General features: G+C 51.9%; 4 protein-coding genes across 5 annotated transcripts; 2 read left to right on the top strand and 2 right to left on the bottom strand.

The window, feature by feature from the left end:
- Positions 1-4,805: 4,805 nt before the first annotated feature.
- ypel5 (yippee-like 5) lies at positions 4,806-11,730 on the top strand. Its single transcript, XM_006643222.3, has 3 exons — positions 4,806-4,970; positions 8,033-8,199; positions 9,358-11,730. Exons 1-3 carry the CDS (start codon positions 4,829-4,831, stop codon positions 9,580-9,582), a joined length of 534 nt encoding a protein of 177 aa, XP_006643285.2. The 5' UTR covers positions 4,806-4,828; the 3' UTR covers positions 9,583-11,730.
- Positions 11,731-14,283: 2,553 nt separating this feature from the next.
- wdr43 (WD repeat domain 43) lies at positions 14,284-29,566 on the bottom strand. The gene is made up of 18 exons (XM_069199168.1): positions 29,310-29,566; positions 26,694-26,828; positions 26,398-26,519; positions 22,752-22,872; positions 21,966-22,084; positions 21,763-21,865; positions 21,609-21,673; positions 19,827-19,986; positions 19,627-19,713; positions 19,239-19,364; positions 18,898-19,047; positions 17,765-17,851; positions 17,614-17,645; positions 17,287-17,350; positions 17,052-17,165; positions 16,119-16,188; positions 15,146-15,207; positions 14,284-14,859 (listed from the first exon to the last, which is right to left on the bottom strand). Exons 1-18 carry the CDS (start codon positions 29,514-29,516, stop codon positions 14,722-14,724), a joined length of 1,962 nt encoding a protein of 653 aa, XP_069055269.1. The 5' UTR covers positions 29,517-29,566; the 3' UTR covers positions 14,284-14,721.
- Positions 29,567-31,327: 1,761 nt separating this feature from the next.
- Positions 31,328-37,389, top strand: trmt61b (tRNA methyltransferase 61B). 2 transcript variants are annotated; one of them, XM_069199158.1, is made up of 7 exons: positions 31,330-32,862; positions 33,585-33,687; positions 33,832-34,022; positions 34,757-34,848; positions 35,091-35,311; positions 36,573-36,656; positions 37,171-37,389. In XM_069199158.1, exons 1-7 carry the CDS (start codon positions 32,149-32,151, stop codon positions 37,317-37,319), a joined length of 1,554 nt encoding a protein of 517 aa, XP_069055259.1. In that variant the 5' UTR covers positions 31,330-32,148; the 3' UTR covers positions 37,320-37,389. The 2 variants fall into 2 exon arrangements, with proteins under 2 accessions (XP_069055260.1, XP_069055259.1); XM_069199159.1 differs by lacking the exons at positions 33,585-33,687; positions 33,832-34,022 and having other exon boundaries at positions 31,328-32,862.
- Positions 37,390-37,397: 8 nt separating this feature from the next.
- On the bottom strand, positions 37,398-53,378 carry spdya (speedy/RINGO cell cycle regulator family member A). Its single transcript, XM_069185861.1, has 9 exons — positions 53,369-53,378; positions 52,945-52,952; positions 45,585-45,692; positions 43,531-43,723; positions 42,373-42,431; positions 42,114-42,199; positions 41,282-41,453; positions 38,550-38,868; positions 37,398-38,214 (listed from the first exon to the last, which is right to left on the bottom strand). Exons 1-9 carry the CDS (start codon positions 53,376-53,378, stop codon positions 38,150-38,152), a joined length of 1,020 nt encoding a protein of 339 aa, XP_069041962.1. The 3' UTR covers positions 37,398-38,149.
- Between the last annotated feature and the right edge of the window lie 8,404 nt (positions 53,379-61,782).

Genomic DNA, 61,782 nt, shown 5'->3' with positions numbered 1-61,782 from the left:
AGTGTCTTTGCATGTGTGTGAGTGTGCTAGTGTGTGTGTTAGTATCTATGTGTGAGTGTGCTAGTGTGTGTGTTAATATCTATGTGTGAGTAAGCTAGTGTGTGTGTTAATATCTATGTGTGAGTGTGCTAGTGTGTCAGTCTATGTGTTTTAATGTGTGTTTTTGTATGTCTGTGTGTGAATGTGTGAGTGTTATTGTGTTAATGTGTGTGTGAATGTATGTGACAGATGGCTTCTCGCTCACTCCATGTGCAGAGAGCAGACTCCAGTCCAGTGGCCTTGCTGTTGTAGACTCGTTCAGAGTTGAGACCGGACTGGTGGCCCTGCGGGGCTGATGGGCAGACTCTGTCCCCACGCTTCTGAAGACTTTCATCCTGCTCAGGGCCGAGGCAACACAATGCCCTAGAGCACATGGCTGTTCTCGTCCTGGTCAGGGTGCCAGTCCATTGCTCTTGCAGGGAAAGGGAAACTGACCTAGCTCACATAAACCCCGAGCACCTGGAGAAAATATACATTCAACCAGGGCTGCAGGATCCAGAATCAAACCCCAGACCCAGGAGCTGTGAGGTAACTGCGTCTAACAACCCACCAGTAACCTGAGTTTATTCCCATTTCAAGTCAGTAGGTCCAGACACAAGCAGCTTGTTGCTCAGCCTAAGCAGTGTGGGCCCCTTGAGCAATGTGGGACGCCTGAGCAGTGTGGGACACTGGAGCAGTGTGGAACACCAGAGCAATTTGGGACACCAGAGCAGTGTGGGGCCCCTGAGCAGTATAGGACACCTGAGCAGTGTGGGATGCCTGAGCAGTGTGGGACGCCTGAGCAGTGTGGGACACCTGTGAGCTTGCAGTGCTGTCATTGATCGAGGACAGGAGATGGTTTGTCCAGGTACCTAGGAGTCCCGGGGTGCAGTTTCTTCTTGACCTGGGGGGGGCAGTGTGGATAACTGAGGTGGGGCCACTTGGTACTGGGTTCGCCTGTGAGTGAACTTAGAACAAGCTGGGAAAAGAAGCTAAGTAACTCGTGATCGCGACTCAAAAAACAGTAAAATCGAGAACTGCTGAGTGGAGGGAAAGGCTGACACACTGAGACTCTCGGGTCTCTGGTCACAGAGAGGGGAAGATGACTGGCTGTCTTCAGCTCGGTGAGACCTGGCGGTGAACCAGGAAGGAGCTCTATCTCTCACAGGCATGACAAGAGTTTATCAGCTTGTGAGATAAAGGTGGGGGGACTGAGAGTGAGAAGGAAATAAAGAGATAAAGGGTGAAACAGTCAAGGTCAGGGCTGCTGTCTTTATCAGATTGCCCTCCTGGCCTGTCACTGCAGTCTGCATCATCTCTGCACTGGGACAGTGGGGACAGACTGGGGGTCTCGGACCGGCTGTGGGACAATCGGGACAGACTGGGGTGTCGGACCGGCTGTGGGACAGTGGGGACAGACTGGGGGTCTCGGACCGGCTGTGGGACAGTGGGGACAGACTGGGGTGTCGGACAGGCTGTGGGACAGTGGGGACAGACTGGGGTCTGAGACCGGCTGTGGGACAGTGGGGACAGACTGGGGGTCTCGGACCGGCTGTGGGACAGTGGGGACAGACTGGGGTGTCGGACCGGCTGTGGGACAGTGGGGACAGACTGGGGTCTGAGACCGTCTGTGGGACAGTGGGGACAGACTGGGGTCTGAGACTGGCTGTGGGACAATGGGGACAGACTGGGGTCTGAGACTGGCTGTGGGACAATGGGGACAGACTGGGAGGCTGAGACCGGCTGTGGGACAGTGGGGACAGACTGGGGTGTCGGACCGGCTGTGGGACAGTGGGGACAGACTGGGGGTCTCGGACCGGCTGTGGGACAGTGGGGACAGACTGGGGTCTGAGACTGGCTGTGGGACAATGGGGACAGACTGGGAGGCTGAGACCGGCTGTGGGACAGTGGGGACAGACTGGGGTGTCGGACCGGCTGTGGGACAGTGGGGACAGACTGGGGTGTCGGACCGGCTGTGGGACAGTGGGGACAGACTGGGGGTGTCGGACCGGCTGTGGGACAGTGGGGACAGACTGGGGGTCTCGGACCGGCTGTGGGACAGTGGGGACAGACTGGGGGTCTCGGACCGGCTGTGGGACAGTGGGGACAGACCAGGGACAGACTGCAGGAGCAGAGAGCAGCTGCTGTCAGCAGCGAGCTGAAGAGGCCGTGATGCTGTTTACTCTTTCACCAGGAAGAGTCCCTGCACTGATAGTCCAAGGACCTGGCTGTCATTGATCCGAGATTAGATTATACAGGAGACACACACTGATTATATGATTCCACTCTGGCAACACTTCAAACTGATAACATATCAAAATCTTCTGCTTTCTCCAGGCAAAAAGCAAAACTTTTTAAAGATTCTTTAAACTGAACTGACTATTTGGTCATTAAAGAATCAATTGCTGTTCATAAGAGGAGCGTTAGTCACCCTGGTGTCCAGTCTCTCCTCCCTAAATTTCCCCTTTAATTCAGATGCTGTAGCATTTTCTCTCTCCTCTCCCTGATCTACTGGTACAGACTGGCCACTGTGTCTCCAGGTGAGGCTGCTGGTGCAGAATGGTGCTGTGTGTCTCCAGGTGGGGCTGCTGGTACAGAATGGTGCTGTGTGTCTCCAGGTGGGGCTGCTGGTCCAGAATGGTGCTGTGTGTCTCCCTGGCTCCAGTGTAGTGAGGGATGAAATGCGTTCCCTCCTGTCTGTGAAATACTTTGGGGACTTTAAGAAATCTTGGAGAAAAGTGAGAATTTCATTTCATGATGTGGTATGGAGTGTTCACAGTATGCAGAAGAAAAGAAGAATATATTTTAAAAGCAAATGGCACTGCTTTAAACAACCCACAAAACCTGACGAACCTGATAAACATGAGGTAGGACCAGTGGTCCTGTACTGCCATCTGCCATCCTCTAATACAGCTGTTCATAGAGTGCTGATATGAGGCGCCGTGAGAGTCACATGACACCTGACCAGCTCAGTGCTGCCACCTGCTGTCCTATCTTTGTACAGAAGGGACTTGGTGGAGCTTGAACTCTGTCAGGTTAAAGAATGGAGCTGGATGTCTGCTGGGAGGACCAGAGTTAGTCCACAGTGTCTGAAACATTACTGTGATTATGGGTCATATTTCCAGATATCTATATATAATTACATATATTATTAATATATAATATTACACCTCAACTAGACCTGCACCCTTCTCTTAACATCCTGCTGGGCGTCAGGACCTTGTCTCCTTCAAGACTGGATCAGCTTCATCAAGCTCATCCTACCCTCAGCACTGAGCTTTAGTTCCTTTAACTTGTTCATGAGCAACGTGTTTGTGTGACCGGGAATGACTCTGGTCATCTATAAAATAATGAGGTTAAACTATCTAATATTACAACAACAAAAAGACACTGAAAGTGATCTGTAAAACTCAGCTAGGGTTATCATTTATAGAAAGATATTGCTGCTCTGGAATCATTACAGAGAAGAGCAACCAGGTACATTCTTAAGCTTACGGACCTGTCCTGCACTGACAGGCTGAAGGAACTGAGTCTCTTTAGTCTTGAACAGAGAAGACTGTGAGGAGACTGATACAAGTACTGAGACTGTCCTACACTGACAGGCATAAGGAACTGAGTTTCTTTAGTCTTGAACACAGAAGACTGTGAGCAGACCTCATACAAGTATTAAGTATAAATTGACCTCACCTCAAACTACTGAGGAACAGTGTGTCCAGTTTGTCCTGGATGATTGCAGGCACTGAGATTTAGATATGAACCGAAAAGACTCAGAGGGGGGCTTATACAAGTATTCAAAGTTTCTCAAAGCCACTGACAAAACGAGAACAGTAGATTTCTTCAAAAAGCACAGTGAAATACAAACTAGAGGACACAAGTGGAAACCACTGGAAAGAGCATTAAAACTAAAAACTGAAAGCTCTTTACACCAAAGGTGGTGGGAGTGTGGAACAAGTCACCCAGCCATGTTGCCTACTAGCAGCCAAATGAGCTGAGTGGGCTGAAAGACCGTTCTTGTACATAAACTTTCTCATGCTCTTGATGAACTGATTAAAACAAACTTGGATAATTTAATAAACAGCCAAACTGTTCCAGTTTAATTCCTCTGTACAGAGAAGGCGAGCTGGTCATCATCCAGGTGGGGCTGCACATTGGTGGTGGTGGAGGGGAGTCCCCATTACCTGTAAAGCGCTTTGAGTGGAGTGCCCAGAAAAGTGCTATATAAAAGTGAAAGCAATTATTATTATTATTATTATAAACTGCATGAAGCATGTCCTATCGGATTTCACTGGACCCTGAGCGCCCCCGTCTCCAGCTCCGGAGCCCTGATCCTGCTCGTGTCCGTTGTCACTCAGGATGTCATTCCTACAGCAGACAGGGATGGTCAGTACCGGCCGATGCTCTGTGGACGTGGTAAAAACACGGAGCGTATCTGGGTGGGACTCGGAGGACTCTGGCAGTCAGCCCCAGAGACACTCAGTAAAAAGGCCATGTCTTTACTCTCTGCAGGACGAGGGCTGCGTGTTGAAGGACCTGCAATCAGTGTGGATCTTCCACAGGTCGGCAGCTGCTACTTAAAAAAGAACCGAACCGTTTCCTAAGTACTGATTAAACATACAGCTGGCCCAGTTAAGATCCCCAGGACAGGAGAACTTAAGGCTGGGAGTGGGTGTGCAGGCCCTCCTAATGAGTCCCCTTGGGCACAAGCGGAACTCCTGCGTGCCCACAGCGTGACAATTCCACACACACACACAGTCTCCTCCCCTTTAAGAGCGCCCTGCCGGCCGGGGGCGGGGCCGCGGCTGCGCGCCGGATGTTGTTGTGGAGGCAGCAGGAACAGCTGAGAGCCAGACCACAACAAGACGCTGCGGACAGACCCGGGGTTCACAGCGGAAACACGACCAGAGAGCGGGCGGCACCGAGCCCAGGACCTCACAGACACACACCGTCGAGAGGTGAGGTCCTAAACCCCCACCCCCCCAGCGCTGGTTGTCGGGTTGGTTCCGAGCCGTTTTCCGTGACAGGGCTACGGGTCGTCGACACAGATCCGGGCCCGGCAGCCAGCTAGCTGGCGTAAATCCGCTCGAAGCGTCGGGCTCGGCGGTGTGGCGTGTCGCCTGGTGGCCTAGGGGCAGGGCCGTACTAACCTGCTTCCAGCCGCACGGACGGACCAGCGACAACCCATTGGTGTGGAGTCCCGAGTGGGGGGGGTCTGTGGAGCTCCCCCCGCCTCCGGGCGACCCCACTCGGCCTTGTGTGTGTGTGTGTGCGTGTTTTCGCTTGATAAGGGCGGACAGAGACGGCTGTTGTCTTCAGGCAGCAACAGGCAGCCAGAGTGCGAGACGGGCTGTCTGTTGCTGCTTAATGATAACAACGACAGCAGTGTAGCACTTCCGCTCCTGCGGGTCGTTTCGTCGAGTTTTCTTCTGGGGGTGTCGATTGTGTGTGTGTGTGGGGGGGGTTCGTCAGCTGCAGCGGCGTGGCTGCCCTCCTCTCGGCGGCCGCGTCACGCGTGCGCGTGTGTTTGTGTACATGTGTACAGCCGCGAGTGGAGTGGGGGGGGGACAGACTCGTGAGAACGCAGCTTTCACTGCGTGTTTCTGCCGTGCCATGCCGTGCTGTCCCCGTCCTGAAGGACGCGGTGGGTTTGTAAAGCGCCCTGGACAGCAGTCCTCTCTGGGCGCAGGATCATCGCTGCGTCAGCTGTCTCTGTCCCTCGGGCTTTGTGTCTGTGAGGACTGGAAAAAGTGCGTTTTTCACAGAGGTACAGTTAGTACAGAGGCCCCGCTGTGAGTCCCGGGTCTCTCTGTCTCTCTCTCTCTTTGTGTCGCTGACGCATTCAAAACCGCACTTTCCCAATTGTGTTTTTCACAGAGGTAGAACAATGTCGTGCCCGCAGGTAGACCAGATGCACAGAGCCCACAGTTGCAGTGAACAGCTCTGTAGTATAGGACTGCACAGGTACAGGAAGTAAAAGGGGAGCACAAGGGGGCTCTGGTGTCCTCAGTCTTGGTCCCACAGACGGCAGCTTCGCTCCGCTGGCTCCTCAGACGAGCATCTCTGACCCTGCGGCTGCTCGTGCTTCAGTAGTGATCCTTCTCTGTATGCCTTCTGTAGGGAAGGAGCTGAAATCAGTTAAAGACCCAAATCAAAATGGCAGCCAGGGTGATTCAACTCCCAAGCAATCTTCAGGGTTTATTGCATCAGCAGGATCTCATATCTTAATCTGCACTCTGATGAAGACCGGCTCCACACGGGGGACAGAGTCTCTCTCTCTCTGATGAAGACCGGCTCCTCACAGGGGGACAGAGCCTCTCGCCCTGATGAAGACCAGCTCCACACAGGGGGACAGAGCCTCTCGCTCTGATGAAGACCGGCTCCCCACAGGGGGACAGAGCCTCTCGCCCTGATGAAGACCGGCTCCACACAGGGGGACAGAGCTTCTCGCCCTGATGAAGACCGGCTCCACACAGGGGGACAGAGCCTCTCGCCCTGATGAAGACCGGCTCCACACAGGGGGACAGAGCCTCTCGCCCTGATGAAGACCGGCTCCACACAGGGGGACAGAGCCTCTCGCCCTGATGAAGACCGGCTCCACACAGGGGGACAGAGCCTCTCGCTCTGATGAAGACCGGCTCCACACAGGGGGACAGAGCCTCTCGCTCTGATGAAGACCGGCTCCACACAGGGGGACAGAGCCTCTCGCTCTGATGAAGACCGGCTCCACACAGGGGGACAGAGCCTCTCGCTCTGATGAAGACCGGCTCCACACAGGGGGACAGAGCCTCTCGCTCTGATGAAGACCGGCTCCACACAGGGGGACGGAGCAGCAACATGTCTGTGCAGCTCACTGCCCGAGTCCATTAGAGACTCTGCCACTGTCAACACTTTGTGGGAAGCATGTGCTGTGTGTATTGTAAGGCCCTTTGAGTGCTTTAAAAAATGCTACCAGTATTATTTCAGTTTTAGTTTTGGCAGTAGTAGCACTTTGAGTAGCTGAGATGGTATTAGTTGGAGTAGCAGGGTTGTCCTCAACTGAAGTCTTATAGAGACAGTCTCTGACCAGGTGGGGGTGCTCCTCCCTTCAGCTTCCAGTGAACAAGTGGGACCAGGAGTGACTGCATCTCCTCTCCTCTGTGATGGCATAGCAGCTGGATTACACGTCTGTATGGATCAACTGGAAACGATTAGTAACAGCTGATGTGTGATTTTGTTAATTCTGTTGGCAAATCATGTAGATTTAGTCCATCTATTTTTTGACCGCTTTATCCAGTACAGGGTCATGAGGGGAGCTGGAGCCTATCCCATAGAGCAACAGGTGCAAAGCATGATACGCCTGGTTGGGAGGCCTGTCCATCACAGGGCACCCACAGACACATTCATACCAAGGCCAATTCTCCCAAGAACGAATTAACCTGCCAGTGGTGCATTTATCAGGGCTGTGGGAGGAAACAAGACATACCTGGGAGACCATGCAAACTCCACCCAGAGCAGCTGGCCCAGAACTGATCCACTTGTCTAACATGAACTGTTGTGCTCCTTTAACCTACTGTTGGATGTCTTAATAGCATGAATAATGGGCGATATATGTAGGTTGTTTGTAAATACTTGGGCTTACAAACTGAAGTTACGGGTTATTCTGTCCCCGTATCTTAGCTGTCAGATCAGGGGACATATTTCTGCAGCCCATCTGGCCCATTTAGTTTGGGTATTGGGCTGATCCCGGGATCACATGTCCTACTTTCTTTCATGTGACATCAGGATTGGCTGAAACCACATTTCTGGGTAACTTGTTCCATACACCCACTACTCTTTGGGTAAAGTAGTGCCGACCACATTAAACCACTCCTTCTATGCTCAGCTGGAAAGAAGCAAGTCAGTTATATTTTGGCCTCCTGTTAACTGGCTAGTGTTGAACTGAGGGCAGCAGCCACATTTTGCAGTGTCGCTGGTGTAGTCTGGGGTTGTGGCCCTCCTGTCTCACTGTTTCCTCTTGCCCTTCCTGCCCCGGCTGTAGGCTTGTCCACAGCACAGCTGAGCGCGATGGGGCGGATCTTCCTGGACCACATCGGCGGAACACGGCTGTTCTCCTGCGCCAACTGCGACACCATCCTGACCAACCGCTCCGAGCTCATCTCCACGCGCTTCACCGGCGCCACCGGCCGCGCCTTCCTCTTCAACAAGGCATGCCTCCCCGTCCGCCGTGCCTCGCAGGGCTGGGACCAGTTACTGAGGAGCACTGATGTAGTCCAGGCACTAGCATGCTGCCACACAAATGCATTTAAGAAGAAAGTAAAGGCAGTTCTGTTGAAGGATTTTTCAAGTATACCAGCTGAGCAGAGTGTGACGGGATAGGAGCTCGCTGAGCTTGAAGCACAGAGCAGTGTGAAAGGACACAACAGCTCTCTCTGGGGGTGGGCTAGGAGCACAGAGCGGTGTGTGATGGGACAGAGCTCTCTAGGAGCACAGAGCGGTGTGTGATGGGACAGAGCTCTCTTTAGGAGCACAGAGCGGTGTGTGATGGGACAGAGCTCTCTAGGAGCACAGAGCGGTGTGTGATGGGACAGAGCTCTCTCTAGGAGCACAGAGCGGTGTGTGATGGGACAGAGCTCTCTTTAGGAGCACAGAGCGGTGTGTGATGGGACAGAGCTCTCTCTAGGAGCGCAGACCGGTGTGTGATGGGACAGAGCTCTCTCTAGGAGCGCAGACCGGTGTGTGATGGGACAGCAGCTCTCTCTAGAAGCACAGACCGGTGTGTGATGGGACAGCAGCTCTCTCTAGGAGCGCAGAGCGGTGTGTGATGGGACAGAGCTCTCTCTAGGAGCGCAGAGCGGTGTGTGATGGGACAGAGCTCTCTCTAGGAGCGCAGAGCGGTGTGTGATGGGACAGAGCTCTCTCTAGGAGCGCAGACCGGTGTGTGATGGGACAGCAGCTCTCTCTAGAAGCGCAGACCGGTGTGTGATGGGACAGCAGCTCCCTCTGAGGTTGAGCTAGGAGCACAGAGCAGTGTGTGATGGGACAGTGGCTCTCTCTAGGAGCGCAGAGCAGTGTGTGATGGGACAGCGGCTCTCTCTCAGGTTGAGCTAGGAGCACAGAGCAGTGTGATGGGTCAACAGCTCTCTGGTACTCAGGAGCTGAGCAGTGTGCAATAAGGCAGGTGAGCTCTTGGTTTTAGTGCGTGTTTAGGTCAGTGTGGTTGAATTCACCACATCAGTAATAAGTAGCCAGTTACACTGTGGCTCCTTAAGTCCAGGATTGGAGACCCCAGAACTGAAGGTCCCAGCCTTGGAAGGAGTGTCCAGCTGTAGGTTCCGATGTAAGGCTTGTGCGTGTCGCCCCCAGGTGGTGAACCTGCAGTACAGCGAAGTGCAGGACCGCGTCATGCTGACGGGCAGACACATGGTGCGCGACGTCAGCTGCAAGAACTGCAACAGCAAGCTGGGCTGGATCTACGAGTTTGCCACGGAGGACAGCCAGCGCTACAAGGAGGGCCGCGTGATCCTGGAGAGGGCGCTGGTGAGGGAGAGCGAGGGCTTCGAGGAGCACGTGCCCTCCGACAACTCCTGAGCGCAGGCTAGCCGTCGGGCCGCGCCCCCCCAGCAGCCAGCGTCGCGTCCGCCGAACACCCGCACCCCCCATCTGCTGCTCGCTGCGAGAATCGACTCATTCCGACCGACCGCTCGCTGCCGCTGCCCCGTCACGGGCTGCTGCCACCCCAGACTCCGAGGGATTGTCTCTGTACCTGGCCCACAGCCTGTCGCCCCGCATCTACACCACCCTCGCCCACCCCCACAGAGCCCCCAGCCCAGAAACACTGCTGCCAGGGGGGGAGTCGCGGACAGCGAGAGGGGAGGGGAACAGGACTGTTGTGGGGAGTGAGAGTGCGAGAGGGGAGGGGAACAGGACTGTTGTGGGGAGTGAGAGTGCGAGAGGGGAGGGGAACAGGACTGTTGTGGGGAGTGAGAGTGCGAGAGGGGAGGGGAACAGGACTGTTACAGGGAGTGAGAGTGCGAGAGGGGAGGGGAACAGGACTGTTGTGGGGAGTGAGAGTGCGAGAGGGGAGGGGAACAGGACTGTTGTGGGGAGTGAGGGTGCGAGAGGGGAGGGGAACAGGACTGTTGTGGGGAGTGAGAGTGCGAGAGGGGAGGGGAACAGGACTGTTACAGGGAGTGAGAGTGCGAGAGGGGAGGGGAACAGGACTGTTGTGGGGAGTGAGAGTGCGAGAGGGGAGGGGAACAGGACTGTTGTGGGGAGTGAGGGTGCGAGAGGGGAGGGGAACAGGACTGTTGTGGGGAGTGAGAGTGCGAGAGGGGAGGGGAACAGGACTGTTGCAGGGAGTGAGGGTGGGAAGGGGGGGACGGCATCATTACCGAGTGATCGAGAGGAGGGGAACAGGGCCGTTGAGGGGGGTGGGACCGGAGCACTATAGGGAGTGAGTGTCGGGGTGGGGGGTGGCACCATTGTGGAGTGCGAGAGGGGAGGGGAACAGGACCGTTGAGGGGATAGAGAGAGTGGGGGGGTGGGACTGTTGCGGGGAGTGAGGGGGGAGGGGGAGCAGGACTGTATCAGAGAGAGAGGTATCAGTGTGCGTGACGGGACTGAGGTAGAGCTGGGGGGAGCTGCAGTTCAAGCCAGAGTTATTGTCCCCATCTTGTCCAAATCTTCCTCCCTTGTCCCTTTGGTTCCCCTTTGCTTCGTTCTGCTTAGTCCCTGTGTGAATCAGGTGGCCTCCCTGGCTCCGGGGCACCCCAGGAGTGCTGTTCAGCGGAGGGCCTGGTGCCCGTGGTGGCAGGTGGCACCTGTCCCTTTCAGGACGCTGTGGCGGAGGTACGCTGGGGCAGCAAGCAGGTCTCCTCTGCTCACACTGGACAGAGCAGGAGCACGAGGTGACATTGGGTGGGAACAGCGTTCGTGTTATGCCTGAGGTCGTGGTAGTGCAGGCTTGTGTGGTGCTGTGCTGGGTGCCGCTACCGCTCTCTGGTGCAGAAGTGGAGATCCGCAGTGCTGGCGAGACGAGGAAGGTTACTGCTGCTCGTTTGCTTGCCAGGCTCTGGGGTTGGTCACTTGCGGGTCTCCCACTCTCTCCAGGCCCCTGCCGAGTGCGATCGGATGAAGCCCCGTCTCCTCACTTTTCCCAGTCTGCTGACCACTGGCTTGTTGTCCTCAGAGGTCGAGGTCAGCCGGGATGGCTTTGAAGTGGTCAGGAGGAACACGGTGACGGAGGCATCGGGCCACAACGAGCAGGCGATCAGTGCGAACATACCTGAGCCCGTGTCTGCTTTGTACAGCTGTGCCTCCTCTCTCTCTCTGCACAGGCGTGGGGTTGGTCTTCTTCCCAGAGCAGATTATGTTGTTTATTCTGGTTGCTCCCTCCCGGCATGCAGGCAGCAGTGTGTCTGTGGGGGGGGTCAGGGGTGGATGTGGCTCTGTACTGGCCGATTGTGATGTGGGAGGGGTGCTCTTTCTTCCCACGGGACACAGAACCCAGCCCTTTTCCCCGCCACCTGCCTGATCACAGCCCCTCACCTCGCCCATACCATCATGCAGCAGGTGGAAAAACTGATCGTCGTGATCTGTTAATAATCTGTTCTTACTATTGCTGTTATGGTTATTTTTTCTTTCTTTGAGGTAAAGATCTGAGCGAGAATGTTTTTCTCTTCTGATTTTGTTTTCCTCTGTAGTGGCATTTATCAATAAAGTGACTAGTCATGCTGACCAGGAGTGTCTTCCTGCGGTAGTGGGCAGATACACGGTCTGCCAAAGTATAAGTGGGTGTGTTGTGGAGGTTAGAAACATGTATAGTGCCCAGAGACCACAAGGGGGAACTACAGGAAAGAATGACAGGAGTCACTTCTTTACCCAAAGAGAGGTGGGGGTGTGGAACAAACTGCCCAGCTATGCTGTTGAAGCTGATATCCTGGTTTCTTTCAAGAAACAGTGGGTGGAGATCCTGGACTCAGTTGACCATTAGTGACCATTACTGCAGTTTCAACTGCTGCAGTAACTAGAAGAGGGGTTGACTGGGTCCTCTCATTTGTACGCTCTCTTGAAGGAGAGGGAATCTTGTCTCCTAGAGCCAGATGGAGAGGAGAAACTTGAAGGGTGAGTAACTGTTCTCCATCGGTCAGGGCTCCCTCTGGAGGAGGGGCTTCGACTGCTGCAGTCTGTTGAACCAGCCTGGCCTGGACAGTGAGGGGGAACAGCAGGGGGGAGAGTGCTGGAAAGCTGGGGCCGCCACACTCTCTTGTGTAATACCTGCAACAAGCAGACCCTGGAAGGGTGAGTAGATAGGGGTTAAACAGATACAACAAGGACTGTCCATTCATCTCAAGGCTTCCATTAGTTCACTTAGAAATGGTGTCCTGGACAGTTTGTTGCCTGAGTAAGGGAGCATCCAGAGACAATCCAAGACTGCAGTAGGGTGCACAGGGACAGTGTACTGTAGGAGGTAATGTCCCCCAGATGAGAGTTGTTTGTCAGCAGTGTTAAACCGGTTGTCCTGGATGAACTCCACTCTCTACACAATCTCCTGGAATTTCCCCTTAATTGACCTGCTGTGGTAGTTTCTCCCCCTCCCCTCCTGGTCTGCTGTATCTCTCCCACAGGGGCTACAGGTGGGTGGGGGAGGTTGCAGGCAGTAGATGCCATCCCCATGTCCAAAGGATCTGCTCCAGTCCTTTCTTAAACCAGCCCACAGCCTGGGCTTCAACAGTGTGGCTGGATCCCTGTTTCACACACCTACAACCCTCTGTGTAAAGAGGTTTGAGGGATGAGTCAGTTCATTCTTAGTTTCCACTTGTCCTTTTACAGCTGGGCCTGAAGCTGTCCCCCCCCCGGGTGCTCAGTACCTTTGCATGCTTGTGTCCTGTCTGAGACTGACTAAACTTTCGATTCCAGAGCAGAAATATATATTTTTTTAATTTGGTGATTGAGACTACACTGTATTGTAAGAGAGCTCTTGCCAAAACATTGTCTGATTGTCCCATTGATAGAACATGACTTTCCCCGACTTGCATTGTGCATTTTTCACCACCTATCCCCAATATTGTTGACCGTTCTGCAGCTTCAATACACTGACTGAGGCCCTAGAAACCCCCAAATCCCTTACTTAAAGGAGTGCAGGTAGTCGTGCTGCAGGCTGCAGTGTGTGTGTGCGCACTCCCAGCCTCTCCAAGAAAAACACTATTCTTCAGTGTGGGTGTGTGAGCATTCTTCTCCAGACATTCTGCAACAGGCTCAACTGAACAGTGTCCACAGTGCTACTTCTCCAGCTGTACTTCTATCGGTGGCCACTAGAAGGAGGCAAAGAGACGTGTAATGGCCAGCTGATCTCGGTTTCCAGTCAGTTCCAATCGCCCTGGTCTTGGCCTGGCCATAGAGGACAGGCAGTGCTCCCACTGCCAGCGGGGAGAAATAGAGAGAGATGCACTTCCTACTGCCCCTGGAACCTGTGAGACCAGACTGGGAAACATACCTGTCCTGTCCCCACCGAGGGGATTGTGGGACACACACATGCTTACCTCAGTTGTCTCATCAAATACAGTTAGTATGAAATGCACAACCCCACCCATCATCCCCCCACCTCCCTTTAACTTTGGTCTCCAGCCCCACTCTCCCTCAGGGAACTGAGTCCAGAGGCCCCCGAGCTCTCGGCCCCCACAGCCTTCCTGCTTAGCAACTGAGGCACTCTGGAGATCACCCTGCAGCAGTGGGCCTGGGTCACTCTTGGCGTGAGGAGAGAGATCACCCTGCAGCAGTGGGCCTGGGTCACTCTCACCGTGAGGAGTGAGATCACCCTGCAGCAGTGGGCCTGGGTCACTCTCGCCGTGAGGAGTGAGATCACCCTGCAGCAGTGGGCCTGGGTCACTCTCGCCGTGAGGAGTGAGATCACCCTGCAGCAGCTGGCCTGGGTCACTCTTGGCGTGAGGAGAGAGATCACCCTGCAACAGCTGGCCTGGGTGACTCTCGGCACGAGGAGAGAGAGAGATCACCCTGCAGCAACAGCTGGCCTGCGTCACTCTTGGCATGAGGGGAGAGAGAGTGATCACCCTGCAGCAGCAGCTGGCCTGGGTCAATCTCGGCATGAGGGGAGAGAGAGAGAGATCACCCTGCAGCAGCTGGCCTGGGTCACTCTCGCCATGAATAGAGTGATCACCCTGCAGCAGCTGGCCTGGGTCACTCTCGCCCTGAATAGAGTGATCACCCTGCAGCAGCAGCTGGGAGGGAGCAGGGAGGAACACCAGGAAGGACAGGACACAGGGGGAGGGCTGGGTTAAAGAAATGATTTAATGTTGCAGCCGCGCCCCTGCTGGAGGACAGATTTACACAGAGCACGCACACCGCAGGATCACCGGCTGGGTCCCACAGCCCTGCCACCGGGGGCGCTGCAGGCCTGAGATTCTCCTGCACTGACAGGCGGGGGGTATCAGTCTGTACAAACACCGGGGTCAGTCCACCCCCACCTGCTCAGGCCACCCTACAGACACTGCGGGCTTCTGCCAGTCCTCAGGATGTCTCTGCAGCACAGTGGCACCGCCCTAAAGGCCACCATGGGGTACAACACCCGACCGACAGTATGGATTGACCCAAGATGCTGCTCTGTTTTTACCTGTATAAAACTGAACTTTTTAAAATAAAATCCAAAGAAATGAAAAAAATATATAAATTCTCCTTTCTTTGCGTCCTTATATTTGTGTCGCTCGGTCTTCACTCCTCCTCACTCTCGTTCTCTGGCTCCAAGTCCGAGTCGCCATTGAGCTTCATTTCCACATTCATCTCTTCCTCCTCTTCCTCGCTGCCTTTATCTGACGTCTCCTCCATCTCCTGCTCGTCCTCCTCCCAGTTCTGCAGGGCAGGGAAACAGAACAAGATATTAATTCCATAAGATCAAGAGCCATTCAGCCCAGCCTGCTTGGTAGTTAGTAGTTAACGGATCCAACTGTGTCTTGAAGTCAGGCTATCGGCTTCAAAAGCATAGCTAAGGATATTGTTCCACACTCCCACCACTCTGTGTGTAAAGAAGTGCCTCCTGACCTCGTTACCTTTGTTTCCTTGTGTTTAGGAAGCAGGAATGTCATTTTCTTTCACCTGAGCAGCACCCTGCCCCCATCACACCCATCATGTGACTCACCTCTGAATCTTCATCAGCCAGCCCGTCATCCCCAGAGCCTTCCTCTCCCTCATCAGAGGAGTCTGCAGGAAGAGCAGAGAGGCAGTGTCCATCACAGAGCCCTTTCACCTGCACCGCACCAACACCGGGGCCCACACCAAAATCCACCCCACTGTGGACTGTGGGGGTGCGGGGAGCCCCAGACATGCCCCGCCCCACTGAAGGAGGGATCAATCGACTGTTCGTTCGTGTTCGTGTGTTCGTGTGTTCGTGTGTGTGTGTGTGTGTGTGTGTGAGACAGAAACAGGCTCTCACACACAAACAACATAAACTGGAATGCTACAGAACCCTAAACAGACAATACACACTAGCCAAATATTTGACCAAGATAAGAAACAGCAAAAAGAAACAGACCCTGATGAAGTACAGGCTCAGTGACCACAGCCTGGCCATAGAAACTGGGCGACACAGGCAGACCTGGCTGTCCAGAGAGGACAGGCTGTGCTCCCACTGCCAGCGGGGAGAAATAGAGACAGAGGTGCACTTCCTACTGCACTGTGACAGATACTCTGGGATTAGAGAAACATTCTTCCCAAAACTCAGAAATCTAATCCCAGAGTTCCCACACCTGCCAGAATCACAACGGGTCCCAGTCCTACTGGGAGAGGGAGGAGGGAACTCATCTGAACTGGCAGCCCAGTATGTGATCTCCTGTCACAGCTTGAGGAACAGTGAGCCTGTCACCCAATAATGCTCCATATGTTTAGATGTAAATATCTTATTGTGTATGTATTGTAAATGTCTGTAGATTTGTTTTATTTTACTTTGGCAACACTGAATCTGCTCACTGGTCATGCCAATAAAGCATCTTGAATTTAACCGACAGGTGACCTGTGTGTGTGTGTGCGTGTGCGTGTGCGTGTGTTTGGGGAGAGGCAGAGATAGGCAGCGGGGGGGGGGTTCATGTGTGCACGTGGCCAAACAGCCCTCTCACCTTCCTCGTAGACCAGTTTAGCGGTCCTGTCCAGCTCAGTGATGGCGCAGGACTGCTCCACGGCCGCGACCTGAGGGAGGGGAGGAAAGAGGAGAGGATCAGGACAGCGCTGGCAGGCCCGAGTCCCTGGGTAAAGAGCTCCAGTCAGAAACGCTTCCTCTCGCAACCCTTAATAATAATAATTGCTTACACTTATATAGCACTTTTCTGGACACTCCACTCAAAGCGCTTTACAGGTAATGGGGACTCCCCTCCACCACCAGCAGTGTGCAGCCCCACCTGGATGATGCGACGGCAGCCATAGTGCGCCAGTACTCTCCCCACACACCAGCTCTCAGTGGGGAGGAGAACAGAATAATGAAGCCAGTTCATAGGGGGGGATTATTAGGAGGCCATGATTGGTAAGGGCCAATGGGAATTTTGGCCAGGACACCGGGGTTACACCCCTACTCTTTTCGAGAAGCGCCCTGGGATTTTTAATGACCACAGAGAGTCAGGACCTCGGTTTTACGTCTCATCTGAAGGACGGCGCCTGTTTACAGTATAGTGTCCCCGTCACTATACTGGGGCATTAGGACCCACATGGACCACAGGGTGAGCTCCCCCTGCTGGCCCCACTAACACCTCTCCCAGCAGCAACCTTAGTTTTTCCCTCGCATGCCGTGTCACTGTCCTCCCAGCTCCGACTTATCCCCCTGGGTGGACGCCTTCTCTACGGATTTGGAACACAGCTCAGGGCGCTTGGAGATTCCCCTGGGCTGGACCAAGGAGGTGAAGCGCCCTGAGCACCAGTCCTTTCACTGCAGGGACCCGTCTGGTCTTCCAGCAAGACCAAGCCCTGACCACAGCCTGGACAGCGTCCTCCTGGGATCTGCGTGTTGCAGAGATCAGTCAAGTCTGAGGGACAGGGTGGCAGTGAGAGGCTGAGATTACCTGTGTGACCAGCAGGTACAACTTGCCGTGCAGTCTGGTCAGCTTCTGGAACGTCTTGATTCTGCTTTCAATCATGTGGTACAGCACACCCAGATGAGACACCAGGTCCGGTTGCTGCAGAAGCCCAGAAACAGCAGAGTCAGACCAGAGCCAGTCTCACAGGCGGCAGGGGAGACAGCCCTCTTACAGCCCCTCTCCCCCATTGCCCCCTCGTCCCCACTCAGCCCAGACTCACCGTGGACAAGTAGGAGACGTGCTGTGTGAGGACAGCCTTCAGCCAGCGAACCATCAGCAAGGCACTGTGGGGGAGAGGGAGACTGGTTAGCACAGCACGCACGCACCCACGCGGCACTGGAGGAAGAGACTGTGAGCTCAGCGCACAAACACACACGGCACTGGAGGAGGAGCCTGTGAGCTCAGCACACACACACACACACACACACACACACACACGGTGCTGGAGGAGGAGCCTCTGAGCTCAGCGCGCACACACACACAGCACTGGAGGAGGAGACTGTGAGCGCACACAGGGGAACGAACAGCAGTGTTGAGACTCACTCACCTGTTTGGGTGGCCCTGCATCCTGTGTGTCAGCTGAAAGACAGGTGAGGATTGGCAGTGAGAGGCAAGACAAGAACCAGACGTTCAATTCAACCCGCCAGACAGACTCCCCAGCTCTGTGCAGGGACTCCGCCCCACCGGTGAGCACTCACCTCTTCCACCAAGGGGAGGACGGCAGGGATCGGTAACCTGGCAACAGTCGTCTTTATCAACGGCTCCTTCTTGGTCTGGAAGACTTTCTGCAGATCAGAGGGACAAGAGGTCAGCCCTGAGCACACTCACCCGCAGGTGCTGCAACATCTAGAGACAGGGCACCGGTGGGTTTTTAACACAGCACCGCGTCCTTCGTAACAGGAAATCCCTTAGGACAGCCTAACACCTCTCCATGAGCGCTTCAATCATATTCTCTTCTCACTGAATAGTAAACAAATGTCTTCAATTTACAATTGTGCTGAGAACAACAGCTACATGCCCACCCTGATCCCTGAGCAGCGGTGCAGTCCGCACCCAGGTGACCTGACACTGAGGCGTAATGAGGTGCAGTCCGCACCCAGGTGACCTGACACTGAGGCGTAATGAGGCGCAGTCCGCACCCAGGTGACCTGACACTGAGGCGTAATGAGGCGCAGTCTGCACCCAGGTGACCTGACACTGAGGCGTAATGAGGTGCAGTCCGCACCCAGGTGACCTGACACTGAGGCGTAATGAGGCGCAGTCCGCACCCAGGTGACCTGACACTGAGGCGTAATGAGGCGCAGTCCGCACCCAGGTGACCTGACACTGAGGCGCAGTCCGCACCCAGGTGACCTGACACTGAGGCGCAGTCCGCACCCAGGTGACCTGACACTGAGGCGCAGTCCGCACCCAGGTGACCTGACACTGAGGCGCAGTCCGCACCCAGGTGACCTGACACTGAGGCGCAGTCCGCACCCAGGTGACCTGACACTGAGGCGCAGTCCGCACCCAGGTGACCTGACACTGAGGCGTAATGAGGTGCAGTCCGCACCCAGGTGACCTGACACTGAGGCGTAATGAGGTGCAGTCCGCACCCAGGTGACCTGACACTGAGGCGTAATGAGGTGCAGTCTGCACCCAGGTGACCTGACACTGAGGCGCAGTCCGCACCCAGGTGACCTGACACTGAGGCGCAGTCCGCACCCAGGTGACCTGACACTGAGGCGCAGTCCGCACCCAGGTGACCTGACACTGAGGCGTAATGAGGTGCAGTCTGCACCCAGGTGAACTGACACACTGCCGCCCACCAGCAGAGGGGGGTGGGACTCACGTTCAGGATGTCTGGGTCTTTGCTCTCCAGGCCCTGGACCAGCAGAACGGCGCAGCTGTCGGTCTGCAGGGAGGGGGCTCCCCCAGGGACCCCCTTGCCTCCGGGGGCCAGGGACAGGTCCATCTCTCCCAGCCGCTCCTCAATGGACTTCTACCGCGGGAGAGACAGGGAACACAGGAGACTGAGAGCGGAACACATCCCGAGCAGATGAGCAACACACAGCTTAACACACGCTGACCCCACCCCACTCCCTACCACCCACACCGGCCCCACTCCCTACCGCCCGCCGGCCCCACCCCCTACTGCCCACTGGTGCTCTCGGTACTCAGCTATCATCGCACCTCGGCCAGAGTGGAACCAGGTTTCCTCTTCTCCGTTTCCGAGGGGACGGATTTAACAGGAGCTCGGTGCCCAGGAAACCCTGGAACGAGGACTTTGGCATCTGATTTGATGGTGGGGGTTTTCACCTGCGGAGGAAGCACAAGAGGAGAAAAGGGTAGCACAAAATATGACTTTTGGTTAGGTTTTCTGTCCATTCCTGTGCCTTTTGGCTCCTCCTTTCAACAGGAAACTGCACTTCAGATCAGTATGACTGTCAGCCAGGCATGCAGCCCGGCCACAGGCAAAAGAGCACTTCCTATCTGACAAGAACCCCGATTTCAAACTGTAATGTTCTCTACAAGAGCCCGAGCTGGCCCAGCAGGTCCCCACCCCACCCCCGGTGGTTACCTTGGTGACGGCCGTGTCCACAGTGAGCTTCAGAGCGGCGCGGACGTCCCTGACCAGACAGACGTGTCTCTCGGCCGTGTTCACCTTCTGCGGCGAGAGGTCAAGGACAGAGTTACTGTACAGGCACCCCCAGCTGCACACCACACCGCGACCCCGACCCTGGTGCGGGCTCAGCCCCACGGCGCCCCCGCCGCCCTCACCGCGCGCTCGACGACGGGCTGCAGGTGGTTGCCGTATGCCAGCAGCAGCCCCTGCTGCTCCGAGCCCAGAGCAGCAGCCAGAACCGGGACCGGCGCCGGAGAGTCGCCTGCTGAGGACACCTGGAGCGAGCAGGTGGGGGACAGCGGCTTCTTACAGGCCCTGAGGGAGAGAGACAGTCAGACAGGGAGAGACTCACTACACACAAAACACACCCAGTACCTGGCCAGAAGAACACCAGTGACTGGCCATGGAAACGGCACACAGGCAGACCTGGCTGCCCAGAGAGGACAGGCTGTGCTCCCACTGCCAGCAGGGAGAAATAGAGACAGAGGTGCACTTCCTACTGCACTGTGAGGAATACTCTGGAATTAGACATTCTTCCCCAAATTTACAAATAATACAGTGTGTGATCAGTGAGGAACAGACAGTGAGCCTGTCTCTCAATAATAATAATAATAAATAATAATAAATAATAATAATAGTGTGTGGTCTCCTGCCCCAGCCTGAGGAACAGTGAGCCTGTCTCTCAATAATAATAATAATACAGTGTGTGATCTCCTGTCCCAACCTGAGGAACAGTGAGCCTGTCTCTCAATAATTATAATCCAGTGTGTGATCTCCTGCCCCAGCCTGAGGAACAGACAGTGAGCCTGTCTCTCAATAGTAATAATACAGTGTGTGATCTCCTGTCCCAGCCTGAGGAACAGACAGTGAGCCTGTCTCTCAATAATAATAATACAGTGTGTGATCTCCTGTCCCAGCCTGAGGAACAGACAGTGAGCCTGTCTCTCCATAATAATAATACAGTGTGTGATCTCCTGTCCCAGCCTGAGGAACAGACAGTGAGCCTGTCTCTCAATAATAATAATACAGTGTGTGATCTCCTGTCCCAGCCTGAGGAACAGACAGTGAGCCTGTCTCTCCATAATAATAATACAGTGTTTGATCTCCTGCCCCAGCCTGAGGAACAGTGAGCCTGTCTCTCCATAATAATACAGTGTGTGATCTCCTGATCTCCCAGCCTGAGGAACAGTGAGCCTGTCTCTCCATAATAATAATACAGTGTGTGATCTCCTGTCCCAGCCTGAGGAACAGACAGTGAGCCTGTCTCTCAATAACAATAATACAGTGTGTGATCTCCTGTCCCAGCCTGAGGAACAGACAGTGAGCCTGTCTCTCAATAATAATAATACAGTGTGTGATCTCCTGTCCCAGCCTGAGGAACAGACAGTGAGCCTGTCTCTCCATAATAATAATACAGTGTTTGATCTCCTGCCCCAGCCTGAGGAACAGTGAGCCTGTCTCTCCATAATAATACAGTGTGTGATCTCCTGATCTCCCAGCCTGAGGAACAGTGAGCCTGTCTCTCCATAATAATAATACAGTGTGTGATCTCCTGATCTCCCAGCCTGAGGAACAGTGAGCCTGTCTCTCCATAATAATAATACAGTGTGTGATCTCCTGTCCCAGCCTGAGGAACAGTGAGCCTGTCTCTCAATAATAATAATACAGTGTGTGATCTCCTGTCCCAGCCTGAGGAACAGTGAGCCTGTCTCTCAATAATAATACAGTGTGTGATCTCCTGTCCCAGCCTGAGGAACAGTGAGCCTGTCTCTCAATAATAATAATAATAATAATAATAATAATAATAATAATAATAATAATAATAATAATCATTAGGTCCCAGCCTGAGAAAGAGAGCCTCTCTAATATTCTGTTGTGAATGTTTTTGCTAATTGCTTGAATAAGACAGGGAGGGACGGAGTTACAGTGTCACTCACCCGTTGAGAACGTGCTCGAAGAGGTGCAGCTGTCCGTCCTTACACACCACAGCCAGCCTGACCGCCTGCGGGGACAAAGAGTCAGGAGAGAGTCGGGGGACGCACGTCGGGGACGCGGCCCGGGAGAGTCGGGGGCGGAGGAGGGCACGCTGACCTCGTCCTTGCTGTCGGAAGGCACCAGGTCGACGTGCAGCGGCTCGTCGGTGAGGGTGAAGGACACCACGGCGTTCTTGTCCTTCCCGTCCGCCCGCACCTGCCTGGGAGGGGCAGAGGGAGGACAGGCCGGTCAGGCGGGCCTGGGCGCCGGGCGCCGGGCGCCGGGCCGCGCCGCGCAGGGCCTGCTGGGACAGCTCTTACCACACGCTGAGCAGCCGGTCGTGCGCCGCTCCGGACACGAAGTACAGGCCGTCGCTGTCAGGGGGGCGAGTGGTGGCGAAGCCCAGGGTCGTCACGGCCGTGGAGTGTCCCGTGAACCGCTGGCAGGGGGAGAGGACCGGCAGCTCGAGTCAGATCGGGGCGATCCCGCCCCCCTGCCCCCCCTACCCCACCAGACCAGACCAGACCCGGCTTCTACTGAAGCCACTGCGTCATAAAACACAGGCGAACCTGAGCAGTGAGCAGCGACCACTCTCCCAGCCTGTGCCCGAGCTGCGCGGATCTCAGCTCAGCAGGGCTGGCCGGGTCAGTACTGGGGCAGGGCACCTCCTGGGAGAACCAGGCCGCTGCCGAGAGTGGTGTGGTGGACCAGTAGCTCTTCCTTCTGGCCCAGTGAGATGACCAGGGATGCTGTCCTTCCTAATGAGACGTCACACTGAGCTCCTGACTCCTTGGCGATCAGAGGCCCCAGGGGTAGACCTCCGTTTGTAAGAGGAGGGGTGTCCTGACTAAACTCCTCTCCTCTCTCTGTACCTCTGTTCTCCCTAAAGATCTCCTTTCATGTAGCTGGTGAAGCAGTTTCATCATCGTTACCAACAGGTTCCAGTTAAAATTCCCAGAAATATTTTACAGAATGTTACACAAACCCACTCATCACATACTCAAGCGTCTCCTTCGAAAACTGCGTCTTTCAAGTACTTCCTGATGCCCAAAGAGCACCTTGAGAACTCAAGGTCAGCTGGCCCCTGGAGGAGAGTGGTCACTCACCCGGTACACCTCCTTGGTCTCCAGGTCCCACATCTTGATGGTCTGTCCTGCTGACACCAGCAGTCGGCCGTCCGGGCTGATACAGAGACTGGTCACTGCACCACGGTCCGCCTTCCACTTGCTGAAAGACAAGCGGGCAGTGAGAGAGGGCCACTGTGTCCGGTCACTCAGACAGACAGGACGCAGACAGACAGTACTGACCACTGTGTCCTGCCACTCAGACAGACAGACAGGGCGCAGACAGACAGTACTGACCACTGTGTCCTGCCACTCAGACAGACGGTGGCCAGTACTGTCTGTCTGTCTGCGCCCTGTGTCCTGCCACTCAGACAGACAGACAGGGCGCAGACAGACAGTACTGACCACCGTGTCCTCCCACTCAGACAGACAGGGCGCAGACAGACAGTACTGACCACCGTGTCCTGCCACTCAGACAGACAGGGTGCAGACAGACAGTACTGACCACCGTGTCCTGCCACTCAGACAGACAGTACTGACCACCCTGTCCTGCCACTCAGACAGACAGCCAGGGCGCAGACAGACAGTACTGACCACCCTGTCCTGCCACTCAGACAGACAGCCAGGGCGCAGACAGACAGTACTGACCACCCTGTCCTCCCACTCAGACAGACAGCCAGGGCGCAGACAGACAGTACTGACCACCATGTCCTGCCACTCAGACAGACAGCCAGGGCGCAGACAGACAGTACTGACCACCGTGTCCTGCCACTCAGACAGACAGGGCGCAGACAGACAGTACTGACCACTGTGTCCTGCCACTCAGACAGACAGACAGGGCGCAGACAGACAGTACTGACCACCGTGTCCTGCCACTCAGACAGACAGCCAGGGCGCAGACAGACAGTACTGACCACCGTGTCCTGCCACTCAGACAGACAGCCAGGGCGCAGACAGACAGTACTGACCACCCTGTCCTCCCACTCAGACAGACAGCCAGGGCGCAGACAGACAGTACTGACCACCATGTCCTGCCACTCAGACAGACAGCCAGGGCGCAGACAGACAGTACTGACCACCGTGTCCTGCCACTCAGACAGACAGGGCGCAGACAGACAGTACTGACCACTGTGTCCTGCCACTCAGACAGACAGACAGGGCGCAGACAGACAGTACTGACCACCGTGTCCTGCCACTCAGACAGACAGCCAGGGCGCAGACAGACAGTACTGACCACCGTGTCCTGCCACTCAGACATACAGACAGGGCGCAGACAGACAGTACTGACCACCGTGTCCTGCCACTCAGACAGACAGACAGGGCGCAGACAGACAGTACTGACCACCGTGTCCTGCCACTCAGACAGACAGGGCGCAGACAGACAGTACTGACCACCGTGTCCTGCCACTCAGACAGACAGGGCGCAGACAGACAGTACTGACCACCCTGTCCTGCCACTCAGACAGACAGACAGCCAGGGCGCAGACAGACAGTACTGACCACCCTGTCCTGCCACTCAGACAGACAGCCAGGGCGCAGACAGACAGTACTGACCACCGTGTCCTGCCACTCAGACAGACAGACAGGGCGCAGACAGACAGTACTGACCACCGTGTCCTGCTACTCAGACAGACAGGGTGCAGACAGACAGTACTGACCACTGTGTCCTGCCACTCAGACAGACAGACAGACAGGGCGCAGACAGACAGTACTGACCACCCTGTCCTGCCACTCAGACAGACAGCCAGGGCGCAGACAGACAGTACTGACCACCGTGTCCTGCCACTCAGACAGACAGGGCGCAGACAGACAGTACTGACCACCGTGTCCTGCCACTCAGACAGACAGACAGGGCGCAGACAGACAGTACTGACCACCGTGTCCTGCCACTCAGACAGACAGACAGGGCGCAGACAGACAGTACTGACCACCGTGTCCTGCCACTCAGACAGACAGACAGGGCGCAGACAGACAGTACTGACCACCGTGTCCTGCCACTCAGACAGACAGACAGGGCGCAGACAGACAGTACTGACCACCGTGTCCTGCCACTCAGACAGACAGGGTGCAGACAGACAGTACTGACCACCGTGTCCTCCCACTCAGACAGACAGACAGTACTGACCACCCTGTCCTCCCATTCAGACAGACAGACAGGGCGCAGACAGACAGAACCGACCACCGTGTCCTCCCACTCAGACAGACAGACAGACAGTACTGACCACCCTGTCCTGCCACTCAGACAGACAGGGTGCAGACAGACAGTACTGACCACTGTGTCCTGTCACTCAGACAGACAGGGCGCAGACAGACAGTACTGACCACCGTGTCCTGCCAGTCAGACAGACAGACAGGGCGCAGACAGACAGTACTGACCACCCTGTCCTGCCACTCAGACAGACAGTACTGACCACCCTGTCCTGCCACTCAGACAGACAGTACTGAGCACCCTGTCCTGCCACTCAGACAGACAGCCAGGGCGCAGACAGACAGTACTGACCACCGTGTCCTGCCACTCAGACAGACAGACAGACAGGGCGCAGACAGACAGTACTGACCACCGTGTCCTGCCAGTCAGACAGACAGGGCGCAGACAGACAGTACTGACCACCGTGTCCTGCCACTCAGACAGACAGACAGGGCGCAGACAGACAGTACTGACCACCGTGTCCTGCCACTCAGACAGACAGGGTGCAGACAGACAGTACTGACCACCGTGTCCTGTCACTCAGACAGACAGGGTGCAGACAGACAGTACTGACCACCGTGTCCTCCCACTCAGACAGACAGACAGTACTGACCACCCTGTCCTCCCATTCAGACAGACAGACAGGGCGCAGACAGACAGAACCGACCACCGTGTCCTCCCACTCAGACAGACAGGGCGCAGACAGACAGTGCTGACCACCGTGTCCTCCCACTCAGACAGACAGACAGTACTGACCACCCTGTCCTGCCACTCAGACAGACAGACAGGGCGCAGACAGACAGTACTGACCACTGTGTCCTGCCACTCAGACAGACAGGGCGCAGACAGACAGTACTGACCACCGTGTCCTGCCACTCAGACAGACAGGGCGCAGACAGACAGTACTGACCACTGTGTCCTGTCACTCAGACAGACAGGGCGCAGATAGACAGTACTGACCACCGTGTCCTGCCACTCAGACAGACAGACAGGGCGCAGACAGACAGTACTGACCACCCTGTCCTGCCACTCAGACAGACAGTACTGACCACCCTGTCCTGCCACTCAGACAGACAGCCAGGGCGCAGACAGACAGTACTGACCACCGTGTCCTGCCACTCAGACAGACAGACAGGGCGCAGACAGACAGTACTGACCACCCTGTCCTCCCACTCAGACAGACAGCCAGGGCGCAGACAGACAGTACTGACCACCGTGTCCTGCCACTCAGACAGACAGACAATAGTGACCACCCTGTTCTGCCACTCAGACAGACAGACAATAGTGACCACCCTGTTCTGCCACTCAGACAGACAGACAGACAGACAATAGTGACCACCCTGTTCTGCCACTCAGACAGACAGACAGACAATAGTGACCACCCTGTTCTGCCACTCAGACAGACAGACAATAGTGACCACCCTGTTCTGCCACTCAGACAGACAGACAATAGTGACCACCGTGTCCTGCCACTCAGACAGACAGACAGAAAGTACTGACCACCGTGTCCTGCCAGTCTGCAGGTCCCACTCTGCGATGTGAGAATCGTTGGAGCTGCTGTACAGGGTGCTGCCATCTGGGTGCCACCTCACGCTGTTCACACGGTCGCTGTGGGCGCCCTCCTGCATGTGGGGAGAGGAGGCTGCGTTAACCCGACACGTCCACACCCAGTACGCCAGGGCTGTGAGCAAACAAGCCTCTGCTCCCGCCCTGGTGCTCTCCCCTCCTCCACAGGTGCCCCATGGTCAGATTCCCCCTCCCCTGATGTCCAGTGCCTCCAGTGTGCCCAGTCTCACCAGTGTGCTGTGAAGAGTGCCCTTTGCAGTGCTGTAGATGAGCACGCTGCCCGCCACGGTGCCCAGCGCCAGGAAGTCAGCCTTCTCGACCGCTGGCCCCGCCTCCGAGCGCCGCTTCTTCCTCTGAGGCCCTTCCTGCGGACAGAGCAGAGCGTGACAGCGGGCCCAATCGAACCCAGGACAGAGCAGAGCAGAGTGTGACAGAGGGCCCAATCGAACCCAGGACAGAGCAGAGTGAGACAGAGGGCCCATTCAAACCCAGGAAAGAGCAGAGCGTGACAGAGGGCCCAGGACAGGTGCAAAAGCAGAGCATGATAGGTCAATAAATTAGGGTAACAATCACCACCTGCGTCATTAAAGTGCTTTAAAGTGACTACAGATGTATCAGTCTCTGTGAGCTCGGCCAGACACTGAAATCCATTTCAATCCACAGCTCAAGATGACAAAGAGCAGGGAGTCTCTCAAACAAGTCAGGAGGACGCGACAGAGGCACGATCCGGCGAGGGCCTGTCCAGACCTTCCCCCCACACTGAGCGGCAGGCAGCTGGACAGACGCCTCTGTGAGGACCCCAGGGAGGCTGAGGCCCAGCTTGTCACTGCCCCACACAGGCGAGCGCAGAGACCCACACAGAACATCACCCGGGCAGCTCGGCCCTGGAGTCAAGAACCACACCGAACACTCATCCTGCAGGAGGAAGGCTCTGATCCGCCACACCAGCACCGAGGAAGAGAGCGACACCGCCGTGTCCTAGATGGACTCACGATTAGTGAATCCCCGGACTGATGGTGTCCATACTGAAGGATCTGAACAACGAACAATGTACTCGTGAGTCTGATCCCTGATTAAGGTTATGCATCACTGCATCTTTGCGTGCCTTTTCCCTCTTTCTATATTACGGCCTGTTACTCGTGCATCTTGCAGTGGCCTGAATTCCTCAGGCGTTGTCAGTCGTCGAGAGAGACTTAGAGACCCTGAAGGATGGAATGGGTAACCCTGCCAGGCCATAGAGATAAACACTGGAGAAAACTGGTTCACAACATAACACATACAGGGCATGCTGCCCCTTACAGTGCAGCTGTGGGAAGAGAGTTCATAGAGAGGACAAGATTATCAATGATGGAGTCCCCTGTTGCCATAGGGATCTCCTGATTTGGCATGAGGTTTCTTTTATGAAGATGAGGGAGAGTAGGATAAAGTATTATGGGATGTACAACGGGTAGGAAGACGAGTTAGCAAGACGTTATTTAATCATAGTAAAGTGCATTGTGTTAACCAATTAGGTCCAGGTAAGCTGACGTATTGATGGGGCAATATTTAGTCACCCCTATTAGGAATGTATTAATACATGCAGCTTGCTTAGTTTGCTGAGACTCCGGGTCTGTCAGCTTGTGGAAATTCCCAAGGCACTTCAAATTAAAGGGAAAAACTCTCAGTCTGGTTCACCTATTGCCAACTGGCTCAACCTGATGCTTACATTTCTAACTATACACCAGGATATGAGAGATGTAATTCAGAAGACATTAACACAGCTCTTCCAGCCGTCCCTCAAGACAGGGCTCGTACCAGGGACTGCAGAACTGCTACTGTAGAGCTGACCCAAATTCCTATAGATCAATAACTATTATAACTGCATTCATTTACTTTTTACATTACAGTCCCATAACTTAGGGTTCCCAGTGCAGTAGAACAGTCCTGTTACAACAGGGGCTACAGTCCCAGTACAGTAGATCAGTCCTGTTACAACAGGGGCTACAGTCCCAGTACAGTAGATCAGTCCTGTTACAACAGGGGCTACAGTCCCAGTACAGTAGAACAGTCCTGTTACAACAGGGGCTACAGTCCCAGTACAGTAGATCAGTCCTGTTACAACAGGGGCTACAGTCCCAGTACAGTAGATCAGTCCTGTTACAACAGGGGCTACAGTCCCAGTGCAGTAGATCAGTCCTGTTACAACAGGGGCTACAGTCCCAGTGCAGAAGAACGGGGGCTATAGAGAGTGATAATGACGATCGACACATTTTAAAATAATTCACATGAACCGCAACAGGAGTGAGATGTAGTAAGAGGCCAACAACAAAACAGTAGGGACCCGGCTCGCCCCAAGCCGCCAGGTACACTCTCACTACCGCACACCCCGGAACCAGGTGAACCTCGAGTCTCTGGCCCACCGGGGACCGGTACCTCATTTTCAGAACCCCCTGGACATCTGAACTAACGTGCACGTAAAATGACGGACGTGCGCCAAACCACTTTCACAAACATCCGTTCACAACCTTCACTAAAAATCTTCTTTTACTGATCAAGCCAGTGTTTTTGCTCCGGCGTGGACGCAGAGACCGTGTGAAAGCGTGAAAGTGGGGCTCTTGCTGCGCTCCATCCCTCACACGCCGCGCGACCATGTGGGGTGAGGGAACATGTGCGACTGCAGCAGGACGGCAGGCAGAAGACGAGCCGAGAGATTCCAACCACCTCGCCGGCAGACTGCGCTCAGTACGGCCCCGCCACGGCAAGGGATCCGGGCCGAACCCGGTCCGAACCGTCTTTATAGCCCCAGAAGACAACCAGGCCCTGTTCGTAGAGAACTCCACAGAAAACAAGCGCCCCCCCGCGCGTACCTTCTCTGTCCGGCATGGTCCCCAAGAAATGCAGGAACAGGTGGCGCTCAGATGGGCGGAAGGCACGTATTCCTGGTGCAGCGTGTTGCTTTGTGTGTCCCAGATCCTCAGCCGGCCGTCCTGTGCACATACCGCTAGATACTGGCGCGATTTAGGAGAAAAAGCGCTAGGGAAAACCAGCGAAGCGCTGCCTCCGTCGGCCGCCATTGCTGTGGAGCTGCGTTTGCTCAGAAGGAAGCCAGGAGCCAAGGGGACACGTGTTATGGCTCATCGAGCATGCGCGCAGGGTCCTTAGCAGGCTCGTCCTCCCATTGGCTGATGTCAAAAAGGTAAGGCGTGGCCAGAATCCCAAGGAGCGCAGTCGCTGGCTCTGATAGGCGGAGACGGCTTTCAAGATCCCCGGGGGCGGGACTTGTTCAATTTGAGGGTTATGGGAGGGCGGTGAATCTGAAGAAGCAGTGTGTTTAATGATTACAGAGTGAGATGGTGGCGAGGCATTCACTCCGCATATCTAAATCACTACATCGCACTGGGGCAGGGTCTCCTGAACTATACTGTTGTACTGGAAGATATCATGCACCCTGTTGAAAATGGTCGGGGGTTTGAATTCAAATTCAATAACAAGATTTAGTTTTTAGATTTATTGTAAAATTCCTTGCTTACAATAAAAATCTTAAAATCGTCTTTGTTACTTTTATGTTTATTATTTATTAATTATGTTTCATAATGTCCTTCTCAGTAGTAGGATTCTGGCGGTCTGAACAGCAGATGCAGACCGCTGTCATGAAGACACCAGTGAGAATGAGATGGAGCTCTGACAGGCCACTTCGCTCACACTGGGCTCCTCTCTCCAGACTCCTCTCACTGAGGCCCAGTCCCGCTGGGCTCCTCTCTCCAGTCTCCTCTCACTGAGGCCCAGTCCCGCTGGGCTCCTCTCTCCAGTCTCCTCTCACTGAGGCCCAGTCCCACTGGGCTCCTCTCTCCAGTCTCCTCTCACTGAGGCCCAGTCCTGCTGGAGGAGCGAGCACACTCTCACGCTGGGCTCCTCTCTCCAGTCTCCTCTCACTGAGGCCCAGTCCCGCTGGGCTCCTCTCTCCAGTCTCCTCTCACTGAGGCCCAGTCCCACTGGGCTCCTCTCTCCAGTCTCCTCTCACTGAGGCCCAGTCCTGCTGGAGGAGCGAGCACACTCTCACGCTGGGCTCCTCTCTCCAGTCTCCTCTCACTGAGGCCCAGTCCCGCTGGGCTCCTCTCTCCAGTCTCCTCTCACTGAGGCCCAGTCCCGCTGGGCTCCTCTCTCCAGTCTCCTCTCACTGAGGCCCAGTCCCACTGGGCTCCTCTCTCCAGTCTCCTCTCACTGAGGCCCAGTCCTGCTGGAGGAGCGAGCACACTCTCACGCTGGGCTCCTCTCTCCAGTCTCCTCTCACTGAGGCCCAGTCCCGCTGGGCTCCTCTCTCCAGTCTCCTCTCACTGAGGCCCAGTCCCGCTGGAGGAGCGAGCACACTGTCACGCTGGGCTCCTCTCTCCAGTCTCCTCTCACTGAGGCCCACTCCTGCTGGAGGAGTGAGCACACTCTCACACTGGGCTCCTCTCTCCAGTCTCCTCTCACTGAGGCCCAGTGTAACATCTCATTGGGAAGGACAGCACCTCCTGCAGGGCAGCATCCCTGGTCATCTCACTGGGCTCTCTGCAAGACCTGGACACTGGATTTGCACACAACCCCCACTCCACTGTGAACACAGGCATTCTGTAAGACCCGGACACTGGATTATACACACAGTTCACACTCTCCTGTGCGCACGGGCATTCTGTAGTCACGTAATTAGATTTAAAGAGTCCTAGAAAGTAACACAATATTAGTTTATCGCTACAAACACACGACCAGTAAATTCAATGTGTTTCTTTTTTACTGCTTTAGACGAAATATATAATTCCGCAATGTGCAAGCAAACATTTGCCACACAAACGTATGTTTGGTGTTGGATACACGGTCTGACTGACGCACGAGGAGTCTTCGGGTGGAAAGCCAACATAAGTTTTTACATTACACTAAGAATTACAACATAGAAGGTAGATTAGTTACTGGGAAGTTTTGAGCTTCGTTTATGTCGTCAACAAGGCTGTAAAGATTAAGTCGCGGAAACCCCCTCCGCTGCTCCGACAGGCCATGCTGCGCGTCGCTCTCTTGATGACGCAGTACACGCGCCTCCAGCGTGGTGTTGGGGACAGCAGCGTGTGTGAGCGAGGCCCGGAGCCCGAACCCGCAGGACATCACTACTGCCAGGCGAGACTGCGGCCTGTGTGCCCGACGAGCGCCTTGCAGAGCGAAGACCGTTAAAGAGTAGGTGACAGCGGCCGTGGATTTGTACTCGTAACTGCGCACAACGCCGAGGACTCGGAGGGGGTGTGCCGCGAGCAGCACCCTTCACGGAAACTCGGTCTGTGGAAGAAAGGTTCCTGCTGAACCAGGTCCTCTTGCCGCGGGTGTCGGTTAATATCGCCCTTGCACGGGGGTGCGCATCGGGTTGACCCTGCCGGCCGCGCGCCCTTGACCTCGAGACACGGGGGAACGTGACCAGGACGCGGGTGTCCGCTGCAGAGAGCGAGCTGGACTCGAACCGGGAGGGAAGGCGACAGCTGACACGAGTGGTCTAGCGCGTCAGGTTAACCCCCTCCCGTTCACGGGCTGGGCAGCCCTCGCCACCAAGCACAAGCAGGAAGTTCAGAATCGTAGTTCGTCTCTACCTCCGCGGGCCTGTGACGCCGCCTCAGCTCATTGCTCTGACCCCTGACCCTTGACTCTTGACCCCGCTGAGGCAGCTGGGATTGGCACGCTGCGGTGATGTGGGCGGCTCTGGGCCGGTCCTGGTGTGTCCGGTCTGCTGCAGGGCGTGCGGGCCGGCGCTGGGGCGGCGGATCCTCGGAGGCCCGGCGCCCGAGACCCTTTGGGACAGCGCCTGCGGGCCAGGGTGGGAACGGGGACGATGGCGGCAGTCCGGGCCCTGACGCCAGCGCTATCAGGTGGAGACCCGGGGCCAGACGGCGCCCCCTGTCCCCCCTGGAGAGGGTGAGCCGTCTGCTGCCCCAGGACGCCCTGGCGCAGGAGGTGTGGGAGCTGAGAGAGGCAGAAGGCAGGCAGGGGGCGGGTGATATAGGGGGCGCAGGGGGGACCCCTGGAGAATGGGCCAGTCGTGGGAAGGAGAGAGACACCCCGGGACCTGGGGAGTCTCAGGAGACGGGGGAAGAAGCTCCCGCTGGAGGGGGCCGTGTCCCTGGTGGGAGCGTCCCGCCTGGGGGGCCGCCCCTGCGCCCCGGCGAGCTGGTCCTGGCGGAGTTCCGGCGGAAGGGGCGCCTGGAGTTCCGGAAGATGTTCCTGCTGAGCGAGAGGGGCCGGCTGCAGAGTAATTCGGGGTCGGTCCGCCACAGCGAGGTCGTGGGGTGCCCCTCCGGAGCATTCGTCCCTTCTTCCATCGGCCACCCCCTGCTGCTGCGGCGCCCCAGCCTGGAGGAGTACGTGCTGCTGATGAGGAGAGGGCCGGCCATCGCCTACCCTAAGGTACTCCAGCCCCTGGGGTAAACTGTCTCCTGTACTTCTCCCACACTGGGCCTGTCTGTCTGTCTTTCTGTCTCTCTCCTGTACCTCTCCCACACTGGGCCTGTCTGTCTCTCTCTCTCTCCTGTACTTCTCCCACACTGGGCCTGTCTGTCTCTCTCTCTCTCCTGTACTTCTCCCACACTGGGCCTGTCTGTCTCTCTCTCTCTCCTGTACCTCTCCCACACTGGTCCTGTCTGTCTCTCTCTCTCTCCTGTACCTCTCCCACACTGGGCCTGTCTGTCTGTCTCTCTCCTGTACCTCTCCCACAGTGGGCCTGTCTGTCTCTCTCTCTCCTGTACCTCTCCCACAGTGGGCCTGTCTGTCTGTCTGTCTCTCTCTCTCCTGTACCTCTCCCACACTGGGCCTGTCTGTCTCTCTCTCTCTCCTGTACTTCTCCCACACTGGTCCTGTCTGTCTCTCTCTCTCTCCTGTACCTCTCCCACACTGGTCCTGTCTGTCTCTCTCTCTCTCCTGTACCTCTCCCACACTGGTCCTGTCTGTCTCTCTCTCTCTCCTGTACCTCTCCCACACTGGGCCTGTCTGTCTGTCTCTCTCCTGCACCTCTCCCACAGTGGGCCTGTCTGTCTCTCTCTCTCCTGTACCTCTCCCACAGTGGGCCTGTCTGTCTGACTGTCTCTCTCTCTCCTGTACCTCTCTCACACTGGCCCTGTCTGTCTCACCAGGATGTCAGTGCCATGCTGCTCATGATGGATGTGGGGGAGGGGGACAGTGTGCTGGAGGCCGGCTCGGGGTCAGGGGCCATGACACTCTTCCTGTCCCGCGCAGGTCAGCACTTCCTGTGTCTGTGTGTGCAGCTTCTGCACACTGTATTCTGAGTCAGTAACTGTGTTGAGGTCAGTGCTCACTGTGTCAGTGTGTGAGTGTGTTCAGGTCCATGCTCACTAGGTTGCTGGGTGTGTCTGTGTGCAGTGGGATCCAGGGGTAGTGTACTGAGTCTGGAGGTGCGGGAAGATCACCACCGGAGGGCGCTGCTCAACTACCAGCGCTGGCGGGAATCCTGGGGTGTGGCTCACGAGGAGGTGTGGCCTGATAATGTGAAGTTCATCAACAAGAACATAGAGGCTGCTGCCCCTCACCTTGAAGGAAGAAGCTTTCACTCAGTCAGTATAAACGCTCTTATATAATCTTAGTGTCCTACCCCTCTCTACCTGTCTCAGGTGTGCGTTCTACCCCCTCTCTACCTGTCTCAGGTGTGTGTCCTACCTCCCCTCTCTACCTGTCTCAGGTGTGTGTCCTACCCCCTCTCTACCTGTCTCAGGTGTGTGTCCTAACCCCTCTCTACCTGTCTCAGGTGTGCGTTCTACCCCCTCTCTACCTGTCTCAGGTGTGTGTCCTACCTCCCCTCTCTACCTGTCTCAGGTGTGTGTCCTACCCCCTCTCTACCTGTCTCAGGTGTGCGTTCTACCCCCTCTCTACTTGTCTCAGGTGTGTGTCCTACCTCCCCTCTCTACCTGTCTCAGGTGTGTGTCCTACCCCCTCTCTACTTGTCTCAGGTGTGTGTCCTACCTCCCCTCTCTACTTGTCTCAGGTGTGTGTCCTACCTCCCCTCTCTACCTGTCTCAGGTGTGTGTCCTACCCCCCCTCTTCCTGTATGCAGGTCACATCTGTACTCAGATGTGTGCAGTGCCATATTCTTATCTGTATCAGGTGTATCCTGTGTCTGACTCAGTATAACTATACTGTAACTCCTGTTGGTCTATTGGTAACTCCTCTGCTGGTTAGACTGTATACACCTGGGTAATAACTCCTCTGCTGGTCAGACTGTGTACACCTGGGTTATAACTCCTCTGCAGATCTGACTGCGTACACCTGGGTAATAACTCCTCTGTTCCAGGTGGCTCTGGACATGCTGGATCCCCAGGTGGTTCTGCCCACTGTGCTCCCTCACCTGCGACAAGGAGCTGTGTGCGCAGTCTACCTGGCCAAGTGAGTGAGTACACAGTGCAGGAGCCACAAAGCACTGGCTGTCTTATTATTTGTAGCATTTATTTTCACTGTATGTGCACCTTCAAGCATTTAATTTCATTTACATAAAATAAATAATTCCCGTTTTGAGTTTTTCTGCTAAACATCCATGCGCTGCAGTGTTGCATAGTGCCGAGAGCACTGTGAAACAGAGCTGGTCTGTTTGCAGTAATTGTCATTCGACCTCCGTCCTGTGGGGGCAGTATCACACAGGTGGTGGATCTGCTGGAGGGCGTGCGGCGGAGCAGGTTGCCTCTGCTGTGTGAGCGCGTCATCGAGGTCACGCACAGGGATTGGTTCCTTGCCCCAGTCATCAAAAAAGATGGGAGCTACGCCCTCAGAGTCTTCCCCTCCGGGGCCACAGATCACGGAGAGGAAGAGTTAGGCAGTGAGGAGGAGTCGGCGTCATGTGATCAGGAGGAAGGTAACAGCTAAAATACAAACAGGACAGACATCGACAGGAGGATTACTTAACAAGAGAGACTGCTGGGGTTTAAGGCTGCAAGGCCTTTATCCTCATCAATTCATTATTGTTTGATCTGGATAGCTTCAATTTAAGCTCCAAATCAGGCCTCTACTGTCTATACTTACAAAGTTTAGAGGACATCATTCCTGGAGGAAATTGCCTCTTGAGGTCTGTAACAATTGGGAGTACTAACAGTTAATCATTTAAGGCTACAAACAAGAGGAGACCACTCAAACTATTTGTTTACTAACAGCTCATTAATATGAGAATCTCATACAGACACTTCTTGAAAGTATTCAAAATCCACAAAGTCACCCCGGAGCTTTCCTTCAGAATGAATGGTGAAACATGAACCAGAGAACCCAAGTGGAAACTCAGTGTAACTGCTTTTTAAACTCCAAACAGGAGGGACCTCTTTACACAAAGGGTGGTGGGAGTATGGGACACGCTAACCAGCCATGTAGTTGAAGCCTGGTTTCTTTCAAGAAACAGCTGGATGAGATCCTGGTGTCAATTACCTACCAACTACCAAACAGGCCAAATGGGCTGGTTGGCTTCTCTTCTTTTCTTATGTTCTTGATTAGGTTCTGGTGTTTTTTTTCTTCAAATGTAGGGGTTATCAAGCTGAACCTGGTGGGTTCGAGGCGTTAGCTGGTTTGTTCCATTTTCGGTGAACAGCTGTTACACAGGAGATGTTATGGTCAGTAGACACACCCTCTGCCCCAGGACACATTAGAAATATCCTGGCGAGTGGTCGAAGCCCACCTGCCCCTCCTCAGCCCAGCCCAGGGGTGTGTCTGGTCCAGAGGACGTGTTCACTTGTGCTGTTTCACCTCCTGACCACAACACGCTGACTTGTGATCAGTAAAAGCCTGTCACTCACAGACCTGTTTGTAGCCAATTTGCTGTTGCACTATTGAAATAAGCCCCTGACAGCAGTTGTGGGTCCCACTGCTATATGGTTCCTTTTCTCCAGTTGGCAAGACTCGTTTCTGAACAGATGGGCTTGTGATGCCTCACTCCTGGTTCTGTTGCAGTGCTCAGTTACAGGTGCCGCCATTTTATCACATTTAAATATGAACTTCTTTCAACGCTGTAGGACCAGACTCTGCCTGCATGAACCTAGAAACTTGAAGTTAAAACACCGCCGGTCCCTCTCCTTCACATTACGTGGGATTTCCAGTTCTGAAGTTCCTGTTTTTCTGTGTGTGTTCTGCAGAGGAACTGGGCAGGCCGGACAGCAGGCCAGTTGGACCGGTGCCATACATTGCCCGGCCCCATCATGAACAGGGCAGCCACACAGGTGAGCAGCTCTGAGGACAGAAGGAGAGAGGAGTTCACTCCGCTTGGTTCTTTGAATAATCACACTTATTCAAGCAAAGAAAAGCTTTCAATGAGTAAAAACAGAAGTATAACGGAGAGCTTGTCTGGGATTAGTAACTGGGATCAGGGCTGTAACAGTGGGTCTCTCTTGGATTGGGAACGTCAGGGCTAAACAGAGGGTCTCTCTGGGATTGGGAGCATCAGGGATATAATAGAGGATCTCTGTGTTTGGAATACATTAGGATTATAACAGCAAGTCTCTCTGGGATTGAGAACATCAGGACTGTACAGAGGGTCCCTGGGTTTGGAATACATTAGGATTGTAACAGAGGAACTCTGGGATTGGGAACATCTGTTTACTGGCTCCTAGGATAACCTGCTGACGAGAGGTCACATTGCAGTTGGACCTTCCCGTCTAAAAATATGAAGTGTGAAGTTATTTTGAGGAATGATGAACTGAAGTCTTCACTAATGGTTTCATCTGTGAATATCAGCTTTCCTAGTGAAGCTGCGGAAGGTCGTGCCGAGGACCACCAGGGATACTCCTGAGATTTCCTGCCCCAGGGACCAGGCCCAACTGGGGGGATCGGAAAGTACTGGGACCAGAGAGGCGGATTGTAACAGTCACACAGGACCGCCCTGAAGAGTGGGATTCAGCTGCCCCGCCTGTCTTTTTGTGTGTGCTAATAAAGATTTCATGTGGGAATCAAAAACCGCAGGCTGGGTTTTTACCATTTTTATTTTCCACTTTGTCACAGAGCCTCTTTACAGTGAGACCCCCCCCATAAGGTGCTGTGCAGCATTACTGAGGGATCAGTGGGAAGGCACCCTTGGGAGATGCAGTATGTCAAGTCCTTATGAACTCGCACGTGAGCTGGGGTGAGGGGGTGTCTCTCGGAGGCCGAGGCAGCGAGACTGCTGGCTGCAGAAGAGACTAACAGCCGTCTTTCTGCTGCCAGTCTGGGGAAGCAGCTCCCTGGAGCTTGTGCCCTTCTGAAAGAGTGAGGAAGGTGAAAACACTGCGTGCTGTGCTGTGCCGCGGTAGTAAAACCCCCAACCACAGGCTAGTGTGAAGAACAGTGAAAGGTACGAGTGCGTCATCTTAACAATCGTGTCTTCTCTAAAACATCCTGGAAACAGCCTGGATCAGACTGTCACGTGAACGGTAATGACTCAAAGTGGCTGTGTGAGCTTTCTGGCCAATGTTTCTCAACCGCATCTCCACCTAGCTCACAGAGTAGCACCCAGGAAATGGGCAGTGAGCATCCCAAAAAACTCCCGCACACAGCACAGACACACGGGCACTTGGGGGACAGAATAGAGGGAAACGGGGCTTTTCTTCCTTTCCAGGTGGGCCTTGGAGAAACACGTTCTTGCGTGCCGGAGCCTCTGGAGAAGAGGGGTGGAGGTGGTGTGGTGGGGGAAGGTCTGAGAAGGGGCTCTGGCCAGCGAGGCAAGGGCCAGCTCTAGGACCTACTCCTCGTTGAACCAGTCCATGGAGGTGTCCTTCATCCCGATGCCACTGTCCAGCTCTTCCCCTGCGAGAGGAGAGCAGGGTTACAACAGAAGGAAGCTCCACAACCCCCTGTACCTCTCAGGTACCCCCAGCTACAAGAATACCCCTGTGATTCAGATTGTCTAAGGACTTCAGCACAGCTCACAGCAGCTGATCAGCATGAGTGCAAGGAAGTGACACACAGGAAGTGCAAGGCTCAGCTTTCAACATGTGAACACACAGGACAGAACAGACATGTCTGCCACAATGTTCCACACAAAACCAGCTAGGAAGCGGAGGACTGAGGCCCTGAATTGAAGTGGGTCAGGGGGGCGCATCACACTACACATTGGCCTTCTGGGGAGGACTTGTGCTTACAGGGAACATCCAGGCGCGACGGCGGGGGGCTGCTGGCCTCGGTCCTCCTGCAGAGGTGCGTGCCCAGTGTGGCCGATGTGTCCTCGGTCCAGTCGAGGGACAGCGAGAAGGGCAGAGGAGAGGAGGTGGAGGAGGAAGAGGACAGCCCAAGCTCCAGGTAGCGCCTCCCATTGCCACACAAAGTGCAGGGCGCAGGCGAGGCTGCAGGGCCACGGGGCAGAGGGGCGTCCTCCGGGCTCCCGTACTGCCGCTGAGCACCGCTGTGGTGCTGCGCCCGCTCCCGCTGCCACAGGAAGTGAGAGGGTGCGATGGCCATCACCTGGCAACAGAAGAGCAGAGACACAGGACGAGTTAGCAGAGGAGACAAGACAGGGCTCTAATGTGGCGAGATGGGTGGGGATGAAGGAAAGGAATGAGGGGAGAGGAGGGTCAGTATGGACAGAGAGCAATAGGAGGGGAGAGGAGGGTCAGTATGGACAGAGAGCGAGAGGAGGGGAGAGTCTGGTTGGTGTGGACAGAGGCAAGAGGAGAGGCCAGTCAGTGTGGACAGAGAGCGAAAGGAGGGGAGAGGCTGGTCAGTGTGGACAGAGAGCGAGAGGAGGGGAGAGGAGGGTCTGTGTGGACAGAGAGCGAGAGGAGAGGAGAGGCTGGTCAGTGTGGACAGAGGGGGAGAGGCTGGTCAGTGTGGACAGAGAGCGAGAGGAGGGTCAGTGTGGACAGAGAGCGAGAGGAGGGGAGAGGAGGGTCAGTGTGGACAGAGAGCGAGAGGAGGGGAGAGGAGGGTCAGTGTGGACAGAGAGCGAGAGGAGGGGAGAGGAGGGTCAGTGTGGACAGAGAGGGAGAGGAGGGGAGAGGAGGGTCAGTGTGGACAGAGAGGGAGAGGAGGGGAGAGGCCGGTCAGTGTGGACAGAGAGCGATAGGAGGGGAGAGGAGGGTCAGGTGGACAGTGAGCGAGAGGAGGGGAGAGGAGGGTCTGTGTGGACAGAGAGCGAGAGGAGGGGAGAGGAGGGTCAGTGTGGACAGAGAGCGAGAGGAGGGGAGAGGAGGGTCAGTGTGGACAGAGAGGGAGAGGAGGGGAGAGGAGGGTCAGTGTGGACAGAGAGGGAGAGGAGGGGAGAGGCCGGTCAGTGTGGACAGAGAGCGATAGGAGGGGAGAGGAGGGTCAGGTGGACAGAGAGCGAGAGGAGGGGAGAGGAGGGTCTGTGTGGACAGAGAGCGAGAGGAGGGGAGAGGAGGGTCAGTGTGGACAGAGAGCGAGAGGAGGGGAGAGGAGGGTCAGTGTGGACAGAGAGCGAGAGGAGGGGAGAGGACGGTCTGTGTGGACAGAGAGCGAGAGGAGGGGAGAGGAGGGTCTGTGTGGACAGAGAGTGAGAGGAGAGGAGAGGATGGTCAGTGTGGACAGAGGGGGAGAGGCTGGTCAGTGTGGACAGAGAGGGAGAGGAGGGGAGAGGAGAGTCAGTGTGGACAGAGAGCGAGAGGAGGGGAGAGGCTGGTCAGTGTGGACAGAGGGGGAGAGGCTGGTCAGTGTGGACAGAGAGCGAGAGGAGGGGAGAGGAGGGTCAGTGTGGACAGAGAGGGAGAGGAGGGGAGAGGAGGGTCAGTGTGGACAGAGAGCGAGAGGAGGGGAGAGGAGGGTCTGTGTGGACAGAGAGCGAGAGGAGGGGAGAGGAGGGTCTGTGTGGACAGAGAGTGAGAGGAGAGGAGAGGATGGTCAGTGTGGACAGAGGGGGAGAGGCTGGTCAGTGTGGACAGAGAGCGAGCGGAGGGGAGAGGAGAGTCAGTGTGGACAGAGAGCGAGAGGAGGGGAGAGGCTGGTCAGTGTGGACAGAGGGGGAGAGGCTGGTCAGTGTGGACAGAGAGCGAGAGGAGGGGAGAGGCTGGTCAGTGTGGACAGAGAGCGAGAGGAGGGGAGAGGAGGGTCAGTGTGGACAGAGAGCGAGAGGAGGGTCAGTGTGGACAGAGAGCGAGAGGAGGGGAGAGGAGGGTCAGTGTGGACAGAGAGCGAGAGGAGGGGAGAGGAGGGTCAGTGTGGACAGAGAGCGAGAGGAGGGGAGAGGAGGGTCAGTGTGGACAGAGAGCGAGAGGAGGGGAGAGGAGGGTCAGTGTGGACAGAGAGGGAGAGGAGGGGAGAGGCCGGTCAGTGTGGACAGAGAGCGAGAGGAGGGGAGAGGAGGGTCAGTGTGGACAGAGAGCGAGAGGAGGGGAGAGGAGGGTCAGTGTGGACAGAGAGCGAGAGGAGGGGAGAGGAGGGTCAGTGTGGACAGAGAGGGAGAGGAGGGGAGAGGAGGGTCAGTGTGGACAGAGAGCGAGAGGAGGGGAGAGGAGGGTCTGTGTGGACAGAGAGCGAGAGGAGGGGAGAGGAGGGTCAGTGTGGACAGAGAGCGAGAGGAGGGGAGAGGAGGGTCAGTGTGGACAGAGAGCGAGAGGAGGGGAGAGGAGGGTCAGGTGGACAGAGAGCGAGAGGAGGGTCAGTGTGGACAGAGAGGGAGAGGAGGGGAGAGGAGGGTCTGTGTGGACAGAGAGCGAGAGGAGGGGAGAGGAGGGTCAGTGTGGACAGAGAGGGAGAGGAGGGGAGAGGAGGGTCAGTGTGGACAGAGAGCGAGAGGAGGGGAGAGGCCGGTCAGTGTGGACAGAGAGCGAGAGGAGGGGAGAGGAGGGTCAGTGTGGACAGAGAGGGAGAGGAGGGGAGAGGCCAGTCAGGTGGAAAGGGAGCAGGGAGCAGGGAGCAGTACCTCCTCGCAGCAGCGGCGGCTCACTGCTGCCCGGTAGTCGATGCGGGCCCACAGCTCATCCCTGCGCTTGAGGAAGCCGGGGAAGCTCTTCCTCCAGCTCTTGCCCAGCGCCCAGGGGAAGATCTCATACTTGCTCTCCTCCTCATCCTCCTCCATGGTGTTGGCTAAGTACCTGCCGGGGGCACACAGTGTGAGCTGGAGAGTGCGAGGTTACACAGCCTATTTCTTAACTTACGAGTCCATGGCCTGTGCAGAAAACAGCCTGTAAACATAGTCCCCTTTGTAGGTACTGTAGCAAGGGGAATCCACACAAACTCTGCCTGAGGATACAGGAGATCCAGGGAACCACTCTGTGTTACTCCCTAACCACCCTAGAGGTCTACATTACACTGCTCATTTAACTCTCTGTTGCACCCCTGTCGCAGTGGAAAATACTCAACCAGTTTATTCTGTTTCGCTGGTCTCACTCTTACCCATCTTCCTTCTTACCGGTAAGCCCACACAGTATTTACCGAGGTTACTGCTAGACAAAACAAGTCTTCACCACACTTCACCTAAAGAATGTGTATAAAGTTTGGAATGAATGCTTTTCAAAGATCTCACCCTGATCTTTCAGAACTCACTGCCCAGGATGACTGTGAGGATCTCTTCAGATCACCTTTGACTCTCTCCTGAGAGTCCCCAGACGCACCCAATTCCCTAACACACCCTGGGATTGTCACAACACCGCCCTCTTGTGGTTAAACCCCATTACTACAGACCTGGTTTGTCCACTCTGCTACACAGCCTTTCACATAAATATTACAGCTTCCCAGCAGACTGTCGGACTCACAGAGCAATGAAGAAGTTCATCCTGGTGTGCTCGCTGATGCGGAAACAAGCCCTCTTGAAGTAGACAAAGGTCATGGCCAGCAGGTACTGCAGAGAAAGACAGCGGTCCTACTCAGAGCGCTGAGAGACAGCAGTCCTACTCAGAGCACCGGAGGAGACAGTGTCTTGGAAATCACCCTTTTTCCACAGGCAGGTTATCTTGAACAGAGGCAAGGCAAAAACATTTACCTGCGGAATTTGAGGGAGCACCTTGTACTTGCCTTATCTGTAATTTTACAACAGCTGTCCATCCATAGAAAGTCCTGGACCAGGTCATCATCTGAAAAAAAAGCAGGAAATGGCCCCTTAGAGAAACAAGGAAATAAGCCATTTGTGATTTACCTGTTATACAACATAACCAGGTATCAGTTTAGAACACCTTAATACGCAAGACCAATCAGCACTACCCAAACATACACTTCAGCACCTTCGAAACCCCGTTCATATGATCAATTGGTCCATCCAAGGCTGTGTAACCCTCTGCTGACAGTACAGTCAGCTGGAGTTTAACAGGGCAAGGTGAGAGTGAGGTCAAAGGGCTCGAGAGTGTCAGGAGGAGAGTCTGTCTGGGCAAGAGGACGAGAAAGTGTCAAGACAAGAAGATGAGAGTGTCAGAGCTCCGTGAAGTCAGCCCTACTACGATCAGCACAAACAATGAAACCCCCCGCATTCATCAGTGCTGCGTTTGTGCTGTTGAATGTAGCGTTTGTGTTGCTTGTTTCTGAGATAAAGCATCTTGTTTTTTCATGGTCGCAACGCCACTCAGCCCCCCTGCAACATCATAGGAGAACCAAACAGGTCTCATTTGTTAGTGAAGTGTTTGTGTCAGTTTGTGCCGTTGAAAGTAGCTTCCCAGCTACTTTAATTCCCGAAACATAGCGCCTTCGTTTTTTGGGTGACCACATAACCATATACAGTGACTTTGACCTCCGGTAACCCCATCCGTTGAGTTCAAGCACGCTGTAACAGGTGCGAGGATAACAGTGTTTGCAATTCTCTTTCCGTTTGCCCAGGGAGGGAAGCGGTTGATTTTTGCATTTAATAACAGTATTTTCTGTGTGTAGGGGAATCAGCTGGAAATCTACTTTCCACGGCTCAAACGCAGCACTGACAAATGAGGTGGGTTTCATCTTTTGTGCTGTTTGTAGGGGGATCGACTTCAAGGAGCTGTGTGTCAGGGCAAGAGTATGAGAGAGTGAGAGTTCGTCTGTGGAAGGGGACAAGAAAGTGTTGGGGTGAGAGCATATCAGGCCGAGGGGGATGAGGAGCCGATGAGCCAGTGAGGGACAGAGAGAGAGGAAAAACCTGAAACACAACAGGCATGGATCCAGGCCGGCGCCAGGTTACGCGCAGCAGGCTCAATGTGCTGTAGGCCTCACCGAAGAGCCTGAAGAAGGCAGCCATCTCCTGGCGCTGGATGACCAGAGTGGGGTTCCAGGAGCGCTTGCCCTGGTCCCCCTCGCCACAGCCCTCGCCCTCCTGCTGGATGGGCCTCTTCAGCTGCAGGCCCCTCCTGAGCTGCAGGGACCGGGCGGAGGCCTGCTGGACCCGCACCGTGACCGAGGGCGGCGTCTGGCAACAGGGGTGCGAGTGCTTCATCATGCTGCTCTGCAGAGACACAGTCCGGGCGTTGTCGGCAACACACAAAATAAGACACTCTAGTGCTGGTGAGCGAGACGGGCCAGGGTGTGAGACACCGCACTGCCAGGGTCACGGACAAAATCTAAGGAGACGTATTAAGGCATCACAATCTCTCCACTCTCCCACACTCTCTGGAGCGTGGGCGCTCCGTTTCTAACATGTACAGTGCCCAGACACTGGGAACATTTGCAGACACAGTACAGAGTCGCAGTGCAGATTCAGTAGACCTGGAATCTGGCACAGAGGCCTGCTTGCCCAGGAAACTCCATTGCCTCTTCCTCTTCCACACGAACAAGCCGAAACAGGGCACACAAAAAAGAAGCACAGGTGCAGTAAGCAGATCCTGGGCCTACACGGTACACAAGAAGTCGCAGTGGGCTCTGTGAACATTACAGAAATACTCATACATGACTAAGTTCTAGATACACTGACCAGTACAGACACGTCACGTTTACAAGTCAGGACTACATCCGACTCCACGCCTGTCTGAGTGAGTGACAGAAGAGAATCTGGAGGATCCCTCAGGCCCAGCGGGGAGCCAGGCTGTGTCTGTGCACTTCTCCACCGCGCCCCGCAGAGGCACAGGCCTCATGACCGCAGAGGGCCGCTCTCCTCCTCACTCGGCACAATACCCAGCCATCTCAGCCCCGCAGGAGTGTATCTGGGCTTTCACGAACAAGAAGAAAGACTCACGCTGTCTTCACTAGAACACAAGAGAACTGAGAGGAAGCCATTCAGCCCATCCAGTCTATTTGGTCATCAGCAGTTAGACAGATCCCAGGATCTCATCCATCTGTGTCTTGAAAGAAGCCAGGATTTGGGCTCCAACAACATGTCAGGGCAGCTTGTTCCACACTCCTGCAACCCTTTGTGTAAGGAAGTGCCTCCTGTCCGTTTTAAATGCGCCCTACTTTCTTAACGAAACATAATAAACACTTCAGGTGGGTAGCTGAAGAAGAAGAATAGGTGGGAACACTGCTCCATTTGTAACATGTACAGCGCTCGGACACAGGGATCATTTGGCTGTGGATGAAGGCTCCACAGCTAAAACGTTGTGTTTTCTCTTCTCCATTCAGCATGGAATAAACCTTTACTTGTTCCATAATAAACACGTGTTAAGCCATTATGAGCTGTCTGCCATATCTGAGTTAGACCTAGTTTAATACCTGAATTGAAATATAAAATTTGCAGAGCGAGGCAGTCAGGCTTTCTGGTGAAGTACTCAAGACACAGGGTGCGACTTCAGATGTCAGATGTCTTCAGAAGCCTGTGGCCTTGGGTGCGAGGGGTTAATTAAGGGGTGTTACTTATACAGCTTGATGACGGAGCTGTGCACAACCTGCTGTCGAAAGGGGTTTGGTTTTGAGACCCTACAAGCATGTGCGTGTTAAAAACACGCAGACAACAGCTTTATTAGAAAATATCGAAACAAGTAACTGCTCTAAAGAGGAAGTTCAGTTTCACTGTCACGGTGAGAATGACTACATTCGGACCGCTCCGAAATCACCCACCTCAATCGATTAATATCGAAACCTCAGAGGAACTGGAGACAGACTTATCTTCGAGATACCTGATATTTATCTTCGCCATCGTTCACTCTCCAATTTAAAACTTATTTTTATTCGTTTGGTTTATCCTTCGTAACTTATTTGTTTCAAAGTCCCCAATAAACATTCGCTCGGCGTGTAAACATTTCGACTGTCGACCTTGTATTACTCGGGCAGTTTGTCAAAAACTGTGTCAATTAAACGTTGAGAGATTTATACACGAATATCTGATGTTTTATTTTTACCTGACCGAGTTTTCGAGTCCGGACACTTTCACCTCCTCCTCGGCGGAGGTCGAGATTATGGCCTTCGGCGTCGCCCAGGTCAAACCACACCGCCAAGACTAGCGGCAACTATGCCGAGGTAATTAGATCAAAGAAGGTTGTAGTAAATCGATTAATAAAACAAACTTAAGTAATGAATAAATATAAATAAACTGCAGTCCTCGAGCGTCAGAGCATACACCCGCAGCGCGCGCCACGGCGAAGAGTAGGAGCGCGCGAACGCGGAGGGGGAGGGGGAGATGTCGGTATTATTGAATATTTATTTTTAATTACTCGATTTAATTACAAGTATATGGTACATACGTTTTAATGTACTATACTCGATTTAATTACAAGTAAATAGTACATAAATCTAATCTACCATGTTATAATTGGAACAAGTAAAGGGTTATTCCATGCTGAAAAGAGAAGAAAAGAAAAAAAACGTTTGGACTGTGGCGCTCTTCTTCGGGTGTGCCACATGACGACGCAGCGACCTAATTGAACTATGTTATAACTGGGTTTTGATTTGGCAGTAGTAGTGTAATCTGTCTCTAAAGCAGGCTCATACAGCCTGTCAGTTTAGGACAGTCCCTTAATATTTGTATCAGTCTCCTCACAGTCTTCTCTGTTCAAGACTGAAGAGACTCAGTTCCTTCAGCCTGTCAGTGTAGGACAGTCCCTTAATATTTGTATCAGTCTCCTCACAGTCTTCTCTGTTCAAGACTGAAGAGACTCGGTTCCTTCAGCCTGTCAGTGTAGGACAGTCCCTTAATACTTGTATCAGTCTCCTCACAGTCTTCTCTGTTCAAGACTAAAGAGACTCCGTTTCTTCAGCCCGTCAGCGTATGATAGTCCCTTAATACTTGTATCAGGTCTCCTTTCAGTCTTCTCTGTTCAAGACTGAAGAGACTCAGTTCCTTCAGCCTCTCAGTATAGGACAGTGCCTTAATACTTATATCAGGTCTCCTCTTAGTCCTCTGTTCAAGACTGAAGGGACTCAGTCCCAAAAGCCCCAAAATGTATCAGGCTGGTTTTCTCTGGTCTGATTCCAGATCAACAATATATTTTCTATAAAATGGTGTCCAAAATCCTTCTAAATACATATTCTAAATGAGGTTTAACTGGTGCTGAAAATTGGCCCTGGTGTCTGTTTGTGTGTGCCCTGCGATGGACAGGTGTGCCGTCCAGGGCGTACTGTGTCTTGTGTCCTTTGTGACAGGCTCTGGCTCTCCTGTGACCCTGAATTGGAAGGAGCGGTTTGAAAATGGACAGATGGATGAAAGGCAAACTAGAATGATCGCAAAACCGATCTGCACAAGATCGCAGAACTCTTCCTGACACAGTGTCTGGACCTGAGCTTTTCCTTGCACTAATTCTCCTGAACTGCCTAGACACCTCTGCTGTGGCCATTGTAATAAACTATTTGAGTACTCTTTGATACTGAGAGATCAGCACTATTAGTTGAGACGTCTGGCAGTTTTAATTCAAAACGGGTATAAAATACATTGAAATCATTTGCCAACTGTTGTCCATGCATGCTGTTGAACACAGGACAGTATGAGTATTGGAAACATCAGTCCTGTTAAATTTAATAAGTTGGGAAAATTAGTGAGAATAAGCAGCAAAATCAAGGGGGCAAATCAACTTAAACATCCTCTACAAACAGAGGGTTGTAAAGAAGGTCAAGAGCATTATGGAGTGTGTGTTTAATTCCCCTTACACTACTCCAATTCAGAGATACTTCCCTGTCCCCAGGAATAACAGTGCCAGACTCACCCACTCTCAAACAGCGTAAAGTAACTCTCTGTAACACTGTTGTACTGTCTGCTCTTTTGGTACTGTGTGTCTGTCCTTGTACTGTTGGATTGGACTGTGCCGTAAAGCATATTTCCCCCAGAGGACAATATACTGTAGCTTAAATTGAATTGAACTGAAGTGCTGGTACAGTTTCAGCTGAGAGTAATTCCAGACCAAGAAAATGCAGAATTTCCAATTCCCTTCCCGAATCTTCCCTCACAAAAAAAAGAGTAAAACTAAAGGACAGAGAGACCGAAGACACAAAAAAATACCAATTCCACTAAACGGTCTCTAGAAAGTCAACAAAAGAGAAAATCAAGGTTTCACCTGAGTGACGAAAATTAGCAACCGCCTGAGGTCAAGGGTCCAGAAGGGAGATTCTGGAAGGGAGTCTTCAAACGGAAATGGTTGCCAGGTTACTTAATGGTGACTCCTCTGCCAAGTGTGGGTCACTGTTTCTCCAGCTCCAGCACCTGCCTCACCCCTCTGATCTACTGGACAACAGTGGGTGGGGCAGCTGGCTTCCAAGCCGGGAGGATAAGGCGCCTTGCGGGTTGACGTGAGAGTCAGGCTGTCAGATTGTACTTCTGGCAGGGGGGGTGTCCAGGAGCCGACAATGCCAATACAAGGAGTGTGGTCCATTTCAAGATGAGCAGGAGGAAAGAAAATATCCAAAGAAATGAACCAGCAGAGGACATGAGTATGGGAGTCGCAGGGGTTCGCCCGCCTCTGTCACGTCGGGTCCGGACTGAGAGAAGTCGTAGCAAGCTCAGACTTCGACACGTGGAAGGGGTGGGTCATTTTAAACTGGATGAGGGCACAGATGGAGGAAGGGCGAGCCTGGATTAAAATAGACTCTCACCAGCCCTTTAGTGTAACGGAAGAAACAATGAAAGATAAAACCTCAGATATTAAACCTTTGTCACCAGGGAAGAGCTCAAGAAGAGGATCTCTGTCAGTTTTGGGGGGAAGCGAAGGAAATGGGGGTGTACAAAGTGTCAGGTTGTAAATAAAGAAGGGAGATTGGGGTGGATTATATTTCTTTCTTAGGTGTTCACCGGCGTTTCACCGGCGGAGCGGTGTCTCTGTGGCCAAGGATCTGCGCCTGTGGCTGGAAGGTTGCCGGCCCAAAACCCGCAGAGGAATCCTACTCCGTTGGGCCCCTGAGCAAGGCCCTTAACCCCAACTGCTCCAGGGGTGCTGTACAATGGCTGACCCTGCGCTCTGACCCCAAGCTCTCTCCCTGTCTGTGTGTCTCATGGAGAGCAAGCTGGGGTATGCGAAAAGACAAACTCCTAATACAAGAAATTGTAAAGTGATGTTATAAATGACATACAATGTTGTTTTCAGACAGACCTTGAGTCGTCACAGCCCTGTTTGTGTTGAGGAATGTCTGGTGACTGAGCGAAGGGAGACTTGTGATGGGTGTGAACAGGACGGCTAGGAGAGAGACTCTGAACCCAAGTACAGAGGGGCTGTGGCACCAGGGGGTGCTGAACTGGGGTAGAGAAGAGCACAGCACAGCCAGAGGGATGGAGATGTGCAAGAGTTATTTTCAGATTTTAGTCAGGCAAGATCTGACTCTTGTGACTGAGCTGGGTGTCGGTGTAAAAGGTTCTTGACAGTTACTGCTCAGCAACAAAACTAAAAATTAGGCACAACCATGCCACCCTCCTTTTTTGGTCTTTGTAAAAACTCCTTCCAAACATGTTTTATCATTCCACCTGGACTGTGAAAGTATTTGATCAAGCTTTTTAGAAGAACTCTTTGGAATAGATATTTGGAATAGACACTGAAAAAGATCTAAGACTGGGAAGCACAGTCAGCCTAACTGGACTGATTGTACCTGTGACAGACAAGGGCGGGCGGAGCACCTGCTGAGACCTTAACTGCGAGGAGGGGAGAGGGAGATGCGGTGACTGTGACTCCCGGGTAGGTGTGCAGGGGATATGGAGGTATCAGCCGGGGTGCCTGATGAGGACATCGGGTACAACAGAGACCAGTGGCAGATGATAAGATTGTGGCTCAAAGCCACAAGCACTTCAAATCAGTAAATGGACTGAAACAATAGTGTAGTCTATGAAATGGAATGGACAACACATAGAATAAGGAACCAGAAGAAGCTATTTGAAGGTAGATGGGAGAAATTAGAAAGAGTAATATGATGTGAATTATTATTAGTAGTAATAGTAGTAATAGTAGCACTAGTACTATTAATGTGGGGACAGCAAAAACTTGCTTGCGAGGAGTGGTTTCACTTTACTTCTGTAGGTGTCAGGGAATGACATAACTATCGCATCTGAAGGATGTCTGTGGTGTCAAAGTCAGGGTGTTAAAAACCAGGTTCACCTTTACAAACAGATGTAACGATACCGGAGTGCAATGTAATATAGTATTTAATGTGTCACCCAAGGAAACTGTTCCCACTGAAAGTCAAAGGCACAGTAAGGATGCCTGCAGGAGTGAGTCAATAGTAATGATATTGTCAGTATAAAGACACACACCAGTGGCTGTTTAGAGACCTCCACCACTAAAAAATAAATCACACAAACACAGGCACCCCGATGACACTGAGGACACTAGATTGCAAAGACAGCAGTAATTTTCAGAAACATACATTACTAACCCAGGAAGCATTACAGAGGATTTTATCATACAAAGCCAAGTCACACAAAGTCCAATAGAAATAGAGAGAAGGTACTTCGTTAAAAACACAAGAACATGTTTTTGCAGGAACAATCCCATGTTCAAGTACCACAGTACAGCAAGCGTAGCAAAAGATGCTCCTGGAAGACCAATCTGAAAACATGGATACTGTGGTCAGACGTTCTGTAAAGGGACTGTCCTCATCACTCCTGGAAACACACAGCCCTGGCTTTTTAAGTTGTTCACAGAGGGCTGGTAGAGCATTTTTGTGACATTTTAAACGCTAGACCAATCAGAAGACTTGAAAGAGAGAAATCAGAAGAATGAATGACAAATGTCAGACCTTACAAATTAGATAATGAGCTTTTAGGAAAGGCAGAAATGAAATCTTTGGCTGCTGTCAATTGAAACAGGCAGTGGTTTAAGCTCATCCACTCTGAAGAGAATTCAATCTGAACATCCAGACAATAAGGTACTTGATAGTGATGAACAAACTGCACTTCGAAGTTTGAAACATACACTTGAAAATGAAGATAAAACAAGCAAATATGTGAAGAGATTTATTCAAATTATACCATTTGTGCCGTTAAAAGTGGAATGTTTCACGAATCGGATATTCGACTGTGGCAAGACTTGTCGTTTGCCAGTCCAGCATCCTGGGATGTAACCAGCAGAACAGTTTCCTCAGATCTGGCCAAGAAAAAAAGAGTATTATGAGGTGTTTATAGGCAGCCTTCTCCTACCACATACAGTTGTGTCCATAGCTTTTATGGTAAGTGAGGAGCATACCCAAAGTGCTGTTGAGCAACTTTTGAACAGCTAGTAGACACCAAGAACAGAACATTTTCAGACATAATACAGTGCCTTGCGAAAGTATTCGGCCCCCTTGAACTTTTCAACCCTTTTGCCACATTTCAGGCTTCAAACATAAAGATATAATTTTTTTATTTTATGTGAAGAATCACCAACAAGTGGGACACAATTGTGAAGTGGAACGAAATCTATTGGATTTTTGAAACTTTTTTAACTAATAAAAAAATGAAAAGTGGGGCGTGCAAAATTATTCGGCCCCCTTGCGTTAATACTTTGTAGAGCCACCTTTTGCTGCGATTACAGCTGCAAGTCGCTTGGGGTATGTCTCTATCAGTTTTGCACATCGAGAGACTGAAATTCTTGCCCATTCTTCCTTGCAAAACAGCTCGAGCTCAGTGAGGTTGGATGGAGAGCGTTTGTGAACAGCAGTTTTCAGCTCTTTCCACAGATTCTCGATTGGATTCAGGTCTGGACTTTGACTTGGCCATTCAAACACCTGGATACGTTTATTTGTGAACCATTCCTTTGTAGATTTTGCTGTATGTTTGGGATCATTGTCTTGTTGGAAGATAAATCTCCGTCCCAGTTTCAGGTCTTTTGCAGACTCCAACAGGTTTTCATCCAGAATGGTCCTGTATTTGGCTGCATCCATCTTCCCCTCAATTTTAACCATCTTCCCTGTCCCTGCTGAAGAAAAGCAGGCCCAAACCATGATGCTGCCACCACCATGTTTGACAGTGGGGATGGTGTGTTGAGGGTGATGAGCTCTGTTGCTTTTACGCCAAACATATCGTTTTGCATTGTGGCCAAAAAGTTCGATTTTGGTTTCATCCGACCAGAGCACCTTCTTCCACATGTTTGGGGTGTCTCCCAGGTGGCTTGTGGCAAACTTTAGACGAGACTTTTTATGGATATCTTTGAGAAATGGCTTTCTTCTTGCCACTCTTCCATAAAGGCCAGATTTGTGCAGTGTAAGACTGATTGTTGTCCTATGGACCGACTCTCCCACCTCAGCTGTAGTTCTCTGCAGTTCATCCAGAGTGATCATGGGCCTCTTGGCTGCATCTCTGATCAGTCTTCTCCTTGTCTGAGCTGAAAGTTTAGAGGGACGGCCAGGTCTTGGTAGATTTTCAGTGGTCTGATACTCCTTCCATTTCAAGATGATTGCTTGCACAGTGCTCCTTGGGATGTTTGAAGCTTGGGAAATCTTTTTGTATCCAAATCCGGCTTTAAACTTCTCCACAACAGTATTACGGACCTGCCTGGTGTGTTCCTTGGTCTTCATGATGCTCTCTGCGCTTTCAACAGAACCTTGAGCCTATCACAGAGCAGGTGCATTTATACAGAGACTTGATTACACACAGGTGGATTCTATTTATCACCATCAGTCATTTAGGACAACATTGGATCATTCAGAGATCCTCGCTGAACTTCTGGAGTGAGTTTGCTGCACTGAAAGTAAAGGGGCCGAATAATTTTGCACGCCCCACTTTTCATTTTTTTATTAGTTAAAAAAGTTTCAAAAATCCAATAGATTTCGTTCCACTTCACAATTGTGTCCCACTTGTTGGTGATTCTTCACATAAAATAAAAAATTTATATCTTTATGTTTGAAGCCTGAAATGTGGCAAAAGGTTGAAAAGTTCAAGGGGGCCGAATACTTTCGCAAGGCACTGTACATCAGCTTTCCAAAACAATAGTGGTCACTGCTTAGTGTTGCTCACTATGCTCCATAGTGTTTTCAACGGGGAACTATATGGAAAGCTATCTCAAAAGGTGTTGGAAAATTGTCAGTGGGACTGTACAGGACCATGAATTAATACTGAGTATAATTATGGTTCGTAAAAGTCATGTTATGAGGCAAGCTAATGAACTGTGTAAAAAGCAGTACAGTGGAAAGCATCACAGATAGAATGGTGTTACTGTTGTGCACTGGACAGGAAATTAGAATTTAAGCTAATGACCAATCCATCATAACACAGTGGACACACAGGACTGCAGATGAAACAAACGTCATATTTGATATTTTAGAGAAAGAGGTGGCATCAGTCAGAAACGTATGTTTGTGAACCTCTTCACCCACAGTTGGCACTGCAACACAAACAGACCGAGAGCCCTTAGACAGTCACCTACTGTCTACAGCTGTCTACACCTACTCGACTCTGTCACCTACTGTAGTACAGCTGCCTGAGTGACAGAGAGACAGCCTGCGTACTGCACAATACATTCAAGAACCTGGTAGAATCAGGACTTCTAACACTGTAACTGTAGAGGCAGAACTGGGTGAAATCAATATAGACTTTACATTAGAAAGTAACAGTATATTAGAGATTTTATTGAAAGACGTATAGCTGCCAAAGTTCTAGAACATCCTTCTCTCTCCGTTCAGACCATGAATCCACTCAGCCGCAAAAAGTGCAGGGTATTCAGATTCCACAGACCTGGTTCTGTGATGAAAATCACAATATAATCCACAGTTTTATGATGAGTTGCAGAATTAAACTAACCTGAGACCATTTTTGCTACTTACAATTTACTTTCATTTGAAAACCTGCATGATTTTACATGCTTGTAATCATTAATGCAGTGCTACGAGAAATCTATAGAGATGTAGAGATACAGTAGGCTTTTATTAGTGTGACCATTACTCAGTCTACAGCTGGGGTACGTCTGGGTGATTTACTGTAAATATACTAAGGGCTCAATGACAGAATCATTGATGCTTACTTGTCAAAATGGATAACAAAAAAACAACATTAGTACTTCACTCTACCTTTGCTAGTCAGTGCTTATAGTTTTCCCCCAAAAAGTTGCTGTCACATCTTCCAAAAATAAAAAAAAAGATAAAGTTCAAGAGACTAATAACTCCTGTAAGTGTAAATTCATCACACTTTCAGGCACAGTATAATATACCACAAATGTAAATATTTTCCCAAACAGGCTGATGGCCGTATCTGTGGACTGTATGTTGAAAGAATATTTTAATGGGGGGTAATTACCTTGTATGTGACACAGTAACCATGAGACAGACTGTTACCGATGAGCTGTAATGGCCATCTCGACAGCTCAGAATTACAAGGAATGGGCCCTGTGCAGATTCCAAGAGTCAGGGAAGACCAAAGTCCACAATAAAACACAATCTTGAGACAGACCACAGCCCAGAACCGGGCAGGCAGTTCAGGAAGACAACGGTGTGACAATCAGCAACCAACGTCTTGAAACAGGGCAAAGTTTAAAACCAGGTAAGTCATCCAGGGAAAATCAACAAGACACCAGGAGCAGGGAGCAGGGAACAGGGAAAATCCAAAAGCCATGAGATCATAAATAGAGAACAAAAACAAAGAATAAGTGAAGTAGTGAAGGGCAAAAGAGGAAAATACTTAAAATGGGTAGAAAACTCAAGAAGCCAGGATGTGGAGCTCAACAGAGAGATGAACAACACAGAGCACTGCATCCTCCGAGAGCTGGGTTTCTTCAGGCCTGAGGAGGGGAGGCGTGGAGCCCTAGGGCCACTGGGCAGTCAAGCACCTGCTAGATCTGCGTCTGCAGCACAGCTGGAACAGCAACCCGAGCTTGGGGTGCCCCCTGGTGGCGAGATGGTGGAACTGTAACATGATCTAGCCACTGGCAATGCTCTGACCATTCAGATCTTGAGAAGTCAATCTTTTTCTTTTGTAGGTCAGGTCTCTACTTTTGGCTTATTGCATTTCCTGCAAATTGTTTTAACTGAAAATTCTTTTCATCTCTTAGGAATCTGTACACATGGAGATTTACTGTAGGGGATGTGTATCTTATATCTCTCAAATATGATACTGTATGTGTTTACTCTGGAGGAATGGGCAGCTGCCAGCTGCAGACACCTAGAGGTTTCCTTGCAGTTAAATGAGGTTTTTCCTCCCCCTGTGCTGTGCAGCATATTTTCTATGTATCCAAAAGAGAATAATCTTAATATTTAAAGTGGCAGTAGAATGCTGTGTGAGTATTTCAACAGGCATAATTATAAGCCTAATCTGATTTAAGAAATAATTTTCTGTTTATGTAGATATTAGAGAGTGCAGGTATACAGTGCACTGTGCCAATCTGGCAACAGGTCGTTGTCCAAAAACACCAGCAACATTAACAAAGACACATATTTGACAAAACTAAGGTACATTTCCTATTCATTGTGGGTCTGTACATTAGATTTTATCCACCTTTGGAGAAGCACACGTTGTAGATAGGCAACCTCTTAAAACAAGACTTGTTTTGTGTACGACTACACCACACTTATAAGGGTGCTGGGCTCCTCCGTAACTTCCCACAGGTTCTTATTAAAACCTCCAGAATCACCAGTGCATCCACAGACCAGACATTATTGTATTTCAGTCTATCACTCTATCCATCACACATGACAGAGCAGTACAAGCAAACCCTGCAGAGCTCAGGTACTGACATTCGGCCCCAGTGAGACGACCAGCAGCCATTTTCTGTGAAACCAGCTCTGGTCAGGGACCTGATGAGGCTCCTTCCATCACACCAAGGAACAGGAATGAAACTCAGTGTGCTCCTTCGGGGCCCTTGGGCAACCTCCCCAGTCCTGGCCTTCCTGGGCAACATGGTTCCCTCGAACCCTAACCTAACCCACCTTCATTTCCCAGAGTCCGATGTCAGACAGGGGTGGAGGAAGATGATGCAGGAGCCCTCCTCAGCTGCTCCCTGTAGAGTCCCTGGTGTCCGCATCCTCTCCTGGGTCCAACCAGCGCGATCTGTCCCACCACGCTTCTTCCTGAAGGATCCCTTCTGCTCTGACTGGGGGTTTATCCCTTCCTCTTCCCCAGGGAGGAGTCTCCAGTGTTTCCTACCCAGAGTAGGCCAGGTGTGCTGATGCATCGTTCCATCACTTCCTGTTCTCGCAAACAGAGGCCCAGTCAAACCAGTTCAGCAACACCGTACGCTGCCAGCTGCACAGTGTGGTAATCTTCTAGTGTCTGTGTCGAGAGGGCCTTCGATCAACTCCAAGAACAGGGCATCAAACTGAATCAGCTCCAGGGTGAAACTGACCCATCAAGGCAATTCACACCCACACAGCCTTCGACACCTGGTGTCCACACCCGGACTTTCCAATCTGTGGTCAATTTTCACTGTCCAGCAGTGCACTGGATCAGTTTTTCCAAGAGGTGATCCACAAGACCAATAGTATTATTATTGTATTAGTAATTAGTAAAATTACTACTAATATATTAGTAATGCTTTTCTGGACAGAAAAACGCTTCACAGGTAATGTGGACTCTCCTCCACCACCACCAGTGTGCAGCCCCACCTGGATGATCCAACAGCAGCCATAGTGTGCTAGTACTCTCACCATACATCCGCTATCAGTGGGGAGGAGAGCAGAGTGATGAAGCCAGTTCAGAGATGGGGATTATTAGGAAACCATGATTGGTAAGGGCCAATAGGAAATTTGGCCAGGAAACTGGGGTTACATCTCTACTCTTTACAAGAAACACCCTGGGATTTTAAAAGACTATAGAGAGTCATGACCTCAGTTTTACATCTCATCCAAAGGACGGTACCTTTTTACAGTATAGTGTCCACATCATTATACTGGGGCATTAGGACCCACATGGACCGCAGGATAAGCACCCCCTGCTGGCCCAACTAACACCTCTTCCAGCAGCAACCTTAGTTTTTCCCCAGGAGTCTCCCATCCAGGTACTGACCAGGCTCACACCTGCTGAGCTTCAGTGGGCTGCCAGTTGTGAGCTGTAGGGTGATATAGGTGCTGGCTGCAACTGGAATGAAGAAAGGAGATATGTTAGTAGCTGAGGGTCTCAACATCCCACGTTACCCCACTTTTGATAGTGCACACATTTTGTTTAGTCTGTTATTATGGTTAAATATATTGATTGTATTAAAATGCAAAAGGGATTTGTTTTTCATTGCATAAAATTTGATATAGAAGCGTTAAAAGCTTACGCATCAATCCACGTTGAACGGAATAAAAAATGTACAAGAAAAACAGACAAATTTACCGAAGTAGGAATATAAGAAACGTGCTGCATTAATAAATATAGGCAATAAGCTTAGGTTTGTCAAACGCAGGGATCAGTGGAGATGATCTGGAAACCAAAACAAGCCTTTACAAAGTCCGAATAGTTTTCAAGAAATGACAAGTCATCTCTGAAATAACTCAGCAGCTCCGACTTGCGTGTTGCTCCTATACGTGATCCTGTTCTGGCTTCAGGACGTGGCCTTTGATTAACTTTCAACCGTTTACAAACACTTCCGGCTCTTTCATGTTGCTAAACGCCGCTAGCTTCACGCTGCTATCAATGAGACATGAGCCTGAGCACAGATCCCCTGCCAGCTCTGAAATGCCTTTATACAGCGAGACAGCGCTCACAGACGCTGCCAGTCCCTTCATCCCCTTCAGTCCCTTGGTGGTGGTGGAGGGGAGTCTCCATTACCTGTAAAGCGCTTTGAGTGGAGTGTCCAGAAAAGCGCTATATAAGTGTAAGCAATTATTATTATTATTATTATTATTATTATTATTATTATTCATTTCCTCGTGATGATGTCGATTTTTGGGAGTGTCTCAACGTCTCTCTCTTGTGGCTCATTCCCGTTTATTCATTCCCCATTCGGCTTCCTGTAACAGCTGGATTCAGTAACAGCCGTACGTATATCTAGTGATTTCGATACTTGCTTTGACACTTTTGGCACACTAAAAGATGTTTTTAATGTGCTCCCTGGCTGCCAAAACGTTTTGTATGTTTGTTTGTACCGATTAAGTCAACGTTCAGTCAGCTGTTCTGCATAAAAGGAGCCTTTAATATCACCAGCATAGTCTGGCAGTTTATAATAAGATCTCAGGACAGGGATCCTCTATTTAACAATGAAAATCTCATCTATAAAGCTCTGCTCATATTCCTTTTCACACCTCCTCTTTGTTTTGGACACCCTTCTTAGATGTAATCTTTTAGGGTTTTCTCTCAGGGTGCTTGGAGTCTCCAGACCTTAAAGAAGTTGTCAGGAGTGACTGAAGCCAGTTCAGCTTGACAGTTCTGGTAGCAAAACCAGATTCTAAGAGCAAAACAAGTTCAGCCAGTGCATCTATGCACCAGAATGGGTTTTATGTGTAAAGTTCCTCCACATTTTTACTGTAATAATTTCATTGAACCTCTCTACGATGCTAGACCTCACAGCACTGGCCATCACAAAACGTTCAGCTGTTTTACATTTGAGAAAAATGCTGGGAGGCCCTGTTGAGAATTTTTTCCCCTCTCCTGTCCGTAGTTTTCTAGGTGAACAGGCCTCTTGGAATATATTTCGGAAAGCTCTGGTCACCATTTCTCTGGACCTGGCCTTCAATGATGCAGCCCAGGCATATTTAGATGCCATGTCCACACATGTTAGCATGTGAATGGAACTCTTACTCGACCTGGAATACCCTCGCATGTCCAGTGAATCAGCCAGCAAGCTCTGTCATTGGGTCTGGCCTGGACCCTCTGGAGGTAGTGGCTGAGAGGAGAATGGTGTCCAAACTAGAGGCCATCATGGACAACGTCTCCCATCCCCTCTATGACAGGCTTGTAGAAATGAAGAGCACGTTCAGCAATAGACTGATTCATCCACGGTGCGACAGGGAGCGCTACAGGAGGTCATTCTTGCCTTCTGCCATTAGACTGTACAACGCATCCACCTTGCGTCTGGGCAGAGGCAACATCGACAGTGACCTGTTTCTGGACTGAGCAGTAAACTGATACATCTGTTCTTTTTTCTTTTCCCGTTTACAACCATTTTTTGTGCAATATATGCCAGGGACCCGTGCAATATATCTATATTTATATTTACATCTATATTTATATTCAGATGTGTGATACGATATTTCTGCGTACTGTTCTGTTCTGTTCTAGTTTGTTCTTTGTGTGTCCGGACTGTGAGTAACTCTTTTAGTGCACCCCTCACTGTACTGATTGTATTGTATTATTATTATTGTATCATTCGTTACACTGTGGCTGTGTTGTCTGTGTTAAGCTGCTGTTGCACTGCAATTTCCCTCACGGGATCAATAAAGTATCTATCTATCACCCTCAGGTCTGCGCTCGGTATTAGCCTCTACCCTTGGAGCTCCTACCTCGCCGGTTTCTACTGAGATTTTCTCTTTCTGATTGAAACTCTTGTCTTGGATATTTGACCTTCATCCCTTGACTCTGACTTCAGCCCAGAGACTTGGATATTGGGCCTTCAATTCCCTCTGACGGAAACTCTGGTCTTCGATATTCTACCTTCGTCCCTCAACTCCAACTTCGGCCCAGTGATCTCGATAAGTAGCCATCGATCTCCTCTCCCTTTCACCCTTTTTCCTGTTCTCCTGAGACTCTCAGAACAACGCACTGGGTCCTTCCTCTACCTCGTGGACACAGCGTTTGTTACAGTCCCCCCCTTGGGAATGTAATCTAGCGCCTTGGACACGCCCACATGCACTCCTACAGACTTTACACTCTTTAACACCTACTGACAGGACACTGAGTCAGGAACTTCTGGACACCACAACACAATGCCATTCTGCACAAATACTGACTTGCCATTGGTTAAAAAGTGGGGTGATGCCTGTTGAAAAGCTCCCAACACAGGTCCAGCCTATCCTGAGCGACACAGACAGACATCCCCCTGAGAGCCTGGGTCTTTCACTCTCTGGGTCTTTTTCTCCCCCAGAACAGGCTGTCGGCATCATTCCTCAGTCTGCTCTGGAGCTGCTGCTGGAATTCGCCTCTTTCAGGGTTCAACTCTTTCACTCGGCGTCTCACTGCGAGATCTGGCTTCTCACCGTCTCCCCCGAGTCGACCAGGACTACAGTATTTTACTCACGAACCACAGACAGCATTTTGTTGCATAAAAATAGATAAGAACAATGGTCTAGTAATCCAGGAAGTTGCTAATCCTCACGTTTTTAAAAACGTGGCTGGAATGACGGGTCGAATCTTTAAACCAACCTTGATTTGCATATTAACTTAAAAAGGACACAATGAGAAACTACTTTTTCAGATTTTAAAAAGGACACAGCTACGACGTATTGAGACTTAAATACTAGTTAAAGGCTAGTTTAAGAACAAGCTGTAGTTTGCTAATGTTCAGTTTCTAAGGCTTGATCCGCAACTCTTCTGATTAGAGTATGATATTGGAAACAAATGTAATTTTCCTGCTCACTCAAATGCACAGAAGACACTGATATTAAATGCAAAATCCACCGCCGCCCCCCACCCGGGCAAACAGAGGAACACAATTGCAGAACTGTTTCTGTTCCACCCGTAACACAGCGCCTGAACTCAGCAGACGGGGTCACTGGAGGTCAAAGTCACCGTGCATGGTCACGTGATCACCAGAAAAACAAGGCGCTATATCTCGGGAATGAAAACAGCACAAACGCTACTTTCAACGGCACAAACAGGTACAGACGCAGCACTAACAAGATTAAAAATATAAATAAATCAAATGTCTCTTACATCTGGAAAAAGTAAAAAGATTGAATCATATGAAGAGGGTGGTGCCAAAATGATAGACTTTGATCTCATGAATGGTACCCTAAAGATAAAAAGGTTGCGTTTTTGTGTGAATGATAAAGACAGCTTCTGGTTGCTATTCCTAGGAAAGTAGTGGGAGAATTAGGAGGCCTTGAGCTCTTGTTGAGATGTGATTTTGACATAAGCTCCCAATAAGACTCTCCGCTTTTCATCAACAAGTTCTGTTACTGTATATCGGAAATGATTATATAACCATGACTTCACCCTGATAATTCTATTATTTGGAACAACAGATATATCCTCCATATAAAAGAGCATATTTTATGACTCCTGGTTAAATAAAGGGGTATGGTCAGTTGTGCATCTTTTAGAAGCGAATGGAGAAGTTTATGAATATTGTGATTTTGTTGAAAAAATATGACATTGAATGCAACCCAAAGCAATTTAAAGAAATTATAGATGCAATTCAACCTGCTCTTGGCTTTGGTAAAAAAATCCTCAATCCATACTAATATAATAATTAATAAAATAGTATATATATAATTCATATATATAATATAATATAATTCCCGTACTACCTGAGATCAAAATTGGTACCTATAATTTTTTCGAAAACGTGCAATAATAGATACATCCGAACAATTATGGCCTACAGATACTTCCCAGCCGTCAAGGAGAAAGTACTTTTAAATGATTTAGATGAGGACTCTCTCATCTCTGAACTGAACTAAATACATTACTCTCCCCACGCCACCATTCATTTTAAAATACTGAATAACATACTGTATATTCCTCTAAAGATTTTTTGAGAAAAGGATTCAACTTTGACTGTAACACCTGTACCTTTTGTGAATCAGATATTGAAACAACTGAACACATCTTTTCTCACGTCATTATTCGACAGCTTTCTGGCACTCTGTGTTCTTGGCTAAATTCGTGTACATCTCACGTTTAAGGGTGACATTCTTGGTGTTCTGAATCCAAACAAAGAAGTCTGTGTCATGGTAAATGTCATTCTCCTGTAGGCAAAATTTTACATACATACATGTAGAGTAAAAAAAACTCCTGTGTGCTTTAAAGAATTTTCTAACTCATTTAAGCTCAGCTCAAATTCACTAAAATATATAAAATATTTAAAAAAAAGCTTGGTGAGTTGGTCTACAAAAATCATTTACATTTATTTAATGTGACTCCTAACAGCACATAACGTCTGTACTGTCGACAGTGTTTTTTCTGTATCATTCACTTGATGTTACCTTAGATCTGTCATGTGACATTTGAGTCACTGAGGTAGTGCGCTCTGCTGTGTGATTGGCTGTAGAGTCACTGAGGTAGTGCGCTCTGCTGTGTGATTGGCTGTAGAGTCACTGAGGTAGTGCGCTCTGCTGTGTGATTGGCTGTAGAGTCACTGAGGGAGT

This window comes from Lepisosteus oculatus, chromosome 2 (genome assembly GCF_040954835.1).
Source record: "Lepisosteus oculatus isolate fLepOcu1 chromosome 2, fLepOcu1.hap2, whole genome shotgun sequence".
NCBI lineage: Eukaryota > Metazoa > Chordata > Actinopteri > Semionotiformes > Lepisosteidae > Lepisosteus > Lepisosteus oculatus.
The sequence above is the reverse complement of the archived record's forward strand: the minus strand, read 5'-3'. Positions and strand labels throughout refer to the sequence as shown.

Bases quoted from the DNA above. Each gene is read 5' to 3' on its own strand.
- ypel5 (XM_006643222.3), top strand. From the start codon at position 4,829: ATGTTGTTGTGGAGGCAGCAGGAACAGCTGAGAGCCAGACCACAACAA. The intron at 4,971-8,032 runs GTGAGGTCCTAA...CCCCGGCTGTAG, and splicing joins CAGACACACACCGTCGAGAG to GCTTGTCCACAGCACAGCTG. The intron at 8,200-9,357 runs GCATGCCTCCCC...TGTCGCCCCCAG, and splicing joins GCGCCTTCCTCTTCAACAAG to GTGGTGAACCTGCAGTACAG.
- spdya (XM_069185861.1), bottom strand. The intron at 43,724-45,584 runs GTAAAAATAAAA...CCCTGTTGCCAG, and splicing joins GGACTCGAAAACTCGGTCAG to ACGCCGCCCTCGGTCACGGT. The intron at 42,200-42,372 runs GCAAGTACAAGG...CTTTCTCTGCAG, and splicing joins GTTGTAAAATTACAGATAAG to TACCTGCTGGCCATGACCTT.
- trmt61b (XM_069199158.1), top strand. From the start codon at position 32,149: ATGTGGGCGGCTCTGGGCCGGTCCTGGTGTGTCCGGTCTGCTGCAGGG. The intron at 34,023-34,756 runs GTCAGTATAAAC...CCTCTGTTCCAG, and splicing joins AAGGAAGAAGCTTTCACTCA to GTGGCTCTGGACATGCTGGA. The intron at 35,312-36,572 runs GTAACAGCTAAA...TGTGTTCTGCAG, and splicing joins GTCATGTGATCAGGAGGAAG to AGGAACTGGGCAGGCCGGAC.
- wdr43 (XM_069199168.1), bottom strand. From the start codon at position 29,516: ATGGCGGCCGACGGAGGCAGCGCTTCGCTGGTTTTCCCTAGCGCTTTT. The intron at 22,085-22,751 runs GTGAGTGACCAC...TCCCCCTGCCAG, and splicing joins AGACCAAGGAGGTGTACCGG to CGGTTCACGGGACACTCCAC. The intron at 21,866-21,965 runs GTAAGAGCTGTC...TGCCCCTCCCAG, and splicing joins GACCGGCTGCTCAGCGTGTG to GCAGGTGCGGGCGGACGGGA.